Below are 72089 nucleotides of genomic sequence, written 5' to 3'. Positions count from 1 at the left end.
ATATGATTAGAAATCAACATCTACACTGAAATCAATGCAGCTAGTGCAAGTGATCAAATAGGATTAGAAATCAATATATACACTGAAACCAATGCATCTCGTGCAAGCAATCAAATAGGAGTAGAAATCAACGTCAGCATTGAAATCAATGCATCTAGTGTAAGGTATTAAATAGAATTGTAAATCAACATCTAAATTGAAATCAATGCATACAGTGCATGTGATCAAATAGGATTAGAAATCAACAACTACATGAAATCAATACATCTATTTTAGTGAAAATCGAAAATATTCGTGACTTTCTAGATCTAAGTTCTATGTTTGTGTTTGTCTCTGTGAGACTCTTTCTTCTTCCCTCTCTATCTACCTTCCATTATGTGTCTATCTACCTCCCCCTCTCCTTCTCTCTCTTCCCCTCCCTCTCTCCCCCGTCTCACTCTATCTACCACTCCCTAACTTTCTCTATCTTTCTCTTCTTTCCTCTCTCCCCCTATCATCTATATTTATACCTCCCTCCATCTCTCCTTTTTTGTCTCTCTATCTAAACCACCTAAACATATCTCTCTCTCTCTCTCTCTCTCTCTCTCTCTCTCTCTCTCTCTCTCTCTCTCTCTCTCTGCCACTCCCTCTCCACCTTTCTCTCTCTATGTATTTCTTCCCCTTCCAACTCTATCTCTCTCCTCTCTCTCAAGTCCTCTCTCTTTTTCCTTCCTCTCTCTCCTATTTTCTTCCACCTTCCTCTATCTCTTCTCCCATCATACACACACTCTCTCTCCACCCTCCAACTCTGTCACTATCTCCCTCCCTCTCTCCTTCTCTCTCTCCCCTTCTCTCCCCCCTCCATAGATATGTCCCCCTATCTCTCTCTTCCCCCTCTTTCCCTATCTTTATCCTCTCCTTTTCTCTCTCTTCCCTTGTCTCCTCTCTCCCTCATTCCATATTCATCTCTCCCTTATCACTCCCTTTCTTCCCCCCTCCAAATCCATCTCTCCCTCTCTCTCTCTCCCTTCTCTCTCTCTTCCTTTCTCTCTCTCACCGTTGTCACCACTATGTCTCTCTCCCACACTCTATTCCCCCTTCCATGTCACTCTCTTTCTTAAATATGATCCCGTTGTATTGTATTTAAGAAAGTATTTAAATTAATAAATAAAAATTGGCTGTAAAATATTAAACCTATATTTTGGATCAATCATGTTAAAGAAAATACAATAATAAAAAGATTAAAAGAATCACCCACTATGTTTCCTCAATCATTGTTAATCACTTTTCTTTCTCACCTCAGAAGTAATTATAGCCTTTTTGCTCTTAGATTTAATTAAAAAATGTTATAAAATTAAATTAAAATAAAATATTTGTAAAATATTTTTATTTTGAAATAAGTTATTTTTTTGTGGCATGTGGTATTGATAGATCCATAACATAATAATCTAAAGTATAGATGGACCATGGTATTGATAAACCATGGTAGTAGCCCATAGTATTATAATTTTCTTCCCTCCTCTCCCTCCCTATCTTTCTATTTTTTTTAATTAATTATTTTTTTAATGTAACATCTCCCTCATAAATTTTTAATATTTTTTAATGTAACATTATATTACGTGACAACATCTCCCTCATATACTGAGCTGTAAAATACCTCTCGATACAATAATTAAAATTATGTACTATTTAAACACTAAAACCAATACATTACAATAAAAGTAATGTTATAAACAACTTAATTAAAATTATAAATGTATGAATACTAAAATCTATGCAATATAAGGATTAATGCAAAACAAAAACTTATTGATCATAAATATTAAACATTTAAAAAAATATAAATCAATATATTTATTTATTTTTAAATTACTATACATATCGATTTTTTTATATAGAATTATTATACTAAAAAAATAACTCATCCACCATGCAAACATTGAAATGAACATGTATAAAATATATAAAAAAATCAAATGAAAACAAATTTAAAATTTCATAAATATTAAAATCAATCTAATATACTCACGATAGTAATCAACTTATTTCATAAGAATGTAGATTTCACTTTTAAATTTAAATTATATATATCTATCTATATATAATATCAAATCTACATTATTACAAATGTAATTATTTAATTTATTTTTTTAATCTAAAAATATAATAATTTTTATACATATTTTTCTCATTTTTGATATAACAAAAAAAATTCATGTTATTTTTTATTTCAAGTTTTTGAGAATTTTTTTTCTAGATTAGTTATATTATTTTTTACTTATCAACATTTTGAATTATCTAATGTGGTTCATTCTCAAGACAAGAATAAAATTGAGATGCATCATATTCCAAATATGAACATTAGAGCAAGCCATACAATTTTTATACATTGTACAAATAATTCAATCTCATATGATATAATTATAATCATCATTTAAAATTTCAATTTTTAACCTTAATAAAAATATCTTGTTAAATTCATTTAGTATCATAAATTATTAAAAAAGAATATTAATATTCTTTAATAAAGACTACTAGTTTCATTCCTTATCAATTATCATGATATTCATAATTTTACGATTGATTGTATTTTTCTAATTAAGAATTTCAAAGAAAAAATTGTTTATTTAATGATTACTTTTAATTACTAAATCAGGTGAAGAAACTTTTCCCTTTTGTTTTTCTTCATTCCAATTGTTGAAGGAGAATTTTCATCCTATTGTAAGTCAACAATCTCACACTTACGCTATTGAACATGAAGAGCATTGTGAATTAATTCAAGGTAGTTCAGTGCCATTATGTTTTGCTTCATTTGAGTTTGTGAAGTGACGTAGGAGCATTCAACCCAATAATATCATTGTATTTTAGTAGACATAAGGGGTCTCGTGTTTTAGGGATGTTGGTTTCCTAAGTATTGAATTAATGGAAATATTTAGGCCTTTGAGTGATTTTCAATGAGAACAGGAATTAATTAGATATTATGAGACATGTTTGTAAATGTTCTCGAATGTAGGAGAACATGAGAGGATTAGGATTAGTTAGGAACTAGTTTGAAGAAACTGTTGAGCAACTGAAAAGTAACTGAGGAACAGTTACTCAACTGTAAAGAAACTGCTAATAATGTATTGAAAAGAAAAAAAAGAGAGAGGTTGGATAGGTGAGCCAACCAGCCAGCCAGCTAGAGTGTGACTATAAGCCTACGGGCAAGAGAGGAACGGAGGCCACTAATTAGAATATCAGGCCAGAGAGAGACAGAGAGTCTTATTATGTAATTATTTGTTGTATATGCATAAACAAAGATTTAATTCCAAAAACTGTGTAAATGTGCATTTTGAGTATTGAATAATGAGTTATGTGTGTATTAGAGGTTCTGTATAACATATATGTATGCAGGCAGAGTTCGGCAGAATACACAATGGAGAAGAATAAGACAGAGGATCGTAATGGATCTTTGAATCCATTCGAAGGACCAAAGTAGAGTCCTGGAAGGATAGTGGTTAAAGAAACCCGCAGAGGTAAGCTCAGGAGGGAGTCACGTAGCAGGAGAGCGGAAGGACAAGAACCCTGAAGAAACCCGAAGACCACAGAGGAACATTGGAGAATGGCGTAAAACCAAGTAAAAAGGAAGAGCAAAGAAGCGAAGCATTAGTGCACAGGATCCATTGGATCTTTATGATCAATGACCAAGATTAAGTCGAAAAAGAGTGGAACGGAGTTATTAAATCGCATCGGAGGAAAGCCTAAGAGAAATGAACTGACCTCAAGTGATTAGTGATTTTGATCCTGCAACTGAACGTGAACCGTTGGATCGAAAGCTCAGATCAACGGTGGAGGAGCTTTAAACAAATATTGCATCACAACGTTTCATTGATGAATTAACCTTGGGCCATTTGAAATTGCGACTTGCGATATGGGAGCGGACCCGACAAGGTAATGAACGCGGGTTGATGTTATTTGAAGTCCGGAGTGTTAATCGCATATCGGATGCGGAGGAGGAAGGCATGTTAATGGACCTTGGCTTTTAATACATGCGACATGCGATATGCGAAGGGGCGATGAGAGCGGACCCGAGAGAGAAATGAATCGCAGTTCATGTTATTTGGAATCCGATTGCATTATCGCATATCAGATGCGATAAAGGAATGTTGATGGACCGCGGAGGATTGCGATAGCGATAAAGGCATATATCAGGAAATGTGCCAAGGCTATAGAAATACGCAGAAAGAGGTATGGTTTCGCATAGTTTGTGTGATTTCTATTATATAAACATTGTAATAGAAATAGCGCCAATAAGGGTTATGTGGTTTAATTCAGGTATTATCAAAGTATAAAGTGTGGAGGTTTGGCTATATATGTGTGGGTATTGTTCAACAAAGTCTATGAGGAGGATTAAGTCCCGATAGAAAGGAGAATGAGTTCCGATAGAAAGGAAAGGATTATTTAAAGGAAGACTGGGCTATTATAATGAATCATTCCGCAGAGACTGATAAAGTGGAGCCTTAACCATTAAGGATTTGAAGATTTAGACTTTGTTGAAATTCCTGGGGAAATTAGTTTATGCATTATATATGCATATTGTGGGTATATGTAGGGGTAGCCCTACGTCATTTTGTTATCAGAGCAAAATAAGGAAATTTTGTGTTATACTTTAAAGATGTGTATACATGCAGGCAGAGATCAGGTTATTTTAATTTGATAAGTAGAAGGCATGGGATAAGATGAGAGTAAGTGATACTCTGAAGAAGAGATTGCAGAAGCATAAGGAAAACGCAGTGATGTTTGTTCCTTGAGGAGAATGGAGATTCACTCAAATGTGAAGAGTGAAAGGAGACTGCTTGTGAAATCATGCAGGTATTGTTTTATTTAACTCTGATTTTAGTTTTGCTGGATAAAGAAATAGATTGAAGACTGATAGTTGCAACTAATGAAGTATCTCAACACAAGAAGATCAAGTCTTAAGAAGCAGTAATGGAAGAAACTGGTAAGGATTTCTGAGTGGAAGAAAACTCAACAAAGGAGAAATTGTTGCCGATAGTTAAGCTTTGCCAAGATAAAGCCGGAAGATTGGAAGAAAGAATCAGATTCTAAATCTAATTGACAGTAGCTGAATGTTGAAAATTTTTGCATTGGAAGGATGAAGATCTACTGAACCCGATTTGTAGGAGTGGTGAGATCCTGAAGGTAGGTGAAGGTATGCAAATTTGTCTAATGATTAGCAGATATTGAATGAGTGAAATTTTAGAGCAGGATTACAGTAGTTAAACTATAAGAGGGACTTTGTAAGTTCTTGAAGTAACAAAGCTTGAAGATACAACTAAAGGCTAATGAAAAGAATAGTCCATTCAAAAGTGCAAGTGAATGGGAGGACAAGATCAAACAGAGATCTTAAAGGTGAGATGATATGTTCTTATTTTAATTTGATTTGAAGATTGGAGAGTTGTGGTCTTTATATTTATGCACAGGTAGCAACAGAGGAAGGTGATACGATTGCAATAGCCTAAGAGCAGAGAGAAGTGCTCAAAGGAGGTTCCAAAGATAGAGGACCAAGTACTTTCCAAAAGACCAAGTACAGAGGAAATCTTGGTGAGGTACGTTGCAACAAGGAGGACTTATTGTTGCAGAGGCTTTAGTGCAGCTCATAGTTAATGAATGAGGAACTCATAGAGATGGAGAAGAAGATGGCTACTAATAGTCATGGCAGAGGTTCTGAGGAAGACCACAGTAGAAGAAAGATGAATAAAGAGGTTGCCAAGGCAAATGGTAAGAGGATGAGTCAAGAGGAAATTGACAAGGAAATTGTTGAGTTAAAAGAACAACGCAATATATTGAGAATGATACTTGAGGAAAACCAAAGACTAGGTTGGGTCTTGAAGAAGAAGACAATGAAGTGGCATAAGTTACAGAGGAGACTACAACAAAGGCAAGTGAAGATCTTGGTGGAAGAACATGGGGAGGCTGAGTTGGAAATGGAAGAATCCATTTGTGAACCAAAATAGGGTGAAGTTCTGGGTGAAAAAGTAGGAACCATTGATGATTTTCTTAACTGTTGGACAGACCAACAGGAGGATGTAAAACCTTCTATTGTTGAATCTAATAATTTTGATGTGATTATAGGTTTTGTAGAGGAGGATGAACAATATTTAAAGCTGTCAAAAGTATGGAAGAGCATCTTTCAGAAGATGAAAACTCTGAAGCAAAGAAAGATGGAGAATGTCTCTTAAATGAGGAGCAGTGAATTATTACAGTAGAAATAATTTAGTAATGCATTGATGTTTGAAGCATTGACAACACAGGAAGAATTTCTTGTGAAAGGAGGAGGAATCATAAGTAACAATGAAGTACTTATGAAGTGTCACAGAGAAATTGAGTTGCTGGAGTATTTACTGGGAAATTCAGAGTATGATAGTGTGATTGCAGAGGAAGGAGTTCACTACAGTGAACAAAGACATGAAGACATCATTGGAGCAGATGATGTGGAGGAGAGATTAGCTGACAGTCTCATGAATTCTTTTGAGAATTCAAAACAGCACACTGATGTGCTGACAGAGGAGGAAGAATTAGAGCAGCAAACTAAGTTGTTTCCAAAGGAAGAAGAGGCACTGAGGCCTTATGTTTTTTATTTTAACAATTGTTTTATGAGTGCAGGTTTAGTTGCAGATGCTGGAGGAAATTTGGCACAGATGAGCAGCCAAATAAAAATGAAAGAAGAAGATTCTATGGAATAATTTAATCCATGGAAGAGAGATGTTCAATTGCTGGAGAGAATGTTGGAAAGTCATGATTCAATGCAGAAAGAGATAATCATGAAAGAGGGTAAGGATGTAAGGGCAGCAGTAAGGAACCAGCAACTACATGGTGGAAGTAACCAACAACAATTTGAAGAGTTAGTGGATAGCAGCAACAACCTGAAGCAGAGAGAAAGAGGTAACAGTGAATGGAAAAATATGGACTAGCCCAAAGATATGCTAGAGATGGAGATTGAAGAGTTATGGCAGTTAATGATGAAGCAGTCCATATGGAGGAGGTTGACAACAATAGGAAGGATGATCAATCAGAGTATGAACCTGATTGACAAGGAGAGAAAGATAAAGCAAAAGATAGCAGACATGCAACAACAACAAAGGATCAAAGCATTTGGGCGGTTGCAAACTAAAGTTTGGGACCCTGGAGGTTTTCTAACAACATATGAAGACACATGATCAAGAGATAATGAATATTTTCTACCTTAGGAGTCTGCTGCAATAGAATTCAGCCCAACAATATCATTTTATTTTAAAAGGCATAAGGGGTCATGTGTTTTAAGGAATTTTGTTTCCTAAGTATTGAACTACTGTAAATATTTGGGCCTTTGAGTGATTTTTAATGAGAATAGGAATTAATTAGATATTGTGAGACATATTTGTAAATGTTCTTGACTGTAGGAGAACATGAGAGGATTAGGATTAGTTAGGAACTAGTTTGAAGAAACTACTGAGCAACTGAAAAGTAACTGAAGAACAGTTCCTCAATTGTAAAGAAACTACTAATAATGTATTGAAAAGAAAAAAAAAAAGAGAAAGGTTGGATAAGTGAGCCAACCAGCCAACCAGCCAGCCAGTTAGAGTGCGACTGTAAGCCTACGAGCAAGAAAGGAATGGAGGCCACTAATTAGAATATCAGGCCAGAGAGAGACAGAGAGTCTTATTATGTAATTATTTGTTGTATATGCATAAACAGAGATTTGATTCCAAAAACTGTGTAAATGTGCATTTTGAGTATTGAATAATGAGTTATGTGTCTATTAGAGGTTCATTCTAACATATATGTATGCCGGCAGAGTTCAGCAGAATACATAGTGGAGAAGAATAAGACAGAGGATCATAATGGATCTTTGAATCCATTCAAAGGACCAAAGTGGAGTCTTGGAAGGATAGTGGTTAAAGAAACCCGTAGAGGTAAGCTCAGGAGGGAGTCATGCAGTAGGAGAGCGGAAGGACAAGAACCCTGAAGAAACCAGAAGATCATAGAGGAACATTGGAGAATGGCGTAAAACCAAGTAAAAAGGAAGAGCGAAGCAGTGAAACATTAGTGCATAGGATTTGTTGGATCTTTATGATCAATAACGAAGATTAAGTCGGAAAAGAGTGGAACGGAGTTATTAAATCGCATCGGAGGAAAGCCTAAGAGAAATGGACTCGACCTCAAGTGATTAGCGATTGTGATGCTGTGACTGAACGTGAACCGTTGGATCGGAAGCTCAAATCAACGGTAGAGGAGCTTTAAACAAATATCGCATCACAACGTTTCATTGATGAAATAACCTTGGGCCATTTGAAATTGTGAATTGTGATATGGGAGTGGACCCAACAAGGTAATGAATGTTGGTTGATGTTATTTGAAGTCTGGAGTGTTAATCACATATCAGATGTAGAGGAGGAAGGCATGTTAATGGACCTTGGGTTTTAATACATGCGACATGCGATATGCGAAGGGGCTATGAGAGCAGACCCGAGAGAGAAATGAATGATAGTTCATGTTAATTGGAATACGATTGTGTTATTGCATATTAGATGCGATAAAGGAATGTTGATGGACCACGGAGGATTGCGATAGCGATAAAGGCATATATCGGGAAATGTGCCAAGGCTATAGAAATATGTGGAAAGAGGTATGGTTTCACATAGTTTGTGTGATTTCTATTATATAAACATTATAATAGAAATAGCATCGATAAGGGTTATGTGGTTTAAGTCAGGTATAATCAAAGTATAAAGTGTGGAGGTTTGGTTATATATGTGCGGGTATTTTTCAACAAAGTTTATGAGGAGGATTAAGTCTCGATAGAAAGGAGAATGAGTTCTGATAGAAAGGAAATGATTATTTAAAGGAAGACTGGGCTATTGTAATGAATCATTCCGTAGAGACTGATAAAGGGGAGCCTTAACCATTAAGGATTTGAAGATTCAGACTCGGCAGAGAGTTTGAAATTCCTGGGGAAATTAGTTTATGCATTTTATATGCATATTGTGGGTATACGCGGGGGTAGCCCTGCATCATGAAGTGTTAAACACACACATGGCAGCGACAACATGGGAAAGATGAACAAGAGAGTACATTTATTATTAACAAATGATATACATTTATAGTACATGTTATGACCCTTGGATTCATATTCCAAGTGGTCTCTTGGACTCTTTTGGCTGTTCAACTTCCACACTAACCCTTAGAGGATTAGGTGTCCAACGTCCCCCCCCCCTTAATTCGAAGGGTTATGTATGAGTCCAAGAAGGGAGTTGTAATAAAAAATGTGCAAAAATATATGGTAGCACTAGGCTGAATGTGCTCTCTAAAATGTTGGTATAAAGGGTAGTGGTTTAAGGATGACCACCAACACTGGAACGCTTAGTGCAGTTCCTGGAACTCTTCCAATTCTGGCATGAAGCTCAAGTCTTCTGCTAGAGGAAGTGCTCCTAATGTTTTGAAGAGTGAAACCTTCAATCATGAAAGGGAGGTCTCACCCCGCATAAAAGAAATAACTTCAACCTAAAAAGGGAAGTCTAAACCTGTGATGGTTTAAGGATGACCAACAACTCTGGAATGCTTAATGCAATTCCTGGAACTCTTCCAAAACTGGCAAGAAGCTGAAGTATTTTGATAGAGGAAGTGTCCCCAATGCTCAGGGGCATCTTTGTCTCTGGCTACAACTCTGAATCTGGTATGGCAGGTTATGGCTCAGGCTCGCTTAATGTGGCTTTGAAGCTTGTATATGGCCATCATTCCCCCCCTGTCAGATACAAGGTGAGATGATGGAGAAAACTCAACTGCAAGACTATTCAATACTCTAGAACAAGTTCTAACATGTGACTAGAATATCTTCTTGGCTATTGATGCCCATTGCCAAGAAGCTATCCATCCAAGATGAATATTTGTTCTTGCAGGAGGTTTGTTTTTGAAGCATCTATTTGAATAATGATTGGTTTTATGACAGTGCTTACATGGATGAAGATCAAAACAGTGATCTTTCAGATGGCCAACTCGGTCACAATGTTGGCATTTCACAATCTGTTGTGGCTATTATGGAAGAGAACTAGAATCTGAAAGAGTTGAAGGTGAACTGTCATGAGGAGTAGGTGAAGATGAACCATCATGAAGAAATCCAACACTCTGAAACTAAATGGGCTTTTAGTAGTCTAGAATGTGAAAGGACGCGTCCTTGTCATATCCAAGACCAGTTCTGTGCTTGTTGTGGACAAGCTCTTCCCAAGGTCTGATGACCAACTTGGGAAGTGCAGACTGAATTTCTGCATCTGCATGTACAACCACTGCTTCATTGGGTAGTAAATCTGAATGAACTGTAACACTATTGACTTGCTGCTGATGGGTTGTTGTCTCAATGTTCTAAACAGAAACAGGTTCAGAATGACAACTCCATTTTTGTAATTATGCTTTCTGTAGCTGAGACTCAAGCTACAAAAAGTCAATTTTCTCTTTTTCATTTTAGAGACAGACCTGAATCTCTGTGAGATAAACTTTGCTAACTTTTAATGTATCATGAGTAGTAGACAACATTAGAGTTTTGAGGAACTCTAATACTTCATTGATTCTGGCCATTTTCTCCAATGTCAAACTTACACTTTAAAATTTGTTCACAATTATGAACCAATGTCACTGCAAGGTATTCTCAAAATTTGTTCTCCCAGAAAACTACAACAATCAAGTGATAATCTTTCTTGAGGAATGAACGAAAAGCAAGATTTTAACTGTACAATTATTCTCCAAATCCACACACAATGATGGTTGGTTGCATTCATATACAAGGAAAAGTATATTGTGCATTCCCAAACGATGAGACTCAAAATAGGAAATAGGTCAGTATCAAATCTGGTTACATAGACCTCGGTCCAGCGTCATGGTGAGGATAAAAAATCTTGTGAAAAATCGTTAAAGCCCTACTTTCTCCTTAGGGCATATTGTGGCATTCAAGTAGTTTAATATTATAAAATAAACGTTTTCTCGTACCTTTCCAACTTTTCATGGCATTGACTTGCTCCATATGACTAATGGAATGGTAAGCGTGTAATGCATTCAAGAGTTGAACTCATTGCAGCATGTTTCATGGCCCTTCAATGCACACTTCCAAATTGTTCAACATAGAGAGCAAAGAACTCTACCAAGATTTTGTGAATCAATTTCTGGAGTAGAGAAAGACTAGCTCTTCATGAAACATTCCCTGGCACATTACTCGATCTCTGTCATAATAGTGTAATGCACACCGACATCATTCGAAGGGTCACTGCCTCCGTTCACTACAAAAGATTGCAGGTGGCTACTATACAAACTTTAAAAAAGGCCCAAACCTGACGAAATTAAAAATGGCAAAGTAGCTTTGGAATGTGTTTCCAGTTTTATGGAGTCCAGTCATCTCGAGTCGGCGTTGCCCATGTATTCAAGTAGATGGGAAGCCATTCAGTGAGTCCACATGCACCAGGTAACGATACTGATTGGAGAGACAGGTTCTGGAAAGAGTACTCAGTTGGTACAGTATCTTGCAGGCATGGGTTTTGCCGAAAAAGGTTCCTTGGTATGCACACAACGCAGGAAAGTTGTCGCAATGCCTCTACAACAAAGAGTTTCCAAAGAATGCAAAGGATGCTATGGAGGAAATTTGCAGTTTATTTTCTCAATGCACTAAAGCCATCAGGAAAAGTGGCTTGATGAGATTTGGACCTCAAACCTCAATTTCAGCTATGAAAGATGATAAAACCGAGGAAGAGCTTAAAATGCTATGAGATGCATTCAAAAGGACGCTTGGCCAAAGATTTTTTGGCAAATTCTTCAAAACAACATAATGTTGACAGGTCACAAAACGCTGAAATTTAACCAGAATATTCGGTAAAAGTAGCTCAAAGTTTACCAAAATGGGAAAGATAATATCTGTACGTCATATACCCAATAATCTTCGGACTTATTCCGATGGCCTACCACATGCAAGCTATCAGCATCCATGAAGCAATTTGTTTAGGTTTCAGTCGTTTGTCCTGGGCACTGCCGGTCACGGCTATGTACAAGTTAGCGGTATCAGTATTTTGTAGCTTGTTGGACGATATTCACAGATGCAGCCTTCCAAGCAGCTAGGAGTCTTGAGATATCAGCAAATTCCACTCAAACAATATAGGAGGCCAATACTTGTGACATTGTGAAATGCAGTGCATGCAATTTTCCCCTTGTAATTTATGACTGCTACTCTAAGCCAAGCATAATCGCTACTATTAAAATTTGTCTTTTGTTCAAGTTAATGTCTGTGCCTCTAGGAATTGTAGAAATGGTAAAAGGTAGCTTTGAAGTAGTCAAATTGGAGATTCAAGATTCAAGCAGTGCTGCAATTCTTCCAATAATTGTTGTAAATCTAATAAGATCGGAGTCAATCAAATCAGTGATAGAATATCACTGGATACATTCAAGAAGACTTAAAAGTGTACAATGAACCTATTTCTAACAATGAATCATTCTACATTCACTGCCATAGGATAGTTGAAAAAATGAGTGGCATCAGTTTTTTTTTTTCATCCCATTCTTGACACTAGCACGCAGAAAGGATGTAACAGTTCCTTCAATGGGTAATGGTGACAGCATGCAACAAGAATAGTAATGCAGTTCTGACACGCAGGAAGGTCGCAGGAAGGCAAAGTGCTTAGGAGCTCAGGTATGCATGGAACATTACAAGTAATGAAGACCAGGTCAGCGCTATTAAAGGCAGTTGTGCAGGGAATAACAACATGCCATATTTTTTCTTTTCTACATAAGGCATAAACTGTGAGGAAGAAAACTACACAGGCCACACATCATGGCTCTGATACCATGTTAGACACACACATGGTAGCAACAACATGGGAAAGATAAACAGGAGAGTACATTTATTACTAACAAATGATATACATTTATAGTACATGGTGTGACCCTTGGATTCATATTCTAAGTGGTCTCTTGGAATATTTTGGCTGTTCAAATTCCACACTATCCCTTAGAGGATTAGGTGTCCAACATGAAGAAAAAATTAAAATTAACATTGAAGTAAAGGGTTGTGAGCTTATGAAAGGTCATGTAGTCTTATTGGAAAAAATATACAATAAATTGTAGAAGTCTTCTCAGGTTCTCGATGATCCAATAGTTGGTTATTTTGATGGTTTTTGCAGTCAAATTTCTCATTGTTTAACTAGATATGTGCTTGAAAACAAGGATGATGAAGACTTATTTTGGTAGCCAACATCATTGTGTTGTCCAAAAAGGGTTTATTACAGACGTTATATGAAGATTTGTAGCCCTATCATGACAACTATCAGTTTAAATTGCATGAAAGCAAGGACGCAAATGAAAGTTTGTATTCATGGTATGTAGACCACCTAGAGAATAATTACAATCTATTGGACGAGATGAACTTCAATGTTCATTCATTTGAAGTCCCTTTTACAATTTTGTTGGAGATAGTAAACAACCACAAGATTTCTAATTTTCTTAAATTTTGATCTGTCTATAAATTTTTCAATGAGTTATCAGTAATAAGGTTTTATATTTTTCTCGTGAACAAACACATGCAAATAACTCAACCAGTTGATAAAGTGATTTCATGGTTGTAATGGATTTTTTACTTCACTTGATCAAGCAACTCATAGAGAAAATTATGGTAGGTAGGTCTATAAATAAGCTCATGGGAATGAGCATGTTTCAACATTTTTCAATTTTCATTTTCAAGAGTGAGTTTGCAGCACTTACAGCTTGGGTTTTAGTTTCAACTTCAGTGGTGTTTAGTAGTTTAAATTTGGATTTCAGTTTACTCATTTTTTCGGTATAAGATGATTTCAATGGAGAGCAGGCCAAGCACAGGTTGCATGTTTGGTTTGGGATCATCCCAATGGATCGGGCTACTGGTCTACAATGTTCTTTGGCATCTCATAGGGAGGATGCCATCCCCATTGGAGCCAATGTTACAGTACTATGTTATAGTAGTCAATGTCAAGCTTGGTCATTTAATTTGGTTAGTTTGCAGCTATGTCAAACCTTGTGACATCATTTGGAATACAAAGGTATAAAAATATGTTTCGTTTCTTCCTTGCATTGCACTTGAGGATTTTAAACTTCAAAAGATCATGATTACACTCAAAAAGTTTCTAGATCACATTGAGTATTTTAAAAGGTTAATTTTGTTAGATTCCTATAATACTAGTGTATTCCCTCATTGTTATTGTCATTATAGCCCCCTTGTTGTTTGTGTGCCCATGTTGTCCCCATATCATTATTATTGCGCCCCATAGAAGCCTACTATTGTTATTTTTGTGCCCTTACATTATTATTGTTATGTCAGCTCTTATTATATTCTGAACCTTTAAACTCTTATATATAGAAAGGAGGTTTTGTCATTTGACTCATCCAATAATTGTTCATTTCTGTAATGTAAAGGAGGTTTCCCACTCGAAGAGATAATTTTGAAGTCATTTATCTATCTCTTCTTCTATTTTGTGAGTTGGTTGCATAACTATTGTTATTGTTGTGCCCTTGCATTTTATACAGAAGCATCCAGAACTACTCAAGCGTTGAGGACAAGACTTTTTTGTAGGAGAGGGGCATGTTAGGTCCCTACAATACTAGTGTACTCCCTCATTGTTATTTTCGATGTAGCCCCCTTATTTTTATTGTTGTGCCCATGTAGTCCCTATATTGTTATTATTATGTCCCATAGAAACCCACTATTGTTAGTGTTATGCCCTTATATTATTATTGTTATATCAACTATGATTATCCTGTGACCCCTTAGACTCCTATATATAGAAAGGAGGTTTTGTCATTTGAATATTTCAAGAATTGTACATTTGCGTAATGTAAAGGAGGTTGCCCCCTCGAAGAAGATAATGTTGAAGTCTATTATAGATTTGAGGCTTCTGCAATCTACATTTTGTGTGGTGATACCTTTTGGATTCATCGCATTCATGTTTTTTTTTTGTAATTGACGTTTCGAACCAACCCTTGTGGTTCATCGTCAGGATTTGATAAGTGAATAAGTCAGAGATTAATGGCATAATAAATAGAGGACTGGGTTGGGATGGGAAAGCATGGAGCCGACAGGTTTGATAATGCTATGAAAGAGATTTAGTTAAATTATTTTATTTTATTATTAAATTTTTTTATTGATGTTTTTTAGACTTTTTTTGATAAATGTATTTTTATTTGCCAATTAAATGATTAAAGTTAAAATTAAATGTTATGACCTCATGTTATTAATGATGGTCAACTAACTAATTGTTACCTTCATAACTAATTAGTTTTTGTTGATTACAAGATTGTTAATGTTTAATTTTTAATATTGACATTAATATTTAATGTTGCAAGCTTACAAATTTTTGTTTTCTAATTGAAACATGATTTAATCTTGTATGTATTGTTAATTGAATTTTCTTTTTATTATTTTTCAAATAATAATTAGAACTTAATGTTGTTAATGATACTTAACTTATCTTAATTTAATATTCTCCTATTTTATGGATATATATAATTTGCATAATTGATGATTATTAAATTATTTTGTTAGCGTTGTTGCTATTACAATTTTGAAAGAATATCTTTTTGATATAAATTATTTAAATATTGAAGGAGTAAAATTCTTGGTTATGTTGTTTATTCAAATATTATTTTAATAATTTTTGTTGGTGATGTTTATATTATAATCTAGAAGAATTTCATTTTGATATAAATTATTTAAAGGTTGAAAGAGTATTTTTTTTTTTGAAGTCGTTGATCTATCCCTTATTCTATTTTGTGAGCTGGTTTCATAGTAAATTTTTCTTCCAACAAGTCATTGAGTCTGTCACCTGTTCTCCTAAGCTACTCTGGATGTTACTAGGATACTTGTTGCACTAATGTTGCAGGGAATTTGATGTGCTTTCAGAGTATTTATGGTTTTTTGCACCTTAATGACCTCCAAGTTCTAGAAGTTTGTTTTTCTTGTTCATTTTGTGTTTAATACCTCAAAATTCATCTCAAAATGTTCAAGAGTGCACTCAGCTAGTCACTTTCGTATCTATTCCTTCACCGTTGTGCTTTTGTGTTGTGTTACTGTCAAAAGTATTAGGGTTTGGTAGAAAGTCAAAGTTTTGGCATCGTTTCTTATGTGTAAGAGCTTAAAGGAGGTTTTATAAAAGTGGCACATCAGGTCAAATCATGCAGGTAAACATTTGTTGTGCAAATTTGGTGTGGGTACAAATTTTGAAGAGATAGAGTTTTATAGCTTTATAAGGTGTTATATAACTAGTGTATGATAATCCTAAGGATGGCTCTCACCTACATATCACATTAAGAAGGCCATAGGATGATCTGAAATATGAAAAGAAAGAAGTCAATCTGTTTTTGCTAAAGGAAGGAGAAAACGCAACAAGTTTATTGCGATTTTACATAGTCATTAGTTTAACTATCAAATTCAACTCCATGCTTCTTGAAATAATTTTCTATGGTTGTGAAAAGTGTCCTTAATCATTTTGGATATTCGAGCCTCATTCTTGTGAAGGCATTCAACCTATTCAAATTCATTGTGCTTAACTATTACGCTTTCTCTTTAGAAGTTGATGTTTAAAGAATGGGGGGATGTAGTGTGATCAAAAGTGTTTTCATAGGTCTATGATGTTCCAAGAATAACTCATCACTTATACAACCATTTTAGAATTCGAGTTCTCAAAATTCACAAAGGATGAACTTGCTTTGTTTTTGTTGCATTTTTTATTGTTTTAGCGGTCATCTTCAAGATTAGTTTTTGACCAACTGGAGATGAATTTGGAAAACCCAAAAGAATTTTTTCTCAAGAATGGGAAAAATAAAATAAAAAATTCTCTTTTATTGTACACATATATCATGGTTTGGGAGACATAAAATGACCTTTGAGGAATATTGTTCAAAGAATATGATTCGATAATTTTTCTTATTTCAGTCATTGTTTGTTGGTGTGCTTTACTGAGAACTATAAGTCAACTTAGAAAAAAGAGGTTTGTGTCAAGAATGGATCAGATAAATAAAACCTCTCTCCATTGTTACACATGTGTTATAATTTGGGAATTATAGGTGTCACTTTGAGACCTGGTTATTCACAATTTCGCAAGCGAGATTTGCTGACAAAGTTCTAGAACTTTTTGGAATTCGACTTGGTGGATCTCCAGCTTGGAATAATTGACTCCAAATTGATTTTCATGATGAAGTTTGAATATTTTTATACCCAATCCCATGAATTTCTCTTCATTTAGCATATTTTTGGTTAATCAAAAACCAAACTCTAGATAGTAGGATATGGGCAGATTTTCCAAATATTGTATTCCTAAACCATTGTAACCTCTTCTTATCTTTGGGAAAAGGATGGATTTCAACTTCGTTAGTATAGGGATGAGATGATTGTATATATTTCATGAATTTTAGTGTGCAAAAGGTTGATTGGGGAGTAAAAAGAGAAATTTTTTATTTGATATTGTAAACTGTGGAGTTTTAATATAAGTGATCAGTACATATCTTTTTTTCTCAAGGATTCATATGTCATTAGCTTTTGGTGATGTTCTTTCTGCATTTATGTGTTTTTTTCTAAGTTATTCATGAAAATTTTCTTCCTTCTATTATCTGAATGAATATTATATGTTACAAAATTCATTTGAGATAGATGCTTTGTTTCATTCCATTTCAAATAATACCAGTGCTTTTCATCTAAAGTTAAGCATAAAATTCATCCTTGATAGATTCTTTATGTTTAATGGGTTGTGATTCTTAATTCCTCTAGCCTATGCTACAAAAAATTTAAAGATACAGAAGTTTTGACTACCTTTCCCTTATCATAGATCTGCTCCATAACCATTTATTGTTCACTTTAATCAATCAGACTCCATGCCCAATGGATATATCTATAACTCTTCCATAAAACTTTTAGAAACATATTCCTCTCTGATCTTAATATCTAGCCTAAAACTTAAGACAACCAATCATCTAAGTGACTAAAGATTCATATAGAGAGAGGCCTCTTTGAAGCTGGAAGGGCTAGATTCTAGTTTTAAAGTGATTTGTGGTTACCTTTGGGTTCCTCTCCTCAACCTAGAGGAATTATGAAGTGATAGCAGGGGGCAGCACCCCTGAAGCTAAAAATAGATGAAAAATCTCCTTGTAGAATATTGTAATTTCGTAGTCAATCAGGGTTGTTCATTAGGCAGATGATCTGATGGTAGAAGTTATGTTAATTTATGTAATTTCTTCCCTAGAAGAAAACCTTTGGTTTATACGAGGGAATTGTATTGTGCATATGTGTTATTATTCTAAGAGAGAAAGAGAGCGGAGACTTTGTGAGAGTGAAGAGGAAATTATAGGGAGATATGTAGTAGGTTGTATCTCTTCATTTTGTTATATAATATAAAAGGAAGGACAGAATATTTCTCCATGGATGTAGACCAAATTTGGTAAACCACATATATATATGCCTCTCTTGTTTCATGTGTTTCTATATTTATGTTTCCACAAAAATGTTTGTATTTCATTGCTACGTTAATTAATTTATAACACTTTTATGAGTTCTCTTTCATATACCATGTCAGGTATCAAGATAGTTGATGTTTATCTAGCATGGACTTCTGGAAAAATTTGGGTTAGTGTAGTACTCGATTGAATATTCATATCCAAGACTTGAGTACTCTGTAGTTTCCAAGCAAGCTTCCATTCTCCTTTATATCTTTTCCAAGACATGTTGTGAGGATATTGTCTAACTTGTTCTTTTCCACTGGTCCATTTGGTAACAATCACCATACACTCGTCATGCACGCTTGAATTATTTAGTTTATGCTCTCCTGAGTCTCACTCACACTCTCCTGATTCTTTCTTTCTTGATTTCACATTTTTTAGCTCACTTGATTTTAATTTTTCCCACTCACTTGTGTCTATCCAAGGTTTTTGTAGATGTTCCCTGTTTAGAAAATCATGGATCAAATTTTTTGTTCCTTTAATATGCTCAATATGAAAATCAAAGTTTCCAAATAATGCCTGTCATCTCTCAAATTTCGCTTCATTAGATTTCGTTACCTATTTTGTTAAAACATTCTTCATGGATGCAACATCAATCCTTAACAAGATTCATTTGTTAATCATGAATACTTCAAATTTGTCTAATGCATTAAATGCAACTTTAATTTCTTTATCAATGGTTTCATATTTTATTTCTGATTCCATCGAAATCCCAGATGCAAATTGGATAATTTCTTCAATCTTACCTATGTCTATGGCTCTTACCTACTTAAGTACAACATCCCATCTAATATTGCTTGCATATGTTTCTACAATTTTTGGTAAATCATCATCTGCAACTTGAAGTATAGGCAATGTTTTTACCTTGTTTTTTAATTTAATATTTTACCTATTATTACTTTACACTAATTTTATATATTTATTTTAAATTTTAACATATTATACTTTACAATTATGATTATTTTCATTTCCTTTACTTCAACATAAAAATGTTTTTTATTTTTTATTTTTTAATTTAACTCTTCTATACATAAGTATATAAAAAATTATCTATAAAATAATAAACTATTATAAAAATTATACATAAAAAATAAAATTTAAAAAGAAACACACATATTAATAATATTTACCAAAAATATTAGCTCATGGGGCATAAAATAGAGAGTGATGGGTTAGCTATTAGAGCACTATGTGATGTGAAGGTCACTTGTTTGAAACACCACGAGGAAAATCCAGCCATATAAAGGGTTGGTGTGGCCTAGTCTGGGTGCGATCCTCTCGTGATTTTGATAGCTTAGATGCCCTTGGGTTTTAATTTCTCAAAATTGCAATTATCCTAGACTCTCACAACTTAGCAAACTAAAAAAACTATTTACCAAAAATATTAAACACTTGTAAAAATAAATAAATAAATAAATAAATAAATATATATATATATATATATATATATATATATATATATAGCTCAATCTCGATATTAACATAACTTCTAGCTATTTGTTCCTTTGCATAATGGACCTCTAATCTATGATGGAGGGAGAGATGGAGCAGAAGCGCTCTGCGGCCAACCGCGTAGGTTTGGGTTAGGGCAACAGACATCGGCGCGCACTGTTGATAACCGTGAGGGTTCCGGTTAAGGCAACCTAACCCTACCTCTCCAGCCTGAAGTCCGCTCCCAGCTCCTGTCTCGATTGCTTACCTGGCCCGACTTTTCAGGCTACAACCGTCGTTTTCACCATGGATCCGGTTACTGTCGGTGATAGTATGGACACGGAAGAAGCTATTGATTTCTCCGAAGACCCGCTATCCTCCCAGGTAATTTTCGACCGCCCTAATTTTGCTTCGTCGTCTGCAGCTTCCGGCCCTCTGCTTACTGAACCGCATCCCTCTCCGGCGGTCTCTATCCCGGTCCCCCCTCCATCCAGCGCTCCTGAAGGCACCATCCAATCTGACTCTGCTGGGCTAGATCTACCCCCCCTTTCTCCGGGTACCCTCCGTTTTTTATCTTCAGTCATTCCCCCATCGCCACCCTTTGATTCGCGGCCTCAGACCTCATCCTTTCCGGCTCCATCCTCTTCTGGTCCTCCTATTCCATCGTCGACTGGTTTTGCAGCGCTTCTCCACTCTCCTTCGGGATGTTTTGAAACCCCCGCCGTCAAGGTCAGCTCTTCCAGGTCGAACCCACAGGACTGCTCCCCGGACCCCTTGGTAAATCATCCCTCTGCGCCGCGCACGGGGAAAAAAAGAACAAAGTGTGTCAAATCTACTACCAGGGACATCTCTATTTGGTTCGGTGAGAACATGGCCGCTGAAGAGGCCACTAATATGGCAAATTCTATCCTTGTGGGTCATGTCCGAGGGTGTGCTTATTCTGCGACCCGGCTTACTCAGTGGGTGAAGGAGATATGGGGTGGGATTCTGAAGGAACTCCCTGAAGTTCAGGTCCTCCCTCGCGGCTAGTTTTCCCTCCACTTCGCAAAGGACAATTATACGGATCTTGTCTTGGCCAAATTCTGGCACATAGAAATGGCACCAGTGTTGCTCAAGCGATGGAGTCCTCTGTTTGATCCCGAGCATGAACAGATTGGGGTTGGGCCATTATGGGTGCGCCTCCTTGGACTTCCCCTCCAATATTGGAACGAAGAAACTTTCATCCGAATTGGAAACGCTCTGGGGACTTATCTCGATTATGATCGAACTTTCGTGGAATCCAGAAATAGAACGCTAGCTCGTATCCTGGTACACCTAGACACTCGCGAAGGATTAGAAGAAAATATCACTCTACATTGGGGCAAATACACTCGCGTCCAGATTCTTGACTACGAAGGCGTTCCCTTCAGATGCTGATGGTGCCATAGGGTAGGGCACATCTTCAAAGATTGTTCGCTAAATCAGAGGAAAGATGATGCTCCAGCACCCAATGCCTATATGCCGAGACCTTCCTCTCCGGTTGCTCAACAAGTTCCGACCGCAAGCACTCCCTCGCATGCAACCCCTCAGGCACCAGGTGTTCCTCTTGGTCGTTCTACAGCTCCAGTCACCAGATCTCGGGCGGCCTCCGCATCCGCTTCTGCAGCACCTCCGGGTAAATCTCTCAATCCTTCAATGTCTAATTACTCTTTGACTTCATCATCTTCTCCATCCATGACTGCCGCATTTTGTTCAAGGCCTTCCCCCTTGGTCATTGCTCCTACTATTACATCCTCTCATCCGCCCTCATCACCTGCATCTTCCCCCTCATCTTCCAAGGGCTCAAAGCATTCATACTTCCTTCGCCCTCACCCTCACTCCCAGGGACCACAATCCAACATCGCTGGCCTGGGTATCTTAACATCTGGTCTGACCTCGCTGCCTTCTCGAGGGCGAAAATCTGATCTTACTAAAGCCATCAGACGGGCGGGGGCAGAGGTGGCCATTGGGCGTCAATCTACTATCAATGGGGTACTTAGAGCAAAGAACACCCCTCACCATCTTCCCCCATGAGGTGCCTCTCTTTCAATTGCAGAGGCCTGGCTAGTGCCTCAAAGAAGCTAGCCCTCAAGAGACTGGTTGAAACATCTCCTGTCGATATTATCATGCTTCAAGAAACGCTTGGCCCCGACGACTCCATTTCGGCTTCACTATCATCGATCATACCTGGTTGGAAATTTTCGGCAATGGACTCCTCTGGAAGATCGGGTGGCTTAGCAATTGTCTACAATCCTGTAACCATTAGGGCCCTAGGTACTTGGGGGGGACCGGGCTTTCTGGGTCTCGACCTTTTTTCTGCAGACCTGGGTATCAACCTCAGGGTAATCAATGTATATGGCCCGTGTCACCAGCGTGAAGCTTTCTGGAATAACCTACTGGGGCTTAACATTCTTTCATTAGAGAATCTGATCATAGGGGGGGATCTTAATTTTTCATTGGGTTACGGGGAATCTTGGGGTGCCACAGCTCAAATCGACTCGATCACTGCCTACATGACCGATCTCTTGGAGCGACATGATCTGAGTGATGTCCCCATGATCAAACCCCTTCCCACCTGGCGGAACAGAAGGATCGGTGAAGCTGCTCTGGCCCGTAGACTCGACAGATTCATGATGAAAGGACCTCTGCTTCAAAGACTTCATCACTACAAACAATGGGTGGGCTCAGGTGGTATATCAGATCACCATCCTATATACCTGGAAATAAATGGCCCCAATAAAAAGCCAAAAGCTCCTTACAAGTTCAATCATGGATGGCTTGAGGATCCTTCCTACATCAAACTTGTTAAGGACTTCTGGCCTCACAACCCAATAGACAGAGCCGATTCTCTGGCAAAAGGCTTCTGTATGAATCTGTCACAACTCAAGGAACTCACTATCGAATGGGCTAGGAACAAGTACCGGATGGAAAACTCTACTCTCATGAACATTGAAGCTGAGCTAACCTCTCTCACTGATGAAAGAGGTTTGGGTTTCACATCGGAGGCCGAAAAAGCACACCTTGTGGAGCTGGAAAATCAGAAGCAAAAGATTCTTAGGGAGAGGGAAGAATCTATCAGACTGCGCAGTAGAGCAACCTGGCTTAAGGCAGGAGATGAAAACTCTCGCTTCTTTCACAATTATGCCAAGGGCAGAAAGGTCAGCAATACAATATGGAACCTCCCTATGGCCGATGGTGGAATGGCTGATACTTTCAATAAGCTATCTCAGATGGGATCATCACACTTCAGGAACCTATACAAGCAACCTCCAGGTAACAACCTTGCTGACATTATCAACATTGCTGGACACTTCCCTAGGTTTGTTAACGAGGAGGAAGCAGAGTCCCTATTCGATCCTGTGACCCCTGAGGAACTGGAATCCACCATCAAATGGTTTAAGAAGGAGCGCAGCCCTGGTCCGGATGGATGGACCATCGAATTCTACATTGCATTTTATGAGATGATCAGCCAGGATCTTCTAAGGGTGGTTGAGGAATGTAGGATGTCAGGATCCATGTACAATGCAATCAATTCCACCTTCATTGCCCTGATCCCCAAAACTGACTCCCCTTCCTCTTTTGATGAATACCGTCCTATCTCTCTCTGCAATGTACTCTACAAGATCATCTCAAAAATCATTGCAAATCGCATTCGCCCCATTTTGTCCCGACACATTGCCCCTCAACAGTTCGCATTCCTGGAACATCGCCAGATTCATGAAGCTATTGGGGCAGCACATGAGGCCTTTCACTCTATTTGGACAAAACACCACAAAGCCATCATCTTAAAAATTGACTTGGCTAAAGCATTTGATAGGGTGAGCTGGTTGTATATCAAGATGCTCCTTATTCATCTGGCCTTCCCCCACAGATTTATTACTTGGATCATGGCCTGCATCACCACTCCCTCCTTCAGTGTGTTGATTAATGGTTCTACATCCCAGTTCTTCCATTCGGAGAGGGGTCTCAGACAGGGGTGCCCTTTTTCCCCCCTCCTCTTCCTTATAGTCATGGATGGTCTCAGTAGGCTTATTGCATCTACTAAGAGGAATGGAGACATTAGTGGCCTCAAGATATCAGTGGACTGCTTCCTCACCCACCTCCTTTTTGTAGATGACGTTATGATATTCCTGGATGGAAGCACCCGGGACTCCCGTACTTTCTCCAATATCATCTCCCTCTTCTCCTCTGCCACTGGGATGCAGGCCAACCACTCAAAATCATCCATCATTCTCTCCAGAACCACTGTCCATGAATCCCAGATGGCTCTACAGCTATTCCCTTACAGCATACACCCCTTGGATCAGGGCCTTAAATACTTGGGTTATTGGATCAAGCCTATTAGCCCTAAAGTAGCAGACTGGATCTGGCTAGTGGTCAAACTGGAGAAAAAGCTCAATATCTGGAACCATAGATACCTATCACGAGCAGGTAGACTCGTCCTGATCAAATCTGTCTTGGAAGCTACTCCGGTCTTCTGGATGGCCTTGGCATGGATCCCTCGCAGCATCCTATCCAGACTGCAGCAGACCTGCAATAGGTACCTATGGAATGGGTCAATAGAAAAGCGCATCTTTGCATGGATTGGATGGAAGAGGATTGCCATCCCAAAGAAGTGGGGAGGCTGGGGCCTCAAAGATCTCCCTTCATTCGCACAGGCCCTGGCTGCAAAGATGGGATGGACACTAATCACTGGGGACAATCTATGGACCCAAATTGTATATCACAAATATATTTGGCCTCATCAAATAATGGATTGGATCCGGCTCCCATCCTGGCCCAAAGCTGGGATATCATCTGTTTGGAAAGCACTTCTCCATGCTATACCACTCATCAGAGATAACCTGATATGGAAAATAAACGATGGCACACAGGCTAGGATCGGGCTGGACCCATGGAACGGTAGCGGTGGAAGGCACATATTGCCTGAAGCCCTCGTTCGACACCTGCACTCTCAAGGGATCTCTCACATTGCTGACATAGCGGATCCACAGCACACTACCATCTTCAATCAGCAATGGAAATCGGCACAACAGATCAACATCCCACCTCTCTGGCACCAAGATTGGCAGTCTTATATAAACGCCTTATCTGAATCGCACATCAGGATCAAGCAGGGACCTGATGAGCTCATATGGTATCCCTCCGAGCATGGCACATACACCCCAAAAGTGGGATACCTATCTCTGATCGCACATAAGGCTCCGGATTTAATATCATTCTGGTGGAACTCCATCTGGAAGTTAACTGCTCCACCAAGACAGAAATTATTTTTTTGGTGTATCCTAAAAGGGGTGGCTCCCACTGGGGAATACCTCATGAGGCGTGCGATACATGGACCGTCTTGGTGCATCCTGTGTAAGCAGTCTACTGAATCGTGCACACACCTATTCTTACAATGCACTGTCCTAGCACAGCTATGGCAAGCTATCTCCCCAGCTATACAATTCTCCGGTAAATGGGAGGGGGTCGACATAAATCAAACATGGGAGTCGTGGTATAACCAGCATAGGAACTCAAAGCTACAGAGCCTGCCCATCATTATATGCTGGTACCTATGGTTGGCCCGAAACCGTTTGACATTCGAGGACAAAATGGTTCAGTGGCCGCATCTTACTGCTAAGATTATTGCTGTCTTCAATGATATACCTGAGCCACCGCAGCCTAAGGTCCGTCGTCCCCGGGATCCCCCTCAAATCGATCACAGCTGCCCATGGGCTTATTTCGATGGTGCAGCCCAACAACAGGGATGCGGAGGGGGCTTTCTCCTCTTCATTAACGAACAACACTTCTATAAAGCAAAGCTGGGTCTGGGTGTTGGTTCTAACAACTTTGCAGAGATCATCACCCTCCGCCATCTCATTCATTTTGCATTGAGCCATAACTGCTTGCATTTAAACATATTTGGGGATTCAAAGATTGTCATTGATTGGTTCAATAATATTTCTGCTTGCCACTCGCACACACTCAGCAGTATACTGGATGAAATAAATTTACTGAAGGAACAGTTTAATAACATCTCTTGCAATCATATCTACAGGGAACACAACAACAGTGCCGACCAACTATCCAAGGAGGCTACGGTACTTCCCAGAGGCGAGTGGATGATTCAGGAGCAGCGGGGCGCAAATGCATATCAGTACTATCACCGCCCATACATAGATGCACAATACTATAGGGCAGCCAGCCCATGAACAAACAAGAACTGATATTTTTGAACTATTTTTGTATATAGCTAATAAATATTATAACTGACAGCCCTGCGCGGCAATATGTATATATGGCGATGTAAAACATCCTGCGAGATGATTTTTGTTTTTTGATAGACAGTTATGGGACCTACAGATACCCACATGTGTAGTGGAAGAACTTCTGCATATGCAAATGCATCTACAACATGTAATTTTTCTAATCAATGAAAGATTATGATTTTTCCAGTGGAAAAAAAAACTCAATCTCGATTTGCTTCTGGAATGGGATCAAAGTCAAATGGCTCCGGTTCCGCCTTTACTACCAGTGGTTGATCGCCTCGCAACGGAAGAAGCAGTTACTAATACGTAATCCCCAGCGCGAGCAGAGGCGGTTGTTTCATCTGTTGATCCAGCACCATCAGTATCCGAGTCAATAGTCAAGACATAGTTGGCAGCTATAAAGGCGGTAGAATAATACCTATCGGTGGGTAAGGAAGCTGCTCTGGTGTAAGTGGAAGGAAGGCAGCACTCAGGTCAAAGAAGTGCGCTATGTATGCCCAAATGAATGTAGCGCTCACCATGCTTTCATCTTCGTGCTACCCCGTATGCCCTAAGTTTATGTAGTAGAGACATAGGGAGAAGCAGCGGGAAAGACAGGAGCAGAGCCATAAGCACTAGCAAGGGTGGTGGTTTCTGTAGCTTCGGTAAGCAGATCCTATATCCTATCCTATAGCAGTAGTTCCTGGTCCAGCAGCCTTCGATCCAGCATATATATATATATATATATATATATAGGGAAGTTGTCTATTAAAAATGCTCTTCACTCTATTAAAAACTTCAATAAGTTTAAACACATTAAAATTTAAAATTGTAAGCTCATGGGGTAGTCATCGCCATGTTATGAAGTACTGTGTAAAACAAACCATAAGATTAAGATACAAATCTCTCGTGAATCACTCGAGCCAACCAAAAAATAAAAAAAACATAAATCTTGAATTTATAAAAAATAAATTTAAGCATATAGGCGTGTCTATTTTTGAATATGACTTCCAAAAATTTAATTTAATTATCTATAACTATTAAATGGATGGTGGAGGTTTAACATCCATGAAATATTCTAGAATGTTTTTAGTCATATACACAAATTAATGGTTGATATTTATCTCCAAAGTTGTTTTGTTATTTTTTCCTTTTATATTAAATTGATTAATTAAAAAAAACATATATATCATATAAACTAATGTTATATGTAGTGAGTTATGGTATTTTTTCCATGATAAGCTATGGTAAAATAGAAGTAAATACCCATAATTAAGAATCTTGTTTCATGTTTTTTTTTTTTTTTTAATATATAATTTTATTTATTTAATAATAATAATAATAAAAAATGAAATTATTATTGAGAAATATTTTATGATTTTTTATTTTTATTTTTAATAAAGTGGTATGTAAGATTTTCTCAGTTGTCACTTATGATAGCATTATGATGGTCGGGGGCTCCCTTTCTACTATCTCATGGATCCAAGGTAGGTTGGTTGTTCATGTTCCTTCTCTTCTCTACTTGATGCAGCGCATAACCTAGATTAAGGAACTTTTTTCGGTGATCACCTTTCATCATATCATTAGAGAACATACGCTGAAGCTGACACCCTCTCAAAGCGTGCTCTGTCTCTTCTTCCTGGCTACATGTACTTTGAACATGTTGTGGATGGTATTGTTCAAAGTCGGGGTTCTTTCGAATTTTTTTAATTTCTCGATATCTGTTGGGGTCTCATTCAGGCCCTCCTGAGGCTTTCCCCACTCACTGACATTGTCTCCATTATGTCCGTTTCCTTTTTCTCAATTTTCCATGATTAGCAAAATGCGCTTCTAGTCCTATTCCTCTTTTGATACAATGGAGTCCTATTTGAGTATTGTCAAGTCAAGTTTCTTTATGGGGACAGTCAACGTTTCAATTTTGGAGACCTACATTTTCATATTCTCTCTTGAGCAGTCGAAGATCATCATCTGCTCTTTTTTGGTTGATATTTCATAGGGTAACTCTTTGGTCATCTCCATATTTAACCTCGAGCACCCAAAGATGTACTTCTGCTTTGTTTTGTCGATAATTCTTAGGGCAAGTCTTTTGGTCAGAGAGAAGACATTGTTATAATCTGTAGTCTTTAGTTTAAAGTGAACTAGAAGTATGCACATGCAAAACATTTCAAATTGGCCTTAAAAAAGGAGCGAGATTGTGCACAAGGACATTTGGAAAGATCTTCCGACATGGTTCTTTGATGGTGCATGCAAGCAAAGGGACTGTGGATGCAAAGCTGTAGTTCTGTTAGAGCCAGCCAAATACTATCATTGGTGGTGGGAGGGAGGTAGAGGTGCAAATAGTAGGGCTGAAATTATAACATTGTGGGAGGTTCTGACATGCTCTAGATGGCTGGGGTTGGAGGCACTGCACATCTATGGATATGCAAAAGGCATAATAGAGTGGGTCAAGCAGCTCTCTGTTTTCAGCCCACCCATTCTATCAAACTCGATGAGCCGTATTAGGAATTTGGTATGCTTCTTTCAGAATATATCATTTGGGCACATTTATAGGGTGCAAAATGAGTTTTTGGATCTCCTATCAAAGTGGGGCATCACAAAGGAGCCTCAGAAGTTATTATTTGATGCTTTTGTTCAGGACACCTTAGCAAATGCGGGGAGCATTAACTACTCTTGAATTGGAAATCATTTTTTGTTTTTTGTATATTATTTATATATTTAGATAAATTTCACTCTTAGAGAATATGTATCATAGTTAGAAAAATGACAAACTATGAGGAGTCGAAAAATATAAGAAAGAAAGAGTTTTAGTTTTTTGAAATCCTACAGTAAAATCTATGATCCTACTACAGGAGCATTGAACATAAATTTGTAAAAGCATGAAGATCTATGTTATATGTATTCTTTTTATTTAAATGAAATTTTGTGTTTTATAAATATGTAAAACATTTCAATTAATGAAAATATTCTATTTTATATATATATATATATATATATATATATATATATATATATCCCAAATGATTTGATACTTATATATGGTAATGTGATTCGATACTTAATGCAACAGACATGGTATTACGCATTCAGTTTTGCCTTTGACTCTCTATTAGTTTGTCTTAGTTTGTTTTTGACCAAAAATTTATGCGACGTATCCATAGTTTAACATTGGGAATTCTTTTTTTGTTATTTTTTATTATTGTTTAAAGTTATTTATTTGTGAGGTTATTGGTTGAGGTCTTTTTATGGGCTGTTTAGTGACTTCCACTCTATTAGTTACTAATTTTTTGTTTTTAGTTTTATTTCTTTCTATTTAACTTTTTGATTTTTTTTTCCCTATTTTTTCCATGAATTATAGTTTTTTATCCATATTTTCTATTTAAGATGATAAATTTTAGAGAGAAAAAAATAATTTAAAAAACTTTTGGAATATTTTTTTTAGTTTTATTACTTTTAATTTGACTTATATTTGTTTTTGTCTTTTCTATGGTTTTTTTTTAACATGACAAATTTTAAAGAGGAAAAAATAATTAAAAATTATTTTCCCAATAATATTTTTAGTTTTTTTATTTTTTAATTTCACATTTTTTTTTCTCTATTTTCAATCCAATTACATTAATCATAAGTTTTTCTTGTTTAAACATAGCTTTTATAATTAATAACTATTATGATAATTAGTTATTAGTTTTTAGAATCTTGTGAGAATTTCTTTCCTAATTTTATTAAGAAAGTTTTATTGATGTATAGTTACTAATTTTTAGAATCTCTTGAGTACCCTTTTTCTAATTTGTTGAATTTGTTTTATTTAAACATAGTTTTTATAATTTTTTCCTCAAATATATAAAAAAAATTCAAGAAATTGATCTTATAACAAGAAATTGAATTCAAAAAGATTTTTTTTAATTATAATCTGTGTCTGTGATTAATGTCTATTGTTCTTGCAGGTCAAAGGATTTGAAACTCCAGGTGAGATATAATCAGAATCCCACTTTGAAGTTTCATATTATCTGTCAAGTCACTGAATATTGTTCAAAATTTATTGGGAAGTTAGCGTTCAATTTATCATTTGTTTCATTTGGGTTGTTAAAGTCATTGTATTTTCTTTTCTTGAATCAAACACAAAAGATTGTTCTCAATCTCCATGCAAAAAGTTAATGTGTGAATTTTGTTAAAGTTGTTTAATGTACTACAACTTTATTCCTAGTGTTATTCAAAGTGACTATCAAATCCAGTCAATTTAGTACTAAGTCACAAATCATAGACAAACTTATAATATTTAGAAAAAAAAAAGAAAAGGGCTAATGATATATTTTATTTAAACAATTGTTATTACGAATTATTCATAAATATTAATTAACATATTTTTACAATTTAATTTAAAATTTAATTTAATATAAATCACAAATTATATATTATCTCAACTCAATTTTTCTTTGCAAAAGAAAGAGACCTCATTTGAGAGACAACAATAAAACTTTCGTTTCATATTCTCATACCTTCACTACTACAAACACAAGTGCATTCAACTCTATATCGATCATGTTCAATTCCCATGAACTTTGTAAGAGACAATTGCTTGTGCAAAACAAGTTCCCTAGAATTGACATCTCATTGAGTTGAAACTAAGCTTCTCCGTATCAACTTAAACCAAACACTTCCAAAAAAATAAAATTATAAAACTTCATTACAACCAATAAGATAGAATGCTCACTAAAAAACAACATTCTCTCATAAAATTTTCACATTCATTTCTATTTTTTTTCTAAAAAATGTAATTTCTATTTAAATTAAGCTATAACTACTAGCTATCTCGTAACACTTATTATACATGTTATAAATTCACACATATCCTTATTATGAATCGACGACTTTATATTTCATAGCTATTATTAGTAGTATGTATAAAACGTGAAGAGCATTTTTCCAAATTTGTTCGGCATTTTATAACCACGAATTCAGATGAAACGATGCATTTTGGTTTGCAGGGCGTTCAATGCTGGGGGTGGCACGCAGAATACCATCGTCACTCCGCGGAGGCAGCATTAAAATTGGGCAGAATAAAATTTTTCCAGGCCAAACAATGCTCGGCTTGTCCAACCCAAAATCCACCTGATGAAATCACAACCACCACCAATCAATAAGATACGTGTCTTCGGGACATATTTTCACATCTATGATCTTTTGGAATGGACGTTTCATCTCCACGAAGGATATGCTCGATCTTACGCACTCGTCGTTTACAGGTGTTTTTGCCTTCTTTATAATCTTCACAGCATGCAAAAGGGACCCATTGACAACCTCTTGTGCTGTAGCGTTGCGTGCACATCCCAAGTACACAGCGTTGCCGTAGTATCCTTCTGTAAGGTGGGTCTTTAACACCCTCCTTACGTCCACAGCGAAAAGAAGCCTAACAGCGCGATGAAGAGAAATTCCCAGAGCTATTGTTCTTGCTCCCCATGCCAACGCGGATAAAACTTCGAACATGGTACAATGCTCCTCCAACTCCTCTGCGATGGGCTGTTTTATCCTTTGTAAAGCATCCAAGCTCAAGAAAAATGAAGAGATGACCAGGTCGTCAGCCTTCACAGTACCCAGCTGTATGGCAGAATTAGGGTTGACGAGGATTCCACTTTCAAAGAACTTGTCGTGGGGAAAACCGATAATAGGAGGCTGGTGGGGTTTGAGAACTTCTCTCTGCCATACTGGTTCCATGGAAAGCTTTGCTTCTCCTCTAGCAATCTCTGCAACTCCATTAAGAAACTGCGCTGCCCCTCGCCCGTCGAATAGACTATGGCTGAAACTTTCACCCACAACAACGCCCCCTTATTATTTGAAGCACGTTACCTATTATTTTCATAATAAAATTCAGTTAAAACGTTAGGGTGAATGACAAATGAACACCCAAAAGTACGAGGAATGAAGTTTACCTGAAAATTGAGAGCAGGGACATCCTCAGCCTCAGCAAAGTGATGGAGCAGAGGGGCGAAGGAGGGTTTCAGGTCTTCCAGGATACCCAACTCTAAAAGAGTTTTGTCCGTCACGGCTTCAACGAAGAGGGCACCCTCTCCCGTGCACTCTACTTGGAATTTTCGGCCATCTTCGGTTCTCGTTACCCTGCCTGCAAGTGGGTAATACTAAGCCAATGCCTCTCACAGTGCATCCCGAATACTTTTACAGGATTTTGGACTTTCTGAGAAACATTAGTGTAAACAAGCAAAGCATCAAATGTAATTCTCAAGAGGATCTGACACTACTACGTAAAGGGCATTTTAAGACAATATTTGAGACAATTTTTTAGTAAATTGTCTTAACTTGAGACAAAAAGTAACTTGAGTATTGTCTTAAATATTGTCTTTAACTTGAGTATTGTCTTAAATATTGTCTTTAAGTGGGTGTCTCAAAAATTATTGTCTTAAAAAATTGTGACACAAGCATTATTGTCTTTCTTGAGACAATTTCATTTTTATTTCTCTTGAGACAATTTCATTTTTGTCTCTCTAGAGACAACACTCAGATTAGAGACAATATGTCTTTAATCCTAGCTATTGTCTCTCTAGAGACAATAATTTTTTTATTTAAAGACGACTTTTGTCTCTCTAGAAACAATATAAAACAATGAATCTAGAAATACCTCACCATTGAAATAAATAGATATAAAAAACATTTAATTAGAAATAAACTACAAAACTGTTGATTAATTCATGTTAGCGCAAAGTGGAATCGAACCACCAATCTCCTGCTTGTAAGGCACGCGCTCTTCCATTGAGCTAGCACACTTTAAAGAATTACGTGAAGAGTTATGGAAATCCTAAAAACTACATTTATAGCCATTGATTTAAAAAAAAAAATCTCACACATGATCTATAATCATTATAAAAACTATAATCACACAGACCATATTTTTCACTTATTAAAACTTGCAATTTCCCCAAAACGTGCAAAGAGAGGTGGATTATATCTCTAGCAAAAAATTTCAAAATATTATATTAGCATACCCATGGGATAGCCCCAATCCCAAGGGATAAAGAGACAATGTAAGCCGGTAAAAAGAAAACACAAATACAATTATACAAAACTTCAACATAACAAAGACATAAATGTAATAATGTAAACTTCAATAAGTTATTTACCAGCTCAACATGGGGCTTACCAACAAACTTGCGACCGCCAAAATACTGGTGAATGTTACAAGATGTGACTCTCCCGCTAGGTGGATCTGGATGATGCCAGGGTACACCAAGAACTCATCTTTAGCATTTCAATCTTCCAAATATTATTATAGAATCTAACGTATGTTAAAGTCCATTTTCTAATAAGTTGATGAGCATCTATTATGATTCTATTCATCATTCTAGTAATAGAGAGATAACGTCGTGAGAGTTTGATTACTTTTAAATAAAAGGCAAGGCCAACTAGGAAAAGACAAACAACCATCCTTGTAGAGGAGATCTGTTGAAATAATTAAAAATTTACGTGAGATCTTTAAACTGAACAACACTCATCATGTCATATCTAAAAAATTTGAATTGACTGACTTAAAAAATCCTCTTCTAAATAGGTTGTTTACTCATCATAAAAAGGAGACGTCTACCAACTTTGTCAATCAGCATAACACTAACAGTAGTCATAACAACCTATACATAAATAGTCCAACAGTTTTCACATGATTAAGATGAGGAACAATAAACCTTTTATTATAGTGCAACATTCCTAGCATTCATTGCAATTAGTAGGGCCCCAAGATGAGAAAGCAACCTGAACAGCACCAAGTCCAAGGGTTGCAACATTACCAGATGAAATTCCTATTTTAAATGATAAAACATTGAAAGCAATACAAATTTTCTTAGGCAAGCATGTGATAGACAATAAGAATTAAAATCAAAAGAAGGGTCATAAAGATCACATGAATGATCTGAGTCCTCGGTTAAAAATTAAAACCCTCTAATTATGAAAGGCTATAAAGCTACAAAAAGGATTCCCTGTGTTCAACTCCCATCCAAATTAGAAGTCCATGATGCCAATATGTATTTTGCAATTACATCATGTTTTTACCAATAGAGCAATATGAATCTAGATCACAAGTACCATAATTTCTAATAGGAAATATATGGTAAACTCACCAGCAGACTTAAAAATGGAACTGTTGTAGAACATAATACCATTGATTCTACTCAATTGTTGTAAAAGAAGCATCCCAATCCCAATATGCATATAATAAATACAACGCAAGGATACTCTACTTTTGTAATCATACTCTTGCCAAGTAAGCAATAAAATAGCAACCAGTTTATGCAAATTCACTAGCACACACAAAATTATCTTAGTCCTGATGATGAACCACATTGTGTGATTCAAAATGTGTCAACCAGAAATTTATCTATGTGATTTACCCAATTTTTTTTTTTATAAACATTATGAATCGCAGAAGTTTGCACTTATAAAAATCATATAAGTCTATCATATTCCTAACTATGCAAACATATGACTTACAGTCAGATGCATTGCATATTTTCATTCAAAGATCTTAGAAAACTATATTTTGGGTTGTTGATTTACTCTCTCCACTATTCTCTAAAAGGAAAAGATATTCAAATTAGTGACAAAAATGACCTTGATGGGAAATCCATATACATTGTTGGAACTTTGTATGCAAAACATTCAGACTACACATTGAAAAAGACTAAAAACCAAACAAGATAAAATTCCATTGGAACAGTATCGGATATCCATGACTCGACAACTACACGTGACTGATAAGAAATCAGTGAAGAAGGGTACAATAGAAACATATATGAATTTGACATGGAAAATGATAAAAATGCAATTGTTCCAAAATGTTACCCTGATTTCAACAGCTTCTAGGGTAACATCAACCTGACTGCCTCTAAGAGCTTGCAGTGAGGCTTCAAAATCTTCATTACCAATTTTAGCCTGCACTCATAAGAACATTAAATTTGATATTAATATTTCACATAGCATGACATATGGTGATAGGTTTAACATGGTTAACACCAACTCAGTTAATTGACAAGCATAAAGTTCATGATCAAAAGCTTACCATACATCTTGGAGATTCTGGGATAAAAAATAACCCTGGAAACAAAAGAGCACAAGGAACTACACCTGCACAAACACAAAACAATGGGCAAATAAAAATTTCTCCAAAGCCTCAAATCTAATCAACATGGAAAGAGTAGACTCTGGAATAAAAGCAAGGTTCCCACTTGGAAAGAAGATCAGATAGAGAGAAAAAAACATAGAGGAAATATGATTTTAAATAGTCATCAATTAGAATGCAAAGAGTGTTGAGAAACTTGGGAAAATTAGAGGCATAATAACATCTGGGATGCATAGCTGATTGAGGACGACCAATCACTGCTTAACGCAGTTTACAACGTTCATCTAAACTAGCCCTTCAACTATAAATTAATATCTATTAACAAGAAACCTTCCCTTCATTCAAGTAAAAGTAATCTCAAACATCCAACACAACCGAAAATGGAACTTACTTGCAATGGCTAGAGCCCTCCAACCAAGGAATAACCCAAATAGATATGCCAACATGATACTAATTGTCACAGAAAGCTGTTGCAAAATAGCCACTTAGTCATTTTTGCTTAAGATCTTTAATTCTCTAGAAACATGTGTGATTTTAGTGAAGTTATGACAACTGTTTTTTTGTCACCTGGATTATGAAGATTTTAGACCTATTTCATCTTATGGAATCATTTGACACTAACAAAAGAAAAGCAACGCAGGTAATACATGTTGTCATAATTATTGGATCTCTAGGCATAAATATCTACAAGAGAAATAATTTCACAGCCGAATAGGCTCATTGTACCAAGGTTTTTGTTTGAGCACATTCATTGCTCATTAATCCTATTCCTTCCTCCCCATCAAGCAAAGTAAAGGAGGCATGAAGGACATTGTGTTTTCCTCTGTCATTTTGTACCTTCAAGAAGTGAAAGCGTGAAAGCTTTTGATCAGAGTATTTTATTATCAGAACTGAGATTCTACTGAAATCACCTTAGTAAACTCAGATCTTGGATCTATCAAGAAAAAAAATGGTTCTCCTAAAAGACCTGAAGCTATCTTGTGTAGTAAAGTTTTTTTTGGATACCTTACATGTGGCACTACTCTAGGTATAACAACTCATCATATACAACTCAACATCATTCATGACCTTTTATAAGGTGTAGAAGCTTTTGCAAAATTATGACAGTATTGCAGTCTTGTTCACAATCGAAGTTGTGAACAATATAGTCAAATAACTTATCCTTTGAAGAATTATCTATTATGAAGAATCTACAAGGATCTTTAGTTATAAACAAAATTTTTGCAGCAATTTGGATAAGAGTTGTAACACACCTGAAGATTCCATGTTGAAGAACAATTAAGATGAAGAAAGTTCATGGCACTGTGGAACAGTCTCTTTTGAAGAAACTCTCACCTTGAAATCAGAGGTGCCTTGAAGAAGTATCTGCAGGGGACCTTGATTTTGATATTCGGATCTTATGTAGAATACTGTTATAAACACCTGAATGCAAAACATCTTTCCTCACTATGGATCAGTAGCCTCATGAATTAAGGCCAGAGGATCACCTTAAGATGAAGCTATAAAATCTTTGGATTAATACCAAGTTGCAGATGATTTCATTCTCGATATTCAAAGTGAACTATGAAGTTTGGATACAGTGATTGATGTTGTCTATCCAAAAAGATGATGATCCTCTCCTTCACCAATCGTATGCCTTGATTCGAAGACAATTTATGGATAGCTACTTATTCAGATAGTATTATCTACACAGATTATCATCCTCAGTATCTTGAATGAGGAAATCCTTTAATTCTACACACAGTGATATTTTATTATGAAGAATCTACGGGGATCTTCAGTTATATACAACTTTTGTGCAGCAATTTGGATAAGAGATGCAACACACATACAGATTCCATGTTGAAGAACAGTTAAGAAGAAGAAAGTTCATGGCACTGTGGAACAGTCACTTTTGAGGCAACTCTCACCTTGAAATCAGAGGTGCCTTGAGAAAGTATCGGCAGGGGACCCCGATTTTGATATTTGGATCTTATGTAGAATACTGTTATAAACACCTGAATGCAAAACATATTTCCTCACTATGGATCAATCAGCCCATGACTTAAGGCCAGATGATCACCTTAAGACGAAGCTATAAAATATTTGGATTAATAGTATGTTGCAGATGATTGCATTCTCGATATTCAAAGGGAACTATGAAGTTTGGATATAGCTATTGATGTTGTCTATCCAACAAGATGATGATCCTCTCCTTCACCAATCATATGCCTTGATTCAAAGACAATTTATGGATAGCTACTCATTAAGATAGTATTATCTACACAGATTATCCTCCTGAGTATCTGGCATAATAAATTCATTTAATTCTACACACAATGGTAATATATTATGAAGAATCTACAGGGATCTTTAGTTATAAACAATTTTTTTGCAGTAATTTGGATAAGAGATGCAACACACCTGAAGATTCCACGTTGAAGAACATTTAAGATGAAGAAATTTCATGGCACAGTGGAACAATTTCTTTTGAGGTAAGTCTCACCTCGTAATCAGAGGTTCCTTGAAGAAGTATCTGTAGGGGACCCTGATTTTGATATCCAGATCTTATGTAGAATAGTGCTATAAACACCTGAGCACAAAACATCTTTCCTCACTATGGATGAGTTGCCTCATGACTTAAGGCCAGATGATCACCTTAAGATGAAGCTATAAAATCTTTGGATTAATAACAGGCTGCAAATGATTGCATTCTCGATATTCAATGGGAACTATGAACTTTGGATATAGCTATTGATGTTGTCTATCCAACAAGATGACGATCCTCTCCTTCACCAATCATATGCCTTGATTTGAAGACAATTTACAGATAGCTACTCATTAAGATAGTATTATCTACACATATTATCCTCCTCAGTATCTGGCATAATAAATTCCTTTAATTCTACACACAGTGGTAATCTATTATGAAGAATCTACAGGGATCTTCAATTATAAACAAAACAATTTGGATAAGAGATGCAACACACCTGAAGATTCCACATTAAATAACAGTTAAGATGAAGAAAGTTCATTGCACTGTGGAACAGTCTCTTCTGAGGCAACTCTCACCTCGAAATCAGAGGTGACTTGAAGAAGTATCTACAGGGGACACTGATTTTGATATCCATATCTTATGTAGAAGAGTGTTATGAACACCTGAATCCAAAAGATCTTTCCTCACTAAGGATCAGTTGCCTCATGACTTAATGCCAGATGATCGCCTTAAGACGAAGCTATAAAATCTTTGGATTAATAGCAGACTGCAAATGATTGCATTCTCAATATCCGAAGGGAACTATGAAGTTTGGATACAGCTATTGATGTTTTCTATCCAACAGGATGATGATCCTCTCCTTCACCAATCATATGCCTTGATTCGAAGATAATTTATGGATAGCTACTCATTAAGATAGTATTATCTACACAAATTATCCTCCTCAGTATCTCGCATAATAAATTCCTTTAATTCTACACATAGTGGTACTTGTGCTATATCATAAATGTTGAGGGATATGTGTTACTCTGTCTTCAAGGCCTTTAGTGTGCCCTCTTCTTTTGTAAATCTAGGGATCATGTGGCCCTTGCCATCAAAGGCATATTCCCATTGATTGTTTAGGTGGACGCTAGAATATAGAACTTGGCAGCGGCTTTAACACCACCTTCATTGATCATTTGATAACTAAACTTCTTGTGCATCAAAGGGGTGTAGTGTACCTCTACTAACACTTGCTAGATTTTTCATGTTGTCTTGCTCATCAAATTCATGAAATAAATTGACAAAGGTCGAATTGTGACATACGAACTGTAATGCCTATCAGAAATCTTGATCACAAAAAACTCCTTCAATTTTAGACAATTTGTTTGGGAAATATCAAGATGAACGTTGTCATTCAAAGGAGAACATGTCTCAGTTTTCATCCCTCTCATGATAGCACAAGTATCCTTCAGACCTATCACAACTTTAGTTAGGGATGTGATTAAATTGCATCCCCAATAGTCTTCATTATTATTTTCTATTTTGAAGCCCCTTCCCAAATCCGCGACATGTTCTTGTTCTCTCCCTACATCATAAAACGAGTGCTCATAAGAAAATATAGAGGGGCCTTTCTTTAAGTTGAATGCAATGAACTCATCGAGATTGCATGATCAAAGATCAATTGTCTGTCAAAATAAAAAATATGAGATGGTTCAGAATTTGATTTTTCACAATTAGATTCTTCATTATGTTCACATTCACCAGCAGGACAACCCTGGTAGCTTCCTCCTGGATCTGGCACATTATTGTCTTCAAAATGGTGAAGGATAACTTCTTTAGTAGAGTATTTATCCCTAGAGCAAACAAAACTGTTCAGTCAAATTTTGGGCGTATGTTATCCTTCAAAGTAGTAGATTTATCACTAGAAGGTTTTTTAATGGTCTCATTCATGGTGAGCAAGAAGGCCTTCCTTTTCTAAACCCGCCAACAATGGTTGGTAGGTGTCTCCAAAAATATGCATTTCTGGGCCCCAATATTTGAGAAAACATTTAATGAGAGATATCATAGAAGATATGCTCTTTAGGATGCATAAGTGCTTGAACTAGTCTTCCTGCTTGTACTCCAAACAAAGAAGAAATATCAAGGCATCTTCCTAACTTTCCATAAATTTTTAAATATGCAAATAAATCAAATTCGTGTGCAAACAAGCATTAAGAGGAAACAACCAAACAAGCAATTGAAAGAAATTGACCCATATACTTTAAACAAAAAAAAAAATTAGAGGAAATTTGATAAAATCCCCTCGAAAATAGTGTTCAGATTAAATATCTTTAGATAATCAAGGGTTTGCATAACATTTATCACAATATTGAGCTAAGGTAAGGGTGTATGGAGAATTAACAGAAATACCTCCACCAGAGGAGGAACAAACAAAGAGGAATGAAATGTAAAATCCTTACTGCCTTGGTGAATTTGATTAAGAAAGAGTTTCCTCTCATGACCAAGTTGTGCAAGCACTCCTTGGCTGCTTCAGCATGCTCAATGGGCTTGAAATACACAAATGCATGGTTCCACTATGGGTAAACAAGTATGTTGTCGATCTCCCCAAACTTAATTAAATTTTCAATGAGCATAGGCTCTTTTGTCTTGCTAGACACATTACCTAAACATAGATTATGAGAAGGAAAGCTTCCTCCTCCTCACCTCCCTTTGCTTAAAGGGCATTCCCTGGTAGTGGCACCCCATGAGGGTCGTGGTTGAAATGAGCCAAAGCACATTCTACATCAAAAAAGAGGTCCCTTGAGTTAAAGAATTGGAGGAGAAGAATCAAAAGCAAAATCAGTCCAAATGAATTTCACATCTATAGTTATCGATTGCCACAGACGAGGCTACAGAGCAGTGCCTCTTGGATTGGACATCGATTCCCTAAGGATGCATCTCACAACCCTCCCTCGCTCGCCTACGAACAGATGTATATGAGTCACGCACCAGGAATCGTGTGTTGACCCTAGCCATGGGCAGCATTGTTCTTCTCCTCTTACCATTTAGTGCCTTGATAACTCTGGTGTGAAGAAAGTGAAATTTTATAACCCTCTTAACCGTCCATGCCCTGACAACTCCCATGCGAAAGAAAGAAATCCTATAGCCCTAAAATGCTAAGAAGAGACCAAAAATTGGAAACTACAAGCCATTTTTAATTTAAAATAATTGAAAAGTGAATAAGTTAAGACAAAAATTTAATTTTAAGATGAAAGGATGTTCATCTAGTAAGAAAAAATTTAATTTTAAGATGAAAGGATGCTAAGCGAGGAGAAGTTGGAAAAGATGAGCGATTTTTGGGTTAAATAAATTTCTTAAAAGCTTCATAGTAATGATGAAAAAATATATTAAAAAAATAAATAAATTATTTTAAATATTTTTTTAATTACATTTTTTAATAGACAATTTTATTTTTCTCCCTAGAGACATTATTTTTTGACTTTCTTAAAATAATATGAACAAATATATTTAAAAATAAAAAATAAAACTTATTTTAAAAGTTTTTTAATCATATTTTAAAATATTTTTTTAATTATACTTTTGTTTCTTTCGAGAAAATATGAAAAACTATATTGAAAAAATAAATAAATTATTTTAAATATTTGTTTTTTAAATTAGATGGTTCTTTTTATTAAATGAAATTAGTTGTAGTATGCTTATTAAACTTCTCCATTCTCATCTTTCCCATTCTCACGCTAGTCATTATCATCTTTCCCATCCTCATGCTAATACGAATTTTAATGTTATCTGAATTTATGTGTTTAGATTGGAGTTTGGAGGCATTATTCAAGGCTTAAGGCATTCATTTTTACCTATATGTTCCTCTCAATATGTTGTTAAGATGCAAAGGATGAGCTAACCAGTCATGTCGAAATTGTAACAACTCATCAAAACTGAATTACTAACCTTAGATAATTAATATAGCTTTGGGAATGTAGCCAGGACCCTAGTAACTATAAAAAAGTTGTTCATCAATAAAAGGACAAAATATTGCATCCTAGATAGCCAATGGGAAGAAGGGATTACACTAGGATATTTGCTTTTATACTAAACGTGAGTAGAAAAATCTTTTCTATGGTATTTTTTGATATTTAAAGTTAGAGATAAATATTTAGGGCATGTTTAGTCTAAGTAATTTCATCAAAATAATAGTGATCCTTGAGAAGGCAAGGGTTATGCTTTACAAGCAATATTTTCTCTAGTCTCATTCTATTTATATCTGTAATGATATCACATGACTATATAAATGAAAATTATTTTTCTTTCTGTAAATTAAAAACCTTAAAAGGAGGGGAGTGAGTTTTCCGGAATTTTGCATAATGTGGCTATGCCTACAAGCCTAAATGAGTTTTAATTTTGAAGATTCCTTCTGGCCAACAGAACTATGATTTGGAAATTAATATATTTGTGATTGAAGCTTCTATTTTGACAACCCATGCAAGGGAGAATAAATCTGGATAATCAGATTTCCAATGTTAACATGTCAATCTGGATAATCAGATTTCCAATGTTAACATGTCAGAATTGCAATGCCTTAATCCTATAAAGTTAGAGATAAATATTTAAGGCATGTTCAATCTAAGTAATTTCATCAAAATAACATTGATCCTTGAGAAGGCAGCGGTTATGCTTTACAAGCAATATTTTATGTAGTCTCATTCTATTTATATTTGTAATGGTATCACGTGACTATATAAATGAAAAACCTTTTTCCTTTTGTAAATTAAGAACCTTAAATGGAGGGGAGTGAATTTTCTAGAATTTTACACGATGTGGTGATGCCTGAAAGCCTAAATAAGTTTTAATTTTGAAGATCCCTTGGGTACAAAAATAGCCTTACATTTAGCCCCAGAACTACTATTTGGAAATTAGTATATCTATGATTGAAGCTTTTTTTGACAACCCATGCTAGGGAGAATAAATCTGGATAATAGATTTCCAACGTTAGCATGTCAGAATTGTAAAGTGTTAATCTATAAGGTTAAAGATAAATATTTGGGGCATGTTCAATTTAAGTAATTTCATCAAAATAACAGTGATCTTTGAGAAGGAAAGGGTTATGCTTTACCAGCAATATTTTCTCTAGTCTCATTTTATTTATCTGTAATGATATCACATGATTATATAAATGAAAAATCTTTTCCTTTTTGTAAATTAAAAACCTTAAAAGGAGGAGAGTGATTTTTCTGGAATTTTGCACAATGTGGCTATGCTTGAAAGCCTAAATGAGTTTTAATTTTGAAGATCACTTGGCTACAAAAATAGCCTTACATTTGGCCAACAGAACTACCATTTGGAAATTAGTATACTTATGATTGAAGCTTCTTTTTTGAGAACCCATGCAAGGGAGAATAAATCTGGATAATCAGATTTCCAATGCTAGCATGTCGGAATTGCAAAGCCTTAATCCTATAAAGTTAGACATAAATATTTAGGGCATGTTCAATCTAAGTAATTTCATCAAAATAAGAGTGATCCTTAAGAAGGCAGGGGTTATGCTTTACAAGCAATATTTTTTCTAGTCTCATTCTATTTATATTTGTACTGATATCATGTGACTATATAAATGAAAAATCTTTTTCTTTCTGTAAATTAAAAACCTTAGAAGGAGGAGAGTGAGTTCCTGGAATTTTGCATGATGTGGCATTGCGTGAAAGCCTAAATGAGTTTTAATTTTGAAGATCCCTTTAGTACAAAAATAGACTTACATTTCGCCAATAGAACTACGATTTGGAAATTAGTGTATTTATGATTGAAGCTTCTCTTTTGACAACCCATGTGAGGGAGAATAAATCTGGATAATTAGATTTCCAACAGTAGCATGTCAGAATTGCAAAGCCTTAATCCTATAAAGTTAGAGATAAACGTTTAGGGCATGTTCAATCTAAGTAATTTCATCAAAATAACAGTGATTCTTGAGAAGGCAGGGGTTATGCTTTACAAGAAATATTTTCTCTAGTCTCATTTTATTTATATTCGTAATGGTATCACGTGACTATATAAATGAAAAATCTTTTTCTTTCTCTTAAAAGGAGGCAGTGAGTTTTTTGCAATTTTGCACGAGGTGGCTATCCCTGAAAGCCAAAATGAGTTTTAATTTTGAAGATCCCTTGGGTACAAAAATAGCCTTACATTTGGACAACAGAACTACGATTTGGAAATTAGTATATTTATGATTGAAGCTTCTCTTGACAACCCATGCGAGGGAGAATAAATCTAGATAATCAGATTTCCAATGCTAGCATGTCAGAATTGCAAAGCCTTAATCCTATTTGATAGGATTTGGCTATTTCTCTGAATGCCATAACTTGCATAGGTGCTTATGTTGACTAGAGGCTTTCATTCCCAATGATTGCACAGCTATGAATTAATAGTTTTTATAGTTTCCACGAGACATTTATCCACCATTTCTTGTCTCTCTGAATTTGTAAACTACACTGCTGATATTGTTCTGATTCCCCTGCATTTGGTATTAGACTATTTCCAATAATAGGAGAGACTATAATTTTTTTCATGATATCACAACGGGAATAAAATCTTTAGCATTAATTTTTACCGGTATGTTCCTCTCAATGTACTGTTAAGATGCAAAGGACGAGTTGACCAGTCATGTCCAAATTCGTAACAACTCATCGAAACTGAATTACTAACCTTAGATAATTAGTATAGCTTTGGGAATGTAGCCAGGACCCTACTTCCAAGTTCCTTGTATTCATCTTCTATAAATGAATGAAAGGTTAAATTTGAAAATAAATGATGGTTTTTTGTTTAGACATTAAAGGGACCTTGGAATATGTTGTAACATCATATCTGGACATTGGCAGGTTAACATGCTACTTCTTCCCCTGGAGTCCATGCTGGCTTGTGCATCAAATGCAGTAATTGGTCTTATCAACAGGGAAGGTGAACAGAAGATGGAAATCTTTGTGGGTCAGGGTAAGCGTTGATCCAATCACTTAATTTAAAGCTTGGAGAGGTTTGTCCTATTTTGATAACCACAGCTCCAGTTCTGCTGAACACTATAAAGTCCCTGCATATAGCTTTAACCACACTTGCACGCACTGCAACCTTTGATGTTGGTGTTCTCCATAAAGTAAATGCAAATTTTAAAACTTTACTCTCTTTTAATTTCATGCTGCTACTTATTATGTGTAATGTCTAAGATAGTCTAAGAACAGTTGACACCAAATTTTTTAAACATATTATTACAGGCTCTTGAAGCTGTTGGAGAAAGTCAGGAAGCACAGTCTCAAGAATTAGATTTATCTAGGACAGAACATGAAGTAGATGAAGTGTTGTCTGCAGACCAAAGTAGTAATATTGTGGAAGCAGTTGTAGACAATGAATGAAAATAATGGGGAGTTGGTAACAGATGAAGAACTTCTGCTACAAGGTGATGAAGACTCATGGATCTCGCCTCCTAATAGTTTATATACTAATGATTCTGAGTCAAATTTGACTTCTTCAGCCTCACAACATCAGGATGACTCTTTGACCATCTCCAATGATTAGTAATCTCATATAACTAGAACTGACAAGGCTAAGTTTAATGAGGGAGCAGTGACAGATGCTTCAGGGTTTACAATGAATGAAGATACTACTTATACTTCTCCATCCTTTTATGCCCACAGCTAGGAAGATCCTTTGCTAGTTGGGCATATTCAAAGACACATGAAATTTGAAGGTACAGAGGATAGCGATAATGGGATTATTTCTACAGGAAACAGTCAAATGCATTCTACTAAGGACACAAATCAGAGGACAGAAGGCTCACAGGCATCAATAATTTCAAATAAGGTGAGTTCTGACAGTCAGAATGCTTCACACATGATCTTGTCAGACATGGGAATGGGCTCTTTGAATGCCTCTAAAAGACATCAGACAAGAGATATATGAACAAGGATTAAGGAAAAGGAACCTCACACATCTCGAGCTAAAGGAAGGGTTGAAAGTTATAATGAATTATGCACACTATTTTCTTCTATGAACACAGAGCAAAGAAGTCAAGGTATTAGAGGTAGGTGAATGAATTTGTGATGAATTCATTTGATGAGAGTTGGAGCTTGGAATTTAGCAGGGGAAAATGCCTATGCAGTATCAGTGCTGAAATGAGTCAAAACAAAGATAGATGGCAGTGACATTGATGCGAAAAGGTTTTCTATCAACAATTATGGATATTTATGTAATATAGATAGGATTTACTTGTTGGTTCCTCTAGTCAGTTTTTAATAAAATGCCTTTTATTCTTCTTTTCCCTTTTGGCAGACAATTTACTGTTCGAGAACAGGTGGATCATCTTCTTCATCAGGCTACAAGCATTGATAATTTATGTAATATGTATGAAGGCTGGACACCTTGGATATGATGCCATTGAAAAAGCTCATCCAGATTTCTGATACTGCTCCTGGAAAGGTGGCATTTTGTTTGAGTTGGTTGGTATTCCCACTGTGTCACTTGTCAGTATCTCAATCATTGCAGAGTCTGCAAGTAGTAGTTCAATCTGGGGCTAGAAAAAACAATCAGAAATACAAATCTGTAGGTGGGAGATAATAGAGACAACAAGACAACAATAATTGTAAGGATGTTTTTTTTTTTTTAAATCTAGGATATTCTGTAACAATAATTGTAAGGATGTTATTCTTGCTGCAATCTGAATGTCAAGGGTGAAAAACCAATTGCCTAAGGATGGTAAGAGCCATACCATATGAGAGAATTACAATTAAGCCCATGATTGGAATTTTATTTGTTAAAGGAATAAATGTTCCATAGAAACAAGTTACTCCCTAATACAACTGAAATGTGCTATACAAAGCATAAGTTTAGATACACTATTTAGATCCATATAATCCTAATACTGTTAGTTTGACAACGAATTAGTAAATTTAGGTAAATGTAAATAGACAGTTTTGTAACGAATAATTAGTTATGTAACGATAGTTGGTGATATAAAACTATCATTTGCCCATGAAATGTAAGGCAGAGAAAATCATTGTTGAATGAAAAAGTCCAATCCAAATTCAGTTTCTTGTCTTCATTAATCTGTTGATTCTCTGTGTCTTTTTTTTTTTTCCTTCATTTGTACAACAAGTGGTATCAGAGCTCGAGGGCCGAGCGATTGGGCGTGAAGGCGCTGAGAAGAACCTGCGCTGAGACTGTGTGACCTGCACTGAGACACTGAGAAGAACCTGCACTGAGGACGTGAAGACCCTGCGTGAATGTGCGTTGAAGGCTATGCGTTGACGGCTGAGGAACAAATCCTCTGCATTGAAGAACGGCTGTGCTGTGAGCGTTGGAAGACTGTGCTGTGAGTGTTGGAAGACCAGCAAGTCCTCTGCGTTGAAGAACGGATGTGCTGTGAGCGTTGGAAGACCAGCAAGTCCTCTGCGCTGAAGAACGGCTGTGCTGTGAGCGTTGGAAGACCAGCAAGTCCTCTGCGTTGAAGAATGGCTGTGCTGTGAGCGTTGGAAGACCAACAAGTCCTCTGCGTTGAAGAACGGCTGTGCTGTGAGCGTTGGAAGATCAGCAAATCTGCTCTCTGCGTTGATAAAAGCAGAAGTTTTCTGTGCGAGGCCATCTCTGCGTAAAAGACTGAGGCTGCGTATTGCTGCCAGAGGCCTGGCTTGTGGAACCGGGTAAATTTGTTTATTGAGAATTTTTTTTTTCTCAAGAATTTGAATTTGGAGGAAAGAAAATCAGAGAAATACAAGAATTATTTTTTTCCAGAAATTTGTGAAAAACAAAGGGTGAAAGGAAACAGGATTTGAAATTTAAAAAAAAAACTGTTGAATTTTTTGAAACAAAACAGCAGATTGAAATATTGAAATCAAATCAAGTTTTTTTATAAAAAAAAGTGGTGGTTTTTTATACAAGTTGGAGGAAAAGAAAGGGTTCAGGAAGGGTTTCATTGTTTATTTAAATCACCAGAGGCTAAGATTATTTTTTTTTAAAAGCAAAAACCCTAGAAAGACTGAAACCCTAGGAAGGAGGAAAAATGGCCAAGATGTCAAATGCAAGATTCGAGGTGGAGAAATTCACCAGAAAGAGCAATTTTGCTCTTTGGAAACTGAAGGTTAAGGATCTGCTTGTGCAACAAGGGTTGCACAAGGCATTGGATGGGGTAACTAAGAAACCTACAACCATGACTACTTCAGACTGGGAGGACTTGGATGCCCGAGCTCTTAGTACCATCCAGTTATGCCTAGCGGATGAAGTTCTCTTCAACATTGTTGAAGAGACTACGGCGTCAGGATTGTGGGAAAAACTTGAAAACCTCTATATGACAAAATCATTAACCAACAGAATTTATCTGAAACGACAGTTATACAGTCTTCGAATGAAAGAAGGTTCAAACATTGTAGAACATTTGAATGTTTTTAATACACTAATTTGTCAATTAACAGATATGGAAGTCAAGATACAGGAAGAAGATAAAGCCATAACCTTGCTGTGTTCTCTGCCTGAATCATGGGATCACTTCGTAACTTCAATCAGTTTCAGCTCTGTTGATTCTTTGAAGTTTGAATCAGTCGTGGGAGCTCTTCTGTCTGAAGAAGTATGAAGGAAATCCAGCACTGAAACAGCTGCATCAGAAGCCATGGTCGCTAGAGGACGCTCAAAGGAAAGAGGAGAAAAACCAAGGGGGTCTTCCAGGTCGAAATCGAAGGGCAAGAAGTGTAAGGCAAAATGTTGGAACTGCGGTAAAGTTGGACACTTGAAGAAGGACTGTTGGAAACGGAAGGAATCCGAAAACCCAAAGAACGAAGCGAATCAGGCTGATTCAGGTATGGTTGACGAAGTTTTATCTGCTGAAGAATTGTGTATGATAGATGAAACTTCACCTGAATGTAATGTCTCTCAGAGTTTTGATAGCTGGCTGTTAGACTCTGGTGCTTTGCATCACATGTGCCCACATAGAAATTGGTTTACTTCGTGTGAAAATGTAAACGGTAGTTCTGTGTTTATGGGTAACAATATGTCATGTCAGACTGTTGGGATGGGAGATATCAGGATTAAGATGTATGATAACACAGTTAGGACATTAACTAGTGTTAGACATGTACTTGATTTGAAGAAAAATTTAATCTCTTTGGGAGTGTTGGATTCAGATGGTTATAAGTTTACAGGGCAGGATGGCGTCTTGAAAGTCTTCAAAGGAGCCCTTATGGTTATGAAGGCAGAAAAGGTCGTAAATCTTTACAGGTTAAAAGGAAATACTCAGGTCGGTGAAGCAGCGGTTGCGTCAGAAAAGGAAGAAGCAGGTACTCGTCTGTGGCATCAGCGTTTGGGTCATATGAGCGAGAAAGGTCTTCATATACTGATGAAACGTAAATCTCTTCCTGGTCTGAAATCCTTGAATTTAGATTTATGTAAACATTGTGTGTATGGAAAATAGTGTAAACAGAGATTTAAAGTTGGAAATCATAATAGTAAAGATGTTTTAGACTACATTCATTCTGATCTGTGGGGGCCTTCCCCTGTTGTGTCATATGGAGGTGCATTGTATTTTTCAACGTTCATTGATGATTACTCTCGTAGAGTTTGGGTCTATATGCTAAAAAGGAAAGTTGATGTATTAAATGTCTTTAAACAATTTAAAGTAATGGTAGAGAAAAGAACAGGCAAATCTATTAAATGTCTAAGAACTGACAATGGTGGTGAGTTCACTTCTGTTGAATTTGAACAATACTGTAAGGATAAGGGCATTGTTAGACACAAAACTGCTGTTTATACTCCTCAGCAAAATGGTGTTGCTGAGCGTATGAATCAGACTCTTATGGAAAGAGCTAGAAGCATGATCAGCAATGCTAACTTGCAAAAGGAGTTGTGGGCAGAAGCAGTATCTACTGCTTGTTATTTAGTTAACAGATCACCTTCAGTAGCAATTGATTGTAAAATTCCTGAAGAATTTTGGACATGTCAGTCTTGTGACTATTCTCATTTGAGGATATTTGGCTGTGATGCTTATTCTCTTATTCCGAAAAATCAGCGTTCAAAATTAGATCCAAAGTCGAAATGTTATGTCTTTGTTGGGTATGACTATGCAGTGAAAGGATATAGGTTGTGGGATCCTACATTGCGGAAGATAGTCATTAGTAGAGATGTAACATTTGATGAATCCTCTTTGTTAAAATCAAATGTTGAAAGAATTGAACAGGAACAGGTATCGCCGAGTCAACGAGTTCAGTTAGAGGCTAGATCTTTCGGTGACAGTCGAAAGGAAGGAGAGACTTCTAGAGACAAAGGTGTTGAAGACACAAAGGAAGCCGTTGAAGCTTCTGAACCAGTGCAAGTTTCTGAACCAGTTCAGAAACCAATCGCTCTGAGAAGGTCTACAAGGGAAAGGAAAACTCCCAAAAGGTATGAAGATTCTGCTTCATCTGTTGCTTTGGTTACTGAAGATGGGGAACCTTCTTGTTATCAGGAAGCAGTAGATGATACAGATAGTGAGAAATGGAAAATGGCTATGGAAGAAGAAATGGACTCCTTAGCCAAGAACAATACCTGGGATCTTGTAGAGCTTCCTGAAGGGAGAAGTGTTGTTGGATGTAAATGGGTCTTCAAGCTAAGACGGAAAGTTGATGGTAGTATTGAAAGGTATAAGGTGCGACTGGTAGCGAAAGGGTATTCTCAGGTTGAAGGTATAGACTTTCATGAGATTTTTTCTCCAGTTGTAAAACTTATTTCTATACGTACTGTGTTGGCACTAACTGCGTTGCTTAATCTTGAGTTAGAACAGTTAGATGTTAAAACATCTTTTCTACATGGTGATTTGAATGAAGAGATATATATGGAACAACCAGAAGGTTTTGTATGAGGTCGCAGCAGAAGATTAGTTTGCAAGCTCAGGAAATCATTGTATGGTCTGAGGCAGTCTCCCAGACAATGGTACAAGAAGTTTGATTCCTTCATGGTGAGCCAGAACTTTATAAGAAGTGAGTATGATCATTGTGTGTACTTCAAAAGTTTCAATGGCATATTCATTATCTTAGCTTTGTATGTTGACGATATGCTTATTGCAAGCAAAAGCATGGAAGAAATCAACAGGCTAAAGGCTCAACTCTCTAGGACGTTTGATATGAAGGATCTTGGAGTAGCAAAACATATCTTGGGCATGGAGATACACAGAGACAGAAAAAATGGTAAGCTTTGGTTATCACAGCAGAAGTATGTGGAGAAGGTACTTGAAAAGTTTTCTATGAACAATGTGAAACCTGTTAATGTTCCTCTAGCTTCCCATTTTAAACTTTCTTCGGTTTTGAGTCCTAGAACTGATGAAGAAAAGAAGTATATGTCTCATGTACCATATGCAAATGCGGTAGGCAACTTAATGTATGCGATGGTATCTACAAGACCTGACATTTCACATGCAGTTGGAGTTGTCAGCAGGTTCATGGCACATCCAGGTAAAGAACATTGGCAAGCAATGAAATGGGTGCTTCGATATCTAAGAGGCACAAGTGATCATTGCATCGTCTTTAATGGTAGTGAAGGGTCAGTTTGCGGATATGTAGATGCTGACTATGCAGGTGATTTGGACAAAAGAAGATCTACTACAGGTTATGTCTTTACTCTTGCAGGTGGAGCAATTAGTTGGATGTCAAAGCTTCAAGAAACAGTTGCGTTGTCCACTACCGAAGCTGAATATATAGCTGCTTCAGATGCCAGTAAAGAAGCAATCTGGTTAAAGGGTCTGCTCGATGAGATTGGAAGGACACAAGAGAAAGTGAATGTACTTTGTGACAGTCAAAGCGCTATTCACTTGGCTACAAACCCTGCCTATCACAGCAGAACCAAGCACATTGATGTAAGGTATCATTTTCTGAGACATGTGATCGATGGCGGAAAAGTAGCTCTTAAAAAGGTCCATACACGAGAAAATTGTGCAGACATATTCACAAAGCCAGTTACAGTAGAGAAGCTGCGGTGGTGTTTAGCTTCTCTTGGCTTGCAGGAAAGATGATGAATGGGAAAATTGTTGTCAAGGTGGAGTTTGTTAGTTTGACAACGAATTAGTAAATTTAGGTAAATGTAAATAGACAGTTTTGTAACGAATAATTAGTTATGTAACGATAGTTGGTGATAAAACTATCATTTGCCCATGAAATGTAAGGCAGAGAAAATCATTGTTGAATGAAAAAGTCCAATCCAAATTCAGTTTCTTGTCTTCATTAATCTGTTGATTCTCTGTGTCTTTTTTTTTTTTTCCTTCATTTGTTCAACAAATACCTTGATATAAAAAGTTAATAACATATTAAAACTTGCATGTGGTAATCAATTTCCACAACACAGCCCACACAGTCCACTAATAACATATCACATTAATAAGTTTTCCAAACTGAAAGAATGGACCTGACACCTCCCCTGCCATCCAATAGATAAGCCAGCCTAAGCATGCTTTATTACGGTTTGATACACATCGATATGGAAAATACACTGCAGCCATCTGCGAATGGATTTTCAGTTTGTCCTGCTTATAGTGGGTAAGGCCCGCTTGCCAGATGTTCTTAAATGATAGCTTTGATTGCTAGAACAGTATGTGGTTTTTCTATGTACACTTCAACTGACTTGTTGGCATAACACATTTGTGGAATTGGATGTACCAGTCCTTACCAATAGCTCAGTGAATCGTTGGTGATGATTTAAATATTTGTTCATTGGACTAATCACTGAACTGGGGATAGAGCGGGAACTCTCAAGGCCATGAAAAGGAAAAATAGGAAACATTTGTTTCTATTTTGGAGATTTCAGACATCGGACATTTTAGAAATCAATCTCAAGAAAAAATTATTGGAAACAGTGGGTTGCCATGGATGGTCCAGTCAATAAAAAACAACACCTAGACTATAAGCGCAGATGGATAGGCCTTATGTCATCTTCAACAGTAGATCTAGACAATCTATCTTAGTGCAGGATTTCGTTAGTGTCCAGCCAGTTATTTTTATCTCAATGGTTACTTGAAATCCCAAGCGTATTGACAACTCAAGTTTCACTTACAGTTTTAAGAGTTATAATGTCAAAGGGACTAAAATCAGGCAAAGTTGTTACTAAGGAAAATGACACTACAAAAAAATGTTTTCAACGTTTAAGATAAAAACAAGTTTTTGAGAGAACAATGTATGATGACCCTTTAAGCCTATTCATAGCTAGTTACCTATGTCTTCACTAATTCAAGGATGCTAGATCCTGCCCTTAATTAAAGCAGTTAATTTAGCTATTATTTAATATATTTTAATTGACCAAAGAAAACCCAATTGAAACCAATATGGAAATCACTATTGTTTTTTATATTATATTAGCCCTCTCTCAGAGTCCGGAGTAATGAATAGAGAGCTTTATTTCCGTTCTGTGTCTCCATCTTTCCTTGTGTGTGTTCTTATCACTAGTAATCATCGGTAAGGAGATCTTGGATCATCATCATCACAACTAAAGATCCTAGGAGGATAGTAGGGTGATGACAAAATATAGGAATAGAATAAAGGACATTTTTAAGCGCTAATACAAAGAATCTTTACTTAGGAGTGATGCTAATAGAAATGAAACCAAGGAGCAGGAGCATGAACTGTTGGAAGCTCTAAGAAGAATGGCTAAAAGACGATTAGTCACATTTGGATGCATTACCTTTTGAATTCTACTTGATCCCTTGGTTTGTGCTTGACGAGGAACTCTTAAGCATGTTCCAAGGGGCCTCAGAAATATAGTACAATAGGAGACTAATTACTTTGCTTAATTTCTCCTATAAGGAATCAGAGAAAGTCCTAGCCAACAGAATCAAATATATGGCTCCAATACTTGTTCAGCATGAGCAAACATGGTTTTGTAAAGGTTGATTCATCTTATAGATAGTCTTATTACAGATGGGAAATGCACTGAATCAAGAAGAAAATTGAATAAGAAATGTTTTTTTCTAAAAATTCACTTGATTGACTTCAGTAGAGCTTATGACTTCAGTGATCATTGATACACGCTCATGGTAGGTATAAATAAGTATTTTTGCTCGAACAGTAAAAACTCTTTTATTAAATCCCTTACCAAGGTTTGTGTTAAAGACTATATACCAATGGCATTTTAGGTTCAAATATCCATGAGTTAAAGATGTGCTCTAAATCCCTATTTACATGTGAAAGATGCATCAAGGTACCTTCTTAAAGTTCCTCTAGTGCAAGGATAGAGCCGAGGTGTTCTTATTACTAGCGGTGAGAAAATTTAAAATATTCATTTTGCTCTGATACCTTGCCCTCACCTCAGCTCTCACAAGGACCTTGACATTTCCCCCATGTATTTGAAAAGGCGGAATCCCCTCTTTGACCCTAAAAAAATGTGGCTCTGCATTCTGACATTCAATCAGAAACGGGTTTTGGCTTTTGACATGCATCAACTACACGATCTTGAATGCCCTATCAACTACACGATCTTGAATGCCCTATCAACTACACGATCTTAAATGCCCTAGCTTCTACACCATAGCCTCTTATTTCTCGAGTATTCCATAGTAAACACATTATTATTTTTCAAATTTAATGATATATGGAGATTACTTTGTAAATAACGTTGCAGAGAGCTATTGGGCGGAATTTTTCTGGTGTGTTGGATTTCTCCTCCTTTGGAATGAGTGCTATGAAAGTTGAGTTGAGAGAGGGTAACAACCAGTGAAGAGCTCTTGATTCCTCCACTACTTGCCACACCTCAACTTTTATCAGCTCCCAGAAATTGGGGAAGAAGGTGGTAGCAAAGCCATCTGGGCTAGGGGCTTTGCCCTCCTTGAGTTGGTTCATAGCTGCATCCACCTCCTGGGGCAGGATTGGGCATAGAAGAAGCTCATTATGTTCCTCAGTGATAATTTTTGGTACATTTTGGGTAATTTTTCTATAGCAGGTCGTCTATCTGCGAGGGGCTCTTGATGAACTTGCCTGAAATGCCTGAGAAATTCCTCCTCGATTTCAGCATGCTTTTCCACTCTTACCCCTCCTTGCTTCTGTATGAATGAGATATTGTTGTGCATTCTTCTTTGGACAGTGGTTCGATGGAAGAATTTAGTGTTCCTTTCCCCCTCTTTCAACCATCTAATCCTGGATTTTTGCTTCCATAATATCTCCTCCTGCTTTCTCCTCTCCTCCAGTTGATTGTGTATGCGCTGCTCCTGTTCCAAGGTCCATTCAGTGTGTCCCCCTGTGATTATTTGTTGCTGGAGATCTGCCATTTCCTTGTTTAGCTCTTGTTGCGCCTTGAAGATATTTCCAAATGTCTCTTGATTCCAGCGCTTTATTTGGGATTTTAGATACTTGAGTTTCTGTTGGAACTGAAACATTTTGGATCCCTCAGGCGGAAAGAAGGTGCTCCAAGTTGATTTGATGAAGTCCTTGAATGAGGGGTGAGTGAGCCAGAACTCTTCGAAGTGGAAAGGCCATTTGGTGGTGTTGCCTGGTCTTTGCCACTGGAGGGAGATGGGCCAATGATCTGAGCTTGAATGAGGGAGAATTGCTGCCGCTATATCCCCTCCCAAATGAATCGAGTTGTCAGATATGAAGAATCTGTCTAGTTTGGAAGCGATTTGATGCTTCCTGGCTCTACAGTTGCTCCATGTATGCGTGCCATTACAAAATTGCAGGTCGATTAGAGAGTTGTTTTGGATGAAATATTTAAAGTGGACATTTTCCTGTTCCATCCAGGTTCTCCCTCCTTGCTTTTCCTCCAGCTTGGTGATCATATTGAAGTCCCCTACAATGATCCAGAGAGGATGCCTTCTGTTAAGGCTCAGAGCTTCTATAGTGTTAAGTAAAGCTATTTTATTCCCTGCTTCCTGTGGGAAGTAAACATTTGTAAGGTGGCCATGAATGTTAGTGCCTGTAATGTGAAAGGTGGCCTGGATAATGTGGTGAGAAGCATGAAAATCAGAGAGAGTTAGCGCTTGCGAATTCCACACAATGGCTAGCCCGCCCGATGCTCCCTCAGCATCCACTGCAACCGATTGGCATCCTGGCCAAGCTCTAGAAAGGATGCATCCTAGAGTACTGCTATTACACTTTGTTTCTTGAAGAAAGCATATTTGCGGCTTCTCCATCTTTATCATGTTTTTTAGTATTCGTAGTTTCCCTGGGCTATTGAGCCCCCTTAAATTCCATGAAGTAAGCTTCATAATTCACTATTGATGGAGGGTTTGTAGTACTTCGTCAATTTTGCATACCTGCCTGAATCCACTAGGATTTTCCCTACTTCAATTGTTCGCTGGAGATCCGTTCTTCTCCCCCTCTTTTTGAAATCTTTTGGAGGGAGGCCACCATCCCAATAACTACTTGGCTGGATGCCTAGCTATTTCTGCTGATAAGCCTTCGAGAGGACAACTTCCAGTTTGTTGAGTTGAAGCTCTGGGATTTTATCATAGTCCTTCTTTTTGCATGCTAGTTCAAGCTCATGAATGTCCAGTCCTTCCATATCGATATTTTCTGGATCTTCATCCATCTGTTGCATCTGACTATTTTCTGCTGTAGATGCTTCTAAGCTCAGGGGTTGGTTTGGAGTGCCATCTACTTCCATATCATTTACTTTTCCATCAAGTCCTTTTTGGCTCTCCTTGGGGTTTGCATTGTCATCCTTAGGGAAGAGTGAAGCTGGGGAGGAACCAAGGGGGGGAGGGAATGCAGAGGAGGAGATGGGTATGGAGCTATGCTTTGTGTTCAAGGGTTGCTCTTCTAAGGCCTGAGCCAGAATTTCAAAACTATTACTCGTGGAGGGGATAGAAGCAATGTCTTGCTGGGGTTTTTTCCCAGTGGCAGGTTTTTTGTGCACTCGTTTGCGGCTAGGAACTTTGGTAAAGCCATCTTGGGCCGGAAATTCAGAGGGGTTGGATGCATTGGCTTTGGAATTTAGTGGACAATCCCTAAAGAGATGCCCGTGAGCATGACATTTACGGCAGTGAAAAGGTACATGTTCATAATCCAAGGGTTGAATCCATTCATAATCATCATGAGAGAGACTTACCGAGTCTGGCAGGGCTTTGTCCAGGCGCATGAAGACACAGATGCGGGCATAGGATGTGTATCTTCGAAGCTTCGTCTCTTCCACTGCTTTTATGTATTCCCCCAACCCATTTCCAATGTCTTTGAGTAGCCCTTCATCCCAGTATTCCTCTGGAAGTGAATACATTCTGATCCACACTGGAGCCCAGGTGAGGTCTTCCTTGTCCAGGTTAAATCTTGCTACCCAATCCCTTAGATACAATCCTGCTGAGTTAAAAAATTACGGTCCCTCATCCATGATTCTGAACTTGTCTTCTAAGCACAAAAAGATCATAGTAAAGAACCCCTTCGGTCCTAGCTGCAATGTGATATGGCCCTTGGGTTTCCATTTAGCAGCGATCCAGCCATACAGGGATTTTTCTATCGGCCAGAATCCTATAAATTTCCCGATGAGTGCATGATCCGTCATATATTGGATTCGATCGTTGATCTTCTGACTGGGCAGTTCTATCTTGGGTCTTTCAGCTGCTATTGGTTTGCAGGTTTTCGAGGTGACTTTGGTCATTTCCTCTGGCTTGTCTTTTCCTTCTAGTGTTTCACCTCTCTTGTCTGACTGACTGGCCGATGCATTGGACTTATTCTACTGTGGTATCTCACTATTGTTCGTTTCTTCGTGGATCGATCCAAAGATTAAAGACCCCGTTTGCCCTGGCGGCGCGATATTGGACAGAGGGGAGGGCTTTGAGGCCCTCCCCTGGGGGGGATCCATGTGCGCTGTTGTAAAGCCTGTGGTACTCTGTCGAAACCAGGAGGTCAGACCCTCGGTGGATGCAGAGTCGTGCCTGACTGCGCCGTCTCAGAAAGTCGCCAGAACCCTAGTTGCAGAGCTCCTTCGCCTTTGAGAGAGGTCGAATAATATTTTTGAATGAAAAGTTGTATATTTATTTTAAAGTTAAATTTATTAGACATCTAAAGTGATATTTGTAAAGGTATAAATTAACTTTTGAGTGTAAAATTTGACAAAATATTTTGACAAGAGATTTGATTATTTTGCAAGTTTCATATATCTAGGATTAAAATGGATCTAAGTTCATTTCTAAACCAACAAAGATCCATTTTAATTATAAATAAACCAAGTATCAAAAGAAATCAAATCACTAAAGATGTAAACCTCTTCTTGAGTATATAATTTAAGAAATGTTTACACATAGAAATTTGATCCCCTCTTTTTTAGTATATAACTTGAGAAATGTTACACATTTATAAATTTGAGCCCTCAACACTTTGTGGATTTAGAATTAAAATAGATATATGATAAATCTTTGTAATATTATTTATATTACATATAAATTTAACATCTCAATATATATATATATACTTTTTATTTTATTAAAACGTTTGTAATACATATAGCTATATAGATATAATAAAAATGATATTTTCTTTGATATATTTTATAATTTGTTTTAATTTAATTTTTTAATGTGATATGCATAGCGAAAACTTGTATATACAAATTTTATGGTGGATATATATCCACGGCCCATTGTGTTGACATGGAGGAACTGCAAGGTTGGTATCGAACACATTGCAATGAGGTTGGACTGATTTTAAGTTCATCAAAATCTCTTGGAGATGATGGGGTATATGTGATCCTGGGTCTCTCTGGCAGCACTCTTTGGCCATGCTTTGATCATTTTACAGTGGAAGGGAAATAGGATGTGGAAAGGATTGATCTTCAAGTTCAACAAAACCTGGTTGGCTAACGAGGATTTTTGCAAGATAATTCATAAATCATGGTCCCAGTTATTTGTAGATGATGGATTATCTTAGATGGGGGTAGTTTCCTTGAAATTTGACATCCTCAAGAGGGTGGTAAAGAGATGGGAGCGAGAAAAAATGGTTGCACATCGGAAAGAGTTGGAGGAGATTGAGGCAAAGATGGTTCACATAAATTACTTTATTTGATGTCGGATTTCTTTCATGGGCACAAATTGATGATTTATGGGAGTTGGAGGCTTGTAAATGATACATCCTTAGACTAAATGAGGAGACATGGCGACTAAAAAGCCATGATACATGGTTAGAGGCGGGGGACAAAAACACTCGTTTTCTCTAGAGGTATGCTGCGATGCATAGGGAAAAACTACTATTGGGAAGGTTTTACCAGTTTGGGATGTTATCTGCATTTGAAATCCATCAAGCATGAGAACTCTTCATCATCTAAGGGAAGAACAAGCATATAGAAGGTGTATGCTTTGTTTGATGAAGGTTCTTCCAGAGATGCATTTCACTATGAGGATCCATTTGGGCATGTTTTAGATGTAGTTGGAGGAAAGGTTACATGTATTACATTCTCTTTTGTCATGTCATTGATGGATATCCTTGTTCTTAAGTTAAAATTAGGGCCTAAGACCATGTGTATCAAGGATCTAAGAAAAAAGGGAGCTTTACAATATGAACACCCAACTTGAGATCATGCCATGTAGCACTAAGTTACACATGGGTTTGGTCAAAGGACCACTTGAGTCTTGAGGTTTCACGCCCTCCTCAAGGAGGTGGTTGGGGGATATTGCACGTAAGAAGGGGTGAAAAATAACCCTAGTGGAAGAGATTCCAGTTATTTGAAAGTGTGTTTCCCCCTCAAGTAGAATTTTTTGGGGGGTAAGGACACATTTTCACATATTTGGAGGCATATTTCACCTTTTGAGGTATTTGAGGTTAAGTACATTACAAAAATTCAACCCTAGGTGACTATTATCCATATGATCCGAGTTAAATAGATCAATTGCTAAATTTAATATAATGCAAAAAATTGCTTTCAGATCATAGCATCAATTACACAATAATTGAAAAATTAAGCAGTGGGAGAATAAAAGAGTTTTGTAGATACATAAGTAATTTCTTCTCAAAATCATCTTTTCATACCTCAAGGAAACTTCTACAAGTTACTAAAATAACAATTGCATGGTCATCATAATCATCTCAAAATGAGGTATATGATCTACACAAAAAAGAAAGGCAGAAGTTGTACAACCATTGTATTGCTCCATATGGCCATACATGTCCATAGGATTATATTGATTCTTTGTAAAATTTCCTTTCAACCTATTGAAAACTTGTAAGTTCATCCTTATTGTGCATTTCTTTCTCTCAATTGTTCAATGTGGGCAATACCTCTCTATATTGTCTTATTTATGCTTTTCTAAAACTTGTACAAGTTCTTGCTTGCACTACATTTCTCAATTTACATATTGTTCAAGACCTTTTCTTCATATCTAGAAGAAATTTTGCATGAGGAGATACCATGAGGTTGTTGACACAGTTAAACCCTTAGATGAATATTAAATTCATGATTTAAAAGGATTTCATGAAATAGAAAGTGGCAAATGGAAATATGGACCCATTTTATTCATTCAAAAGACAAAAGGAAGTGCTCCACTTTAGGAGGATTAGGGCCTTGAAAACAACCATGAAGAAAAATGGCACAAGGCTGCCAATGGAGCCGCCAAAGAATAACTTAGAGAAGATTTGATAGGAACCAAAACGATCATGAAGCCCTAACCATGGCCACCCCAATGCAAGCCAACAACGCACAGTAGCTGATAACCAAAGAAAAAGGTGTTGAGAATTCAATAGGGCAGTAAATATGTTAATTCTCTTTAAATTGATAATTTTTTGTGTTACCTTTTCCTTTATTAGCTTTGCTCCTTATTATTACATTGTGAGATACATCAAACAACTACATAAACATTAGGAACAATGACACAATATATAGGTTGCAAGCCAGGGCCAAAACCCCTCCTCCTGAGGGGAAAACCCTTAAATCTCTTCTCTTCTTATAGATTCTTCAATTAAAAAATATCGTGACCTAGTGACTCAGATAAATACCCTCCAAGATCAAGATGAAATTGGCCTCCTACTGAAAGGACTTTGACCTCGTATTGCAGATCCAAAATTTTGTCTCTCAGCAACTGTTGCAACTGTTGTTGCTCCTCTTAGAGACTTTGATCTCCCTCATATAACCTTCTCTTCCCTTTCCTTTCCTTTCCTTGAGACTTAGAGCTAGTGATATGCCCTAGGTGACCTTCACTTGCCTTCGTTTCTCTCTTTCCTTCAAGATCAAACCAAAGATAGTCCTAGCGTAGAAACCCTAACTTCGACTTTCACAAGAGAGAGAGAACTAGCCCAAGCACTTCAATTTCTTCAACTTCCTCTTCATTCATTCCTTCTTTGACCTTTCTTCTTCCTCTTCTTCACATAGAATGAGATGAGTGAGTGTGTATAATGGAGGACAAGTTCCTCTCTATATATAAGATCTTTCAAGGGTAGACGTGGCTCTTCATGTAGGCCAACTTGATCTTGGAGGTATTTTGACACTTTAAAGAAAACCTTTGCAAAGTCGTCTCCATTCACAGATGATTTTAAACGTTGTAAAAAAGTATTGGTAGCGTATAATATTCTCCCAATGTCACATGAACTACAGTAGATAGGGACTTGATTGGGTTCCCAAGTCGTGAAAAAATGTAAGGCTAGTTGTGAGGGTGTGAGTGCCAAGGCGTGCTAGGGAATTCTAACATGTGCCAGATAGTGTAAAGTCATGTCAAATATCATGTCAAATATGCTAAATGTGCTAAGTGCTAAGGCATGCCAAGTGCGAAGGCATGCCAAGATGTGCAAGAGTGTTACAATATATGCATGACTTGAAAACCCAATAATTACTTGTCAACTTAAAAAATCCATTTCTCCTCAACAACAACTCGGAATTAGATGATTCACATTGCGTTAGAATCATCTTGATGAGAACTATCATCCTTATCAATCACAAGTCAAAAACTTATCATGGTTTTGGCCCAAACATCAATGGGTGGAAAAACCCATACTTGGGTTCCAAGCCCCCATGCCTGCTTGTGGTGCTTTGACCTCCAACGCTCGAACATTAGGGCTTGAAGTACCTACCAAGCTACACAAAAATCATCATCGCATACTTACAAATAATGTTTCTACCGATCATGGTTTTGGATGTCGTCTCCACACCAATGTTTGTAGTTTGTGTGCGATGCACTGATCAAAGCTCATATGCAGATGTTAGGTAGCTTGGACGAGTCTTAAATCCCACTCGCACCAACTCTAACCACTACTTCATTTTCAAAGATAAAATCATTTGCCTTGGAGCTGAATTTGGGTTTTCAAGCTAAAGCATTTAGAGTTGAAGTTGGGTTGTTGGGCTCAAGTAGAGGAGAGGTTGTGCACCCTACTAAGAAGTCTAGAGCTACAACTGAATATGAAGGTAGTCGTTGAGTTTTCTCAGGAGAGCCAAGGGGGCTAACTACTCTCTTCCATTTGAATCACAAACTATGTGGCTCTCCACATGTATCAGACAAGCCTCAGCTTTGTCCACACAAAACCTGAAGTTCCTTAATATTGTCTTCACATCCTCTTCAAATGCAAAGATATTATATTTCTCTACCCACTTATATCTTTGCATTGGAGCCCCAAAAGCATTTTTATTTTCCAATGGAAAAATACTGAGTTCATACACTACTTTTTCCTTTCCCCATTGTGCTTGGGGTCCGGAACCCATAGTGACATGCCTTCCAATAATTCTCAGTCCCAAAAAGATTGTCTCTCCTCGCGTGCTTTAATATCAAGCTCACAAATATCATAACTATATATTAAATGTTTACATTTTACCTATTATTAGATTACACTAATTTTACATATTTATTTTTAATTTTAAATTATCAATATTTGCACATATTATACTTTACAATTATGACTATATATATATATATATATATATATATAATTAATTATTCATTCTATACATAAGTATATAAAAAATTATCTCTAAAGTAATAAACTATTATAAAAGTTATACATAAACAATAAAATTTAAAAGGAAACACACATATATAATATTTACCAAAAATATTAGCTCATGGGGCGTAAAATAAACTATGATAGAGTTAGCTGTTAAAGCACTATGTGATGTGAAGGTCACCGGTTTGAAACTCCGCCGGCGAAAATCCAACCATATAAAGGGTTGGTGTGGCCTAGTCTGGGTGCGATCCTCGGGTGATTTTGATAGCTTAGATGCCCTTGGGTCTTAGTTTCTCAAAATTGCAATCATCCTAAGACTCTCACAACTTAGCAAACTAAAAAAATTATTTACCAAAAATATTAAACACTTGTAAGAATAAAAATACATACATATAGATATATATAAAACTTATAAAAAGGGAAGTTGTCTATTAAAAATTCTCTTCACTATATTAAAAACTTCAATTAATTTAAACACATTAAAATTTAAAATTGTAAGCCCATGGGGTAGTCATCGCCATTTTATGAAGTACTATGTAAACCAAACCATGAGATTAAGGTACAAGACTCCCGTGAATTGAGCCAACCCAAAAATGAAAAAAAAAAAACATAAATCTTGAATTTATAAAAAAATAAATTTAAGCATATAGGCGTGTTTATTTTCGAATATGACTTCCAAAAATTTAATCTAATTATCAATAATTATTAAATGGATGGTGGAGGTTTAACCTTCATGAAATATTCTAGAGTATTTTTAGTAATATACACAAATCAATGGTTTATATTTATCTCCAAAATTGTTTAGTTATTTTTTTCTTTTATATTAAATTGATTACTTAATATATATATATATATATATATATATATATATATATATATATATATATATATATATATTATATGAAGTGAGTTATGGTATTTTTTCCATGATAAGCTATGGTAAAATAGAAGTAAATCCCCATAATTAAGAATCTTGTTTCATGTTTTTTTTTTTAAATATATAATTTTTATCTTATATAATTTAAAAAAAAAAAAAATTTCTAGTTAAGACTAACTTAAGTACCCACGGGGGATTTGAACCAGTTACCTATCGCAAGGAGTGCCTTAACAGCGCACCCATTCACCGTCAATCCAAAGCCCCATGGGCATATAAATTATTTATTTAATAATAACAATAATATAAAATGAAATTATAGTTGAGAAATATTTTATGGTTTTTTAAAATTTTAATAGAGTGATATGTAATATTTTCTCAGTTGTTAGTTATGATAGCATTATGGTGGTCAAGGACTCCCTTTCTACTATCTGATGTATCCAAGGTAGGTTGGTTGTTTAAATTCCTTCTCTTCTCTACTAGATGCAGTGCATAACTTAGCTTAAGGAACTTTTCTCCGAGGTCACCTTTCATCTTATCACTAGAGAACATAACATTGAAGCTCACACCCTCTCAAAGCGTGTTCCATATCTTCTTCGTGGCTATATATACTTTGAACATGTTGTGGATGGAACAGTTCAAAGTCGGGGCTCTTTTAAAAAAAAAAAAATCTCGGTATCTGTTGGGGTCTCATTCGAGCCCTCGGGGGGTTTTCCCCACTCGCTGACATTGTCTCCATTTTGTCCCTTTCCTTTTTCTCAATTTTCCATGACTAGCAGAATGCACTTCTAGTCCTATTCCTCTTTTGATACAATGGAGTCCTATTTGACTATTTTCAAGTCAAGTTTCTTTATAGGGACAATCAATGTTTCAATTTGGAGACCTACATTTTCATATTCTCTCTTGAGTAGACGAAGAGCATCATGTGCTCTTTTTTTGTTGATATTTCACATGGTAACTCTTTGGTCGTGTCCATATTCAACCTCGACAAGTCAGAGATGTACTTCTGCTTTGTTTTATCGATAATTCTCAGGGCAAGTCTTTTGGTCAGATAGAAGACATTGTTATAATCCATAGTCTTCAGTTTAAAGTGAACTAAAAGTATGCACATGTAAAACATTTCAAATTGGCCCAGTAAAGAAGCTCAAAAAAAGAGCAAGATTGTGTACAAGGACATCTGGAAAGATCTTTCGATAGGTTTCTTTGATGGTGCATGCAAGCAAAGGGACTGTGGAGGTGAAGATGAAGTTCTGTTAGAGCCAGTCAAATACTATCACGGGAGGGAGGTAGAGGTGCAAATAGTAGGGCCGAAATTATAACATTGTGGGAGGTACTGACGTGCTCTATATGGCTGGGGTTGGAGACACTGCACATCTATGGAGATGCAAAAGGCATAATCGAGTGGGTCAAGGGGCGCTCTCTTTTCAACCCACCCATTCTATCAAACTCGATGAGACGTATTAGGAATTTGGTATGCTCCTTTCAGAATATATCATTTGGGCACATTTATAGGGTCCAAAATCAGTTTGCGGATCCCCTATCAAAGAGGGGCATCAAAAAGGAGCCTCAGAAGTTATTCTTAGCTGCTTTTGTTCAGGACACCTTGGAGAATGTGGGAAGCATTAACTACTCTTGAATTGGAAATCATTTTTTGTAGATTTTTTACTTAGATAAATTTCACTCTTAGAAAATATGTATCACAGTTAGAAAAATGACAAACTATGAACAACTAAAAAAATAATTGTAGTTTTTTGAAATCCTACAGTAAAATCTATGATCCTACTAGAGGAACATTGAACATCAATTTAGAGGAACATTGAACATCAATTTGTAAAAGCATGAAGAGGCAGGTCCATATTATATGTACAAGTCCATATTATATGTACTCTTTTTATTTAAATAAAAAATTACATCTTCTCGAAATAATAAATATATAAAACATTGAAATTAATGAAAATGTAAAATCTATGATCCTACTGCAGGAACATTGAACATCAATTCGTAAAAGCATGATATGTATTCCTTTTATTTAAATGGAAAATTGCGTTTTTTTCTTCTAGAAAAAATTAATATGTAAAACATTTCAATTAATGAAAATATTTTGTTTTCTTTAATCCTTGAATGAATATATATATATATATATATATATATATATATATATATATATTTCAAATGATTTGATACTTATATATAATATTTGTTTTGATACTTATTATACTAGTAGATATGGTATTACTATTAGTTTGTCTTTACCAAAAATTTATGTCACTTATTCATAGTTTAACATTGGGAATTCATTTTTTGTTATTTTTTATTATTATTTAAAGTTATTTGTTTGTGAGGTGATTGGTTGAGATCTTTTTATGAGCTGTTTAGTAACTCCCATTTCTATTAGTTACTAATTTTTTCTTTTTAGCTTTATTTCTTTCTATTTAACTTTTTTATTTTATTTTTTCTATTTTTTCATGAATTATAGTTTTTTATCCATATTTTCTATTTAAGATGATAAATTTTAGAGAGAAAAAAATAATTCAAAAAACTTTTCCAATAATTTTTTTTTGTTTTATTACTTTTTATTTGACTTATACTTGTTTTTGTCTTTTTATATGGTTTTGTTAAGATGACAAATTTTAAAAAGGAAAAAATAATTAAAAAATATTTTCCCAATATTGAAACTAAGTTTTTTTATATCAATTTGAACCAAACACTAACAAAAAAATAACATTATAAAGCTTCATTACAACCTATGAAATAAAAAACTCACTAAAAAAACAACATTTTAGCACAAAATTTTCACATTCATTTCTATTTTTTTTATAAAAGCTTTAATTAATCATGTCACACTGTATCAACTGTTCATGCTCCTATTAACTATATTTAAACTAAACAATAGATACTAGATATTACTTAACACTGGTTATACATATTATAAATTCCCACTTATCTTTATTATGAAGCTCCCACTTTATAAGTCATAGCTATTACGGGTGGTATACATAAAAAGTAAAGAGCATTTTTCCAAATTTGTTCGGCATTTTATAACCACGAATTCAAATGAAACGATGCATTTCGGTTTGCAGGGCTTTCAATGCTGGGGGTGGCACGCAGAATACCATCATGACTCCGCTCTTGCTCTCTGGCGGAGGCAGCATTAAAATTGGGCAGAATAAAAATTTGCCAGGCCAAACAATGCTGGGCTGGCCCAACCCAAAATCCACCTGATGAAATCCCAACCACCTCCAATCACTAAGATACGTGTCTTCCGGACATATTTGCACATCTGTGATCTTTTGGAATGGACGTTTCATCTCCAGGAAGGATATGCTCGACCTTACGCGCTCGTCGTTTACAGATGTTTTTGCCTTCTTTATCATCTTCACAGCATGCAAAAGGGATCCATTGACAACCTCTTGTGCTGTAGCGCTGCGTGCACATCCCAAGTACACAGCATTGCCGTAGTATCCTTCTGCAAGGGGGGGCTTTAACACCGTCCTTACGTCCACAGCGAAAATAAGCCTAACAGCGCTATGAAGAGAAATTCCCAGAGCTATTGTTCTTGCTCGCCATGCCAACGCGGATAAAACTTCGAACGTGGTACAATGCTCCTCCAGCTCCTCTGCGATGGGCTGTTTTATCCTTTGTAAAGCATCCGAGCTCAAGAAAAATGAAGAGATGACCAGGTCGTCAGCCTTCACATTGCCCAGCTGTATGGCAGAATTAGGGTTGACGAGGAATCCACTTTCAAGGAACTCGTCATGGGGAAAACGGACAATAGGAGGCTGGTGGGGTTTGAGAACTTCTCTCTGCCATACTGGTTCAATGGAAAGCTTTGCTTCTCCTCTAGCAATCTCTGCAACTCCATTAAGAAACTGCGCTGCCCCTCGCCCGTCACACAGACTATGGTTGAAACTCGCACCCACAACAAGGCCCCCGCATTTGAAGCGCGTTACCTATTATTTTCATAATAAAAGTCAGTTAAAACGTTAGGGTGAATGACAAATGAAGACCCAAAAGTACGAGGAATGAAGTTTACCTGAAAAATGAGAGCGGGGACATCCTCGACCTCAGCAAAGTGATGGAGCAGAGGGGCGAAGGAGGGTTTCAGGTCTTCCAGTATACCCAACTCTGAAAGAGTGTTGTCCGTCGCGGCTTCAACGAAGAGGGCACCCTCTCCCGTGCACTCTACTTGGAGTTTTCGGCCATCTTGGGTTCTCGTTACCCTGCCTGCAAGTGGGTAATAGTAAGTCAATGCTTCTGACAGTGCATCCCGAATAACTTTTACAGGATTTTGGACTTTCTGAGAAACATTAGTGTAAACAAGCAAAGCATCAAATGTAATTCTCAAGACGATCTGGTCGTCGAGATTGGACAGATAGAGGATGGTTTTGGGAGAAGGTCGGGAAGGTGGTACCATGATAGACGCTATTACATTTACAGGGACCTGAACTTGGGAGCAATATTCCTTCATATTGACGCTTTCCATTGATAAACCCTAATCTTTGAACACTACTTGACCTCCTCATTCAAAAGCGGAAGCATTCAAATTATATAGATGGATGATATGGATTATGACGCACGTGTGTGTTGTGTGGATTGGTTGGTTGTAGAAGTCGTTTTTGTCAGCAAAATATTAGGTAGTCGTAACCTAACCTAACGTACTTGCAAAACACTGGCAAACAAAATTACAAAATATCTCGCATCTCTGACTTTTCTTGTCAGTTTTTAATTACTTGGCAAACAGTGGCCAACAAAACTACAAAATATGTGGTATCTTTGAATTTTCTTATCTGTTTTTGAATTATTATATATATATATATTTTCTAGAATTTCATTTTTTAATTACTTAGAAAACAGTGGCAAACAAAATTACAAAATATGTGGTATCTTTGAGTTTTTTTTTATCTGTTTTTGAATTATTATATTTTTTTTTTTCTAGAATTTCATTGATTTGTTATTAAAAAAATTAAGATCTATTAAAGTTTAACATTATGAAATTAAATTTACTATTTTGAAATACAATATATTTCTATTTATTTCAAATATGATCAGTTGAAATGTCTCCCCTCTTATTGTGTAATGATGAAAAGAATTGACATTTGTGTACTCCATTATTAATTACTACGTAACATATCACTAATTACAATGTACAATAAATATAAATAATTTGAAAAATAATATTATATATTAATTACTATGTACCATAAACACAAATGGTTTGTAATTAAATTCAAAAATTCCATTTTCTCATTGGTGTAAAGTATTGAATAGAGAAAATGTCTCCACTGAGACATCTATAATGCTGAACATTATATCATCTTAATATATCTATCTTGATTTTTTCCTCTGAAAAAAAAAAAAAAAGTATTGAATAGACAATTCTTATGGGTTTTATTTTTTATTTTATAAAAAATAATTTAAAAAATATAAATTTGAAAAAAATATGTAAAAATAAGATGTGTACAATTTGTGCAACTCTCATTATATCAATCTATACTCTAATGACATGACATGTGTACTATAATATGAGCATTATATAAAAAAATTGCCATCATTCAATATTAAATAAATAATTATTAACTTGTTATCATTCTCTTCAATGTCAATTATATATATATAACCTTCATCTACCAAAAAAATGTTTAATTATAATAAAAAAAGGTTAAATAAATATTCATATAATTCATTTTACAATTTTATTATTGTTTGGAGTACATACAACACATCATGACATTAAAATATTTTATTAAACTAATCGAACCCTAGCAATGTGTCATGTGTTAGAACCACCCATGCATCTCACTTGATTCACTGCAAAGGCGCACTCTTGCTTCCACCAAAGTTATCATACTTAAATCTGCGTGCTACCACACTCAGGGTACTACATTAAGTCTAGTTGTGACTTCTTACTCGGAAGATCCCCTTGACATAATAAGTAGTGTATTACATTTTTAATGAAATTAAAAAATGATAATATATATTAAAATTACGGATAATGCTAAATATATTTAATTTATAAAGTGTTTTCTTTTAAAATGTTATTTTTATACAATACTAAATGTATCTAATTTATGAGTTGTAGATTAGTTGATTTGTGATTTGTGTGAGCTTGAGTCATCACTAAGTTTCAGATTCAAATTTCATAGGAAAAAGATTAAAGATTGAAATCAAATATGATAAAGAAACTATTCCTAAAATTGTATATTTTTTTATAAAAACATTTGATTAAAACTAAAAATAGAAAATTAAATATATGTATATAATAATAAATATTATAACAATTTATAATTAACTTAAATATTAATAAAAAATATTATTTGAAAATTTTAATCTGTTTGATTAGTTTTCCCTTTTTCAAACTTTTGGATATCATTTCATATATATATATATATATATATATATATATATATATCTATTATTTTGTATCTAAAGGAATCAACAATTGGACTAATCTTGTCCTCTTTTGTTCATGTAACACTAGTTGATTCCAACCACTACCACTATAACTTCCTTGTGCCTAGGTATGCATCTTCCTTAGGCATCAGTCAATGAGTGAGATTTGAAACTTAGACACAAAACTTCATTTTCACAAGCATTGCCAATTGATCTATCCCCACGGATTATACATTTTCTTTTCATAAATTAAAATACTTCATATTACTTCAGAACGAAAAATTACATCATAGACATACAAAGGACGACAAGGAGGAAACTCATCTAGACCTATGACATCATATGTAAACAATATATACCAATAAAGCTTAAAACATAAACCCCATTGTTTTTATAAGCCAAGGAACCTTCATATTCATTCAGGAGTCTAAAACAAAAGCGAGGAACAAAAACAAGTACCTTAACCTTACGCCCAACAATGCCATCACAAAGAGGTAGAGAGAGAAACGACCCATACACCACAACAGGAGAACCATCATACAAAACGGAGAGGACACCATCAAGAAGAGACCCCCCACGCCATCTCAAACATTTGACCTTAATCCAAAAAGACATCATGCCAAAGGCTAAGCATCTTACTTTTCATGCTTCAAAAATAAAAGCGAGCTTTACAATAGGAGAAAACTTGGAAGCACATGGTTGTGAACCCACTATGTCACTATCATTCGTAGATAAGAAGGACCATCACAAATCAGAAAAAAACATCAAAAGTGACCCAAAAATTACCCATCACTGCCCACACACACTATTCATTTTTTGAAGAGGGGGGGTTCATCAAACTCGAGCACTAGAGCCATGGGGGCTAACTACTCTCTTCCATTTGAATCACAAGCTATGTGCCTCTCTAGATGCATCAGACAAGCCTCAAGTTTGTCCACACAAAACCTCAAGTTTGTTAATATTTTCTTCACATCCTCTTCAAATACAAAGATATTATATTTCTCTACCCACTTATCTCTTTGCATTGGAACCCCAAAAGCATTTTTATTTTCCAATACAACAATACTGAGTTTATACATTGCTTTTTCCTTTCCCCATTGTGCTTGGGTTCCGAAACCCATAGTGACATTCCTTCTAATAATTCTGAGTGCCAAAAAAATTGTCTTCTTCGCACGCTTTAATATCAAGTTCACGAATATCATAACTATATATTAAATATTTACATTTTACCTATTATTACTTTACAATAATTCTATATATTTATTTTTAATTTTCACATATTATACTTTACCATTATGATTATTTTCATTTCCTTTACTTGAACATAAAAATGTTTTTTTTTTTTAAATGTCGAATAACTTTTACAGGATTTTGGACTTTTGAGAAACATTGGTGTAAACAACCAAAGCATCAAATTTAATTCTCAAGAGGACATGGTCGCCGAGATTGGACAGATAGAGGATGGTTTTCCGAGAAGGTCGGGAAGGTGGTACAATGATAGACGCTATTACATTTACAGGGACCTGAACTTGGGAGAAATATTCCTTCGTGTTGACGCTTTCCATTGATAAACCCTAATCTTCGAACACTACTTGACCACCTCATTCAAAAGCCCTACTCTGGGCGGAAGAATGCTGATGATCAAATTATATAGATGGAAGATATGGATTATGACGAACGTGTGTGTTGTGTGGATTGGTAGGTTGTAGAAGTAGTTTTCGTAAGCTAACCTAACCTACTCGCAAAACAGTGGCAAACAAAATTACAAAATATCTGGCATCTTTGAATTTTCCTATCCGTGTTTGAATTACTTGGAAAAGAGTGTCAAACAAAACTACAAAATATGTGGTATCTTGGAATTTGAATTAATATATTTTTTTCCAGAGCTTTATTCACTTGTTATTATTGTCAAGTTTTTTTATTAAGAAAATTAAAATTTATTAAAGTTTAACATTATGAAATTAAATTTATTATTTTTAAATAAAATTTATTTTTATTTATCTTAAATATGATCCGTTGAAATGTCTCTTCATTTATTGTGTAATGATGGAAGAATTTACTTTTGTGTACTCCATTATTAATTACTATGTAATATATCACTAATTACTATGTACAATAAATATAAATATTTTGAAAAATGGCATTATATATTAATTACTATGTATCATAAACACAAATGGTTTGTAATTAAATTTAAAATTCCATTTTTCATTAGTGTAAAGTATTGAATAGACAATTCTTATGGGTTTTATTTTTTAATTTTAAAAATATAAAT

At 36.1% G+C, this 72089-nt stretch overlaps 2 protein-coding genes and 2 pseudogenes across 2 annotated transcripts; 2 read left to right on the top strand and 2 right to left on the bottom strand.

Moving 5' to 3' along the window:
- Nucleotides 1-21009: 21009 nt before the first annotated feature.
- On the top strand, nt 21010-21330 carry LOC149243594 (uncharacterized). The gene has a single exon (XM_089371257.1). The coding sequence runs from the start codon at nt 21010-21012 to the stop codon at nt 21328-21330; it is 321 nt and encodes a 106-aa protein (XP_089227383.1).
- Nucleotides 21331-31114: 9784 nt separating this feature from the next.
- Nucleotides 31115-54546, bottom strand: LOC149243593 (3'-N-debenzoyl-2'-deoxytaxol N-benzoyltransferase-like; annotated as a pseudogene).
- Nucleotides 54547-66437: 11891 nt separating this feature from the next.
- LOC149243592 (3'-N-debenzoyl-2'-deoxytaxol N-benzoyltransferase-like) lies at nt 66438-67943 on the bottom strand. Its single transcript, XM_089367833.1, has 2 exons — nt 67458-67943; nt 66438-67374 (listed from the first exon to the last, which is right to left on the bottom strand). Exons 1-2 carry the CDS (start codon nt 67905-67907, stop codon nt 66475-66477), a joined length of 1350 nt encoding a protein of 449 aa, XP_089223959.1. The 5' UTR covers nt 67908-67943; the 3' UTR covers nt 66438-66474.
- A 3541-nt stretch (nt 67944-71484) lies between these two features.
- LOC149243591 (3'-N-debenzoyl-2'-deoxytaxol N-benzoyltransferase-like) overlaps nt 71485-72089 on the top strand; it is a 3832-nt pseudogene continuing 3227 nt past the window's right edge.

Source organism: Pinus tabuliformis, chromosome 8 (genome assembly GCF_031772625.1).
Source record: "Pinus tabuliformis cultivar Carrire ecotype Pingquan chromosome 8, CPIR1, whole genome shotgun sequence".
Taxonomy (NCBI): Eukaryota; Viridiplantae; Streptophyta; class Pinopsida; order Pinales; family Pinaceae; genus Pinus; species Pinus tabuliformis.
This window is presented reverse-complemented; position numbering and strand designations above follow the sequence as displayed.

Coding starts and splice junctions, on each gene's coding strand:
- LOC149243594 (XM_089371257.1), top strand. CDS start 21,010: ATGGCACCAGTGTTGCTCAAGCGATGGAGTCCTCTGTTTGATCCCGAG.
- LOC149243592 (XM_089367833.1), bottom strand. CDS start 67,907: ATGGAAAGCGTCAATATGAAGGAATATTGCTCCCAAGTTCAGGTCCCT. Junction 67,375..67,457: donor TCCCCGCTCTCATTTTTCAG/GTAAACTTCATT, acceptor TGAAAATAATAG/GTAACGCGCTTCAAATGCGG.